General features: G+C 33.7%; 3 protein-coding genes across 4 annotated transcripts in view; 1 reads left to right on the top strand and 2 right to left on the bottom strand.

The window, feature by feature from the left end:
* LOC112755448 (uncharacterized) overlaps positions 1-2991 on the bottom strand; it is an 11237-nt gene extending 8246 nt beyond the window's left edge. Inside the window, exons 1-4 of one of the 2 annotated variants that reach the window (XM_025803545.3) lie at positions 2511-2991; positions 818-905; positions 496-723; positions 40-126 (exon numbers count right to left, since the gene is read on the bottom strand). In XM_025803545.3, the coding sequence (XP_025659330.1) occupies positions 40-126; positions 496-723; positions 818-892 (390 nt within the window). In that variant the 5' untranslated portion in view covers positions 893-905; positions 2511-2991. The remainder of the gene's footprint in view (positions 1-39; positions 127-495; positions 724-817; positions 906-2510) is intronic. The other variant, XM_025803544.3, reaches the window with a different exon arrangement.
* A 20247-nt stretch (positions 2992-23238) lies between these two features.
* LOC112755443 (helicase and polymerase-containing protein TEBICHI) lies at positions 23239-41433 on the top strand. Its single transcript, XM_025803537.3, has 25 exons — positions 23239-23530; positions 23853-24319; positions 24519-25512; positions 26147-26211; positions 26992-27097; positions 27244-27444; positions 27561-27761; positions 28611-28772; positions 28855-29094; positions 29266-29478; positions 29799-30149; positions 30307-30459; positions 30863-31084; positions 31540-31758; positions 31877-31994; positions 32360-33522; positions 33634-33831; positions 35209-35468; positions 37792-37981; positions 38074-38181; positions 38888-39240; positions 40254-40362; positions 40461-40601; positions 40696-40792; positions 40898-41433. Exons 1-25 carry the CDS (start codon positions 23495-23497, stop codon positions 40966-40968), a joined length of 6438 nt encoding a protein of 2145 aa, XP_025659322.1. The 5' UTR covers positions 23239-23494; the 3' UTR covers positions 40969-41433.
* A 297-nt stretch (positions 41434-41730) lies between these two features.
* LOC112755445 (BURP domain protein RD22) lies at positions 41731-44272 on the bottom strand. The gene is made up of 3 exons (XM_025803538.2): positions 44003-44272; positions 43680-43791; positions 41731-42878 (listed from the first exon to the last, which is right to left on the bottom strand). The coding sequence occupies exons 1-3, from the start codon at positions 44039-44041 to the stop codon at positions 42043-42045; spliced, it is 987 nt and encodes a 328-aa protein (XP_025659323.1). The 5' UTR covers positions 44042-44272; the 3' UTR covers positions 41731-42042.
* Positions 44273-72089: the final 27817 nt, after the last annotated feature.

Below are 72089 nucleotides of genomic sequence, written 5' to 3'. Positions count from 1 at the left end.
ATAATAATCCTTTACTAACAAAAATCTCATTCGGCTTACCGATGCTGTTGCCAATGGTTCATTGACAAAATTAGCAAATAGCTCATCCATTGATTTCCCCAACTCTTTCTGTATTGTGCCATAGACCTTACAAATATAATTATAAACTATGAGAAGTCTATTAGAGATAACGACTCAAGGGGGAAAAAAAAAAGATTAAGTACCATTTTAGATTAGAAGATGACAACCCTTAATCTCTCGTTCATGGATTGTGAGGTCCAGGCTGACAGTTAATTTTCATGGGGGAAAATGTGAATTTCATTGTTTAAGAGTCCTAAAAAGTGAACTTGTATAGCTAGAGAATTGATAAATAAATATTGTTTTGAACACCTTAATGGACGGAAATGGTTTCCAACACCCCAAAGTATAAGGGAAGTTTTTTTTTTCTCCTAAAGCTTCTTTTAATGATTATTTCATAACAAAATAACTTTTTGAAAAGATAAATCTTATAGAAACCTCTTCCAATGGGCGAGGAGGAAGAGAGTCCTGTAACTGCTTCAAAAGGCGTATATAAGCTGCAGGAAGAACATCTGCTCGTGTTGACATATATTGGCCAAGTTTCACCCACAAGCCTTCCATCTCTATTATCAAACTTAAAACTCGCTTAGCATTACGCTCATGAGCCTTCTCCCACAAAACAGATTGTTTAGATTTGCTTGTCCATTTCTCTCGCTGTTGTACGGACTGCATAGACGAAAAAGAACAATTAATTTATATATACTTATTTATTTATATTTATATATATAAAATGCAGTCTGAGTAATGAAAGAAAGTTCACCTTATAATCTAGGTAGATTACTAAGGCCATTGTAAATACTCTAACACGCCTCTTGTATATGCTTCCCCACCCCATTCTCGCAGCTGGGCTTCAAAATGAACTCAAAAGTTACTTTTAAGGCCAAAAAACACAATACTGGTGGAAAAATATTATAAAATAAGCACTTCCAAAATCAGGAATTTAGAGAGTAAGACATTAACACAAATTAGAAAAGCAATGCGAAATCCCGAACGAAGAATGAGTGAAAAAAGAGTTACAGTTTAATTTATGGCACTATTACAAGCCTATGGTTATACAGGTATATGTTTTAGACATAGGAAGGGGGGAATTGGGGAACAGACCCTAATTAATTTCAGGCCAGCATTGTACAGTACAGTCAGAGTAATTAGGCAATGATTAGAAGTAAGGAAAGAATCAAAAGGCACAAATAGATGGAGGGAAAGCTAGTTAGACAGTTAAGAGCTGTCGAGGAAGAGCTGGAGGGCTCTCAAAATAAAACTCCCTATTCTGAAACATTGGCACAGTATGGCATATGAAGTACTACAAGTTGATTATTGAGGAAAGAATTCAAGAAAAGTACAAGAGGAAGATGTAAAGTTGTGCAACACTGTTACCAGTAATCATACCGAAAAAGAACATTGCTAAATTTAGATTATCTCAATATAAACATATACACATAACTCTAGCAGAAAAGTCCACATGTAACAGTAAATCCCAAAATATTGAATTCCCACCAAACAGCCTACAATATGGCAATACAAATTTAACATAATTAAAATCTGAAGAGACAAGATCCCAGCAATCACGTGCTGAATGATCTTATTTTTGCAACACCAAAGCAGGATGAACCAACACCAACAAAACATCAGCATAATATGTTCTCAAGTTGGAGGTTGATGAGATTAATTTACACTGTTTTTCTTTAAAAGGATTGGAAAAAAATGAAAAATCAAAAAGGGAAAATGATCATAATAAAAAAAAGGTAAACACAGCTACTGCAATAAGTAAAACATATATAATTCCACAAGTGACAAGTTAACAGAACAGTGAAGCAGAGCAGTGCAAACTCATTCTCCCAGTTCCACATTCTCTGAACAATGAAGTCCATGAAACCCCATAAAAAGGCCATATTAAGTCTAGGTAGTAACATAACTTCTTAAACGGTAGCTAACTAAACTTCGCCGAATCATAATCCACATGTAGCAACAGCAGGAGCAATATAAATCGCAAACAGTAATCACAGTTGATTTTTCCAGCTACTGCCCTTAGTATAAAAATGTACAAATTTCCATTAAACACTCAACACCTCTATTGAACAATTAACTCCAAGGCTGTTCTTGTTACAAGACGATCATTTCCCAAACCCAAAATCTCAGCTTCCATCATAAAATTTTATAACCACCTTCGGCAACAAGCAATTTATAACCTCGCACCACAAATTACAGAAACATCTTGTGAAAGTGAAAATAAAATGATGATGCCAAATATGCATTAATCTCTGAAATACAACGTAACACCGACACTTTACGCGTGAATTATGTAAAACTATAATGAGTAACGCAGCCGTTCGAATTGAAGATCATAATTCCCATCAAATTGAGTATGAAAACAAAAACTCCAATTCAAAGAGGGAAAAAAATGAGTCCATAGGACGAAATCATTAGCAGCTACCATGAATCGAAGAAAATCTCACCAGTGAACACGGAAACGCGAAGAAACAGTGTAAGGAGAGAGACTTGACAGATTATGGCTGGGGAAGGGAAGAAACCAGAGGAGAGGGACCTGAAGCTGAGAAAAGGTAACTGCTTGAACGAGAAGTGGTACGAAAAGGAAAAAGCAACAGAAATTCACTTTTTAATTTTGATATTAGATTATAATTATTAGGTTTATAGCAGTGTTTTTTAATAATGTGTAAAAAATTTTTTTCATATAAAAATTATAAATTTGATTTTTTGATTTTTGAAATTTAACTTTTTTTTATTTTTTAAACATAAAATTGATTCTTGCGATCTGTGAATTTTTTTTTTTTATTTTTAAAACACAAAATTGACTCTCCAATTTATAAACTTCAGTTCTCTTTAAATTAGACCATCAGTTTTCTTTCCCTTTTCAATTAGGTGCCTCCAATTTGTGTTTTGGAATTAAAAAAAAGGAAAAGTATAGGGTACCAACATATTATCTGCCAACTTCTGCCAACTCTTATTTATAATTGTGTTTCATGGAAGTGTGTTCGTGGATGTGTCCAATAATTAATATATTTTAAATACATATATAAAGAGACACATCCATAAAATATATCTATAAAGGCACTTCTATTAAACATAGCTATAAAAAAGACATTTTTATTAGACACATCCACGAACACACTTCCATAAAACACAATTATAAATAAGAGTTGGCAGAAGTTGGCAGATATGCTGTTGGTAACGTAGCGGAACCGTAAAAAAAATTATTTCATTTTAATTAGAAACACACAAATTCTCTATAACTACAAACAACACATCCAAAATATACATTTCAAAAAAATAAGCCACAGAAATTACATATTAAATATATAAATTCATATTTTACAAAATAAAATACGAGAGAAATATATATATATGTCTCCTATAGTTTTAATAATAAATGTAATCGATAATAAATAAATAATTAATATTTTTTGTTTTTTGTTTTATTTATTTTATTTTTATTTATTTCTTAAAATAAATATAATTATCATATTTTAAACATACGATTTTTTTTTAGTGTAAATATTGTTATTATTTTAAAATTGTTTGTTAATTAAAAATTAAGTTAAAATTATTATTTTTTAATCTTATCAGTTATTTGAAAATAAATATTGTGATAAATAATTTTATAGATGTTAAAATTTTAGAAAAAAAAATTATAAAAAATTTGTATTGTAATTTGGCTATTTTTATTGTTATTTAAATTATATTTTGTACGTTAATTTTAAGATAGAAAGAGATTCAAAAATTCTTTTTAATTTTCTAATTCTTGATACCATTTATGTATTTTTTAGAATTGATAAAATCATTGCTTGTTAATGTAATTTAATTGTTTGATGGTATATACTAAATACTTGAGTAAATTTTTATTTTTTAAATATGTTTGGATGGAAGAAAAATAAAAAAAATAAATAATAGATAATATTATAAAAAGATATTTTTTTATATATTATAAAATATATTAAAAATAATATTAGAATATAATAAAGTGATATTTTCTTTTTGTTTTCCATCCAATGATGGAGAAAAAAAAAAATATTTAGTGGTCTCGTCCACTTTTTTACATAATTCATTTTTTCCTTTTAATTTTCACTTCTACTAAATAACAGAAAGTAGTTATTATAATTTTTTTCTTTCTCTCTATTTTTTCTTCAAACTAACACACCTAAAGAAGTTTAACATGCACATCAAATATCACATCTTTAAAAGTGTTATATTTATTTTCTTAAAATTATATAAATATAAACATTGGATTGAAATATATTTAATTTTCTTTTTATGGGTATGTATCAATTCAAATATTAAGCTCATCTCACCTAATGAGAGAAAGTTTTATTGTTGTTGTCTATATATATATATATATATATATATATATATATATATATATATATATATGACATACTTTTAATAATATCAATGACTTTAAAAAGTTGACATCAATAATATATTTTGAAAGGCTACGTAAAATTAAGTCTTAGGGTGATGTGACCAATATTAAATTAAATTAAGAATACAAAGAATTAGGCTACTAGGAGTGGAGGAGAAGGTGAGACTTTTATTTGAAGTGGGATATAACACCTTCTATGGTTCTATTTGACCCTTTCCATTTGTTGAAAGTTGAATGTTGAAACTTAGAAACTTGAATTGAAGTACACATAAGCGCGTTTGAGCAACCATTATAAAACGTGTCCTGTTGTGCACCATGCCCTTTTCTCCTTGCGGTTGTTAAGACTTTCCATTACTTATTTATTACGTTGTTAGTTGATACCCGCGTAATGAATAAGTTGGATGGATATCTATACCGTTACAACTTACAAATGCCATTGTATCCCGTAGGGTGACAAAGCGGATCAATCTGTCTCGTCTTACTTCGTCAAAAAACGAGGCATATCGACCTGACCTACTAAAGTGACATGAAATGAAGGTGGATTTTATGGTGCTTTTTATTGTGGTGTTTAAATTGTTTAATTTATTTTTATAAGTAAAAAATAAAATGTATAAAATAAATATAAAATATTTAAAATTTATTAAATATTATTTTTTTACTTTTTTTAATAAATTAGACATTATGCTTTAGGCACCATAGCATTCACCATAAAATGAATTTGTTATTCTGTTCTGTCAAAAAAATAGATTAGCAGAACGGTAAATTGGCCACTCTTCTCTCTCTATTTTTTTAAATAATTTATATTAATACAATAAATATACACCAACAGTAACAATTAAAAACGAATTCAACAATCAATATAGTACCGCATTCAATATTAAAACAGTATATCAGAGGACAAGCAAAATCAAAAACAACAAAAAATTAGACACAAATAAACAACCATAATTCAAAAAATTAGGGACAATCATCCCCTATAATGGAATCAAAAGCTCTTCAACAGAACTAGTATAGTAACGACGAATTGGTTTGGTAAAATATTAATAATTGTTGTAATGTGATGTCCATCAATTAAATATGTATGATTTATTCTTTCAATCAAAATCATTTAGACGGTTCTTGACCAAAAAAAAAAAAAAAATTCATTTAGACGGTTTAAATTTTTAACGGTGGACTGTACAAAATTTCTAAAGTTAGACGGAACATTAATGAAGTTAGAAAAAAAAAATTTCCACGTGTATAAATCAGAACAAGAAAAAAAAAACTTTAAAAGTCACATAAACTTTTATTTACGTAAATAATATATATATATATATATGTCTATGAAAAAGTAAATATAATATTAAAAAATATGTGTATTATGTAACACAGTAACACCTTAACTTTTAAAACCTCATGATCGCACTAAAAGTCCGAGCGCTACTTACCTCTATTCCTTTATTTATATACTACGTTTATTTAATATTGAGCATTCACGAATACGAATCGAAACTCTAATTAAAAAAATGAAAGGTCTTTACTTTAAAACTCTTAATCACAAATATATATATATATAGCAATATATACATAAACTTATTCCAAGATTCTCAAATACAAGTCCTACCCCTCTAAAAATTAAGGACAACAAATGGCGAGGAGAAAATCTAAGACTAAACCAACTACAAAAAATATGAATATATATTTACATAAAGTTCCGATGCTCAGTCGTAGCTCCGCGCCAAGGATTCCCAGGCCTGTTACTGAAATAGAAGATTTGTAGGGGGTGAGAACGTCATCCAAGCAGGTTCTCAGTAGGGATAACGAATGCCGTAAAGATATACAGAATAATATACAAATACTTAACTCATGACCCGAAATAGTTTTTTTTATTAAACCCTTAAAATCCTTCTTAAATCTTACCTAAAGCCTTGTAAAATCCTTTCTTTAAATCACATTACTTAAATAAAATCTTCGTCACATTAACAATTCCTCATCTCTTAACAACATTCCTCAATTATCGCAATATCTAAATAAGCCAGCATTGCAAATAATATACCTAAACTCAAACCACAAACATCAGCTCTCATCACATTATTAAATCCACAACACAAGTAAAATGTCCAATCAAGCATACAAGCAAGTCACCAAGACAACAGCACAATCACAAATAAACAAGATAAACAACCACCTATTCATTCATCTATTATAATCTTAAATCGATTAGTTTCTAAATAATCAAACTTCGTACCGTTTAATAAAAACTCTTTTTCTTAATAAATCGAACTCAAATTATAACTTAAAACAAAAATTTTTTCTCAATAGATTAAACTTAAAATATAGTATTTTTCTTGATAATTTGAAAATCAACTATTTTGAACCCTAAATCCAATTTTCTTTTAAATAATGCTTTAAGCAAAGCCTCGAAGTTTTGTAAAAATTTCTGTAGCATTTTCTTTGAAATTCGGGCTTTGCCACCCTTCAAGGATCCTAATCTAACTACCTTCTAAACCCTTTTCAAAACATTCCCAAGTAACAAATCATTTTCAATAATCACACCGTTTAAAATATTAAATAAGTTTTCAATAATCAATTCGTTTTCTTTAAAGCTACGTGTAAATTCCGCTAAATTAGTAAATAATTAGTCAATAAATTAAATTTTAATAAAGTAAATTAAAAATGTGAATATTATACCAAATTAGGATAGAACTCTTTAAAACGAAAATTTTGACACTCATTTAAAAGAATTTGGCACAAAATTGAGCCAAATGGACCGAATCGAGTCCAAAATAGGCCCAACACCCAATTCAGCCCATTAGCCTTTAAGGGATACAGCCTTCCCTTCCTCCCTCATTTCAATTCCACGCTGCAACCATTTGGGGGAAGGAGAAGAACATTAAAACTTCCAAACCCTTAATCAAAATTCAAACTACCACAACTTCTTGCTCCGAGCTCCGATCACTGCACCGTTTGCGGCCATGCGTCCAGCGCGTCGAGCTCTACGATTCTATCAGATCAAATTTATAGGTAAGCTTCAATCTCACCCCAACCTCTCTATCCCTCAATTTTCGAAATTAAAGAGAATCTAAGTTGAGATATTGTTGATTTTGGTTCTCTAGGTTCAATCTAGCTTGTGGAGCTTGTTGGACTTTGCTCTCTTGGTTTATGGGTACGGTAAGGATTATTAACCCGAGTTAATTCGTTGAATTAGTGTATGAGTATTGAATTTTATATATGGGTATGTGAAATTAAGTGTGTATACATATATTGGAGTTTGATTTTGGGCATTGAAAGGCTTGGTAGAGGATTAGTGTTGATGCTTTGGTGATTTTGGACCTTGGAGCTGTGTTTGGCTTAGCGAGTTGCCTTGGACAAACATGAAAATCGGCCAAGGTATGGTTTAAGTTTCGCGTATATAATATATAATGTTGTGTGAAAACTTAGGCTAGAGAACCATAGGATAAGCTGGAATTGATTATGTGTATTGAATGTTTAGTGATAATGATATGAATTGAGCATGTGTGGTGTTCACTTGATTTTTGTTGGTATTGGAATGATGAATGATGATGTGATGATGTTTGAAGAACTTGTGACCATGGCAATATGTATATATAGATTGATATGTTGGTGTTTGTTGTCAACTTGTGAAGTTTAGGTTGAAGTGAGATGTTATTGAGTTGAGAAATAGTAGGATTACAAATATTGTTGTGATATTGTTAAGGGTAAGTTATATTGATGATTATAGGTATGATGGATTGGGTTGGAATGAGCTTTAAAAAGAAAATGAGGTTTTGAAGCTTTTGTGAAATTTGGTTTTTGGCCAAACTTCAGCGATCCATAACTTGGCTTCCAGATCCCCAAATGGTTTCAAACTTATTTTGTATAAAAATTAGGTCCGTGAAGTTTACGTTTTCGAAGAACGGAGGAAAAATGATTTAAAACGGAAAAGTTATGTGCGTCGAAAGTTTATGATTTAAAACGACATATCTGCAGATTTTAGACTTGGTAAAATTTTTGGAAAAACGTACGCCCACGCATACGCATGGCCCACGCATATGCATGACATGAGACTTTCGCATATGCATAACCCTCATTCGCATAAGGAAGCTACTACCTGTTGCACATGCGTGCGCGAACGAGCCTATGCGTACGCGTAATGGGCTAAAATTTGCACGCCCACGCGTACGTGTGGCCGACGCGTGCGCGTGACTTGAGGTTCATGCGTACGCGTAATCAGGGGATGCGTACGCGTCTTGGCCTAAACGCATACCCACGTATACGCGTGGCCCCTATTTTCTGCAAAACTGAATTTTGTGTTTTTAAATCAAATTTAAAACTTCTAAACCTCTATTCTCATCCTTTTAGTTATAAAATATAATACTAAGCCTAGTAGTTAGTTGAAGCTAGAAAATTGAGATAACTTGGGGACGAAGAAAAGGGGTAAATATGATAAATTATAAGAGAATGATGTGAATGTTAAAAGAAGTTAAGATGCCATGGCTATGATGAATGATTATATAATGATTATGAGTATTATGCGACTTATAAATTTAATGATATATGAGATACGAGTTTTCCTGGGTAACAGAACTGTAGCTTGCCACCACGTGTTCCATGTTAAAACTCGATACTCTGTTGACCCTACGTCGTAATGGTGACCGGGCACTTATAAATTCCGGGAATGGATATCCCCTATTGAGTAAGTTATATATGAATGAATGAATGTATGAATTATGAATGAAATGAGAAAAACTATGCATAGATTCATGGGGATGCGCGACGACGGACAGTCTGAGAGTTTCGGACTTGTCGGGTTGGCTGGATAACTGACAGATGAGCCTCGTTAGCCATAGGACAGGCATACATCATGTGCATTCTGTTTGTTTTGTCTGCTATACATTACTTGGAATTGCCTAACTGAATATATATTATGCTAATTGTTATATTTGCTACCTGCACTACCTGTTTTCTACTTGTGCTTGAAATTGTTTGGTTGTCTGTTTCTGCTAAATCATTGGTGATGGAGGAGTGGAGGAAAGGTGGACTGGTTTGGTGATAAAGTTAGGTTTAAGTAAGTAAGTTTAGAATTCCTTAGAACACTTACCCTTTTTATGGTTTCTGTTTAGAATTTAAGTTTTATAACTGAGTGTTGGCATTTTAGGATTGCCTCTGGCTTTCCCAATACCTTATATATTATGTGCGTGACACCTTTACCATGTTGAGAACCTCCGGTTCTCACCCCATACTGTGTTGTTATTTTCAGATACAGGTCGAGAGGCTCCTCGCTAGGTGTCTGGACTTTTGAAGCGGAGTAGTCTCTAGGTTTATTTTGATGTACATCTTTATATATATATATATATATATATATATATATATATATATACTTAGCTTTCTCTCCAAGAAACTTGTTTATTTTGTCCTTCCTAGAGGGTTGAGGAGAGTTAATTTTTCAGTTATGTATTTTGGGTTTTCGGGATATGTATATATATATATATATATATATATATATATATATATATATATATATATATATATATATATATATATATATATATATATATGTAAATATTCTCTGTACTTTTGACCCTCCATTCCCGCTTTCTACTTAGTTACATCTATGATCTCTAGGTTTCTTAGCACGCAAGTAATTCTGTTTCCTGAGCATTGCACTTTTATTTTCGTGATTTTGTTTCACCTGTTTTTTCAGGGCTCCAAGTTTATTAGATTCTTTCTGCTATTATATGTATATATTTTATTTTAGAGGTCGTAATACCACACCACCTCTGTTTTACGGCTTAAGCGTAAAGCTCTATGTGGTAGGGTGTTACATTATAGTATTAGAGCAGTCCTTCCTTTAGAGTCTGAGGGACGGACTGACTATGCTTCTGGGCATACTCTGGGTATCTATACATGCTAATTAGAATATCTAACTGATATATGTGGCATGAATGCTCAAGAGCATACATTTGGGACTTTGAAATACTAGACTTGCGATATTGAGACTGATCACCTTGATATCACTGGTTTGGTGTGAACAGGAACTAAATGGCACCTCATGAGCGCGGTCGTGGGTGTAATCGAGGTCGGGGACGGAGAGGTAACGAGGTAACCATATCGGCACTTAGTTTGACCGATTTCATGACTGCGATAATAAATGTTGTTGCTGCCATTAGTGCTGTTGCTATTGCGACCAGCCGAGTGATGGATAGAATGGAACCACAAGCTAGGACTGGCAATGATGGTGGTAATAAATATGAAGGTAGAAATAATGTTCCAAGTACGGGGGTACCAGTGGGTTATCCGGAGTAAGTTAACACGGGTCAAGCAATGGGAGAAAGCTCAAGGAGGACTGATTTAGCAAGGAGTAATCACCGGGAACCCTTCACAAAGAAAAAGGGAAAGATTACACCTAGGAGCCAAAGCTTCAAAAAGGGTCGTTATGTCGCTTCACATTCTCAGCGCCGGAACAATGACCGAAGGAGCAACAACCGTCTGGATCCAAATTCAGAAGGGCAAACTAGTACTCAATCGGAAGACTTAAGATACCCAAGATGCAAGAAGTACCATCCGAACAGACGATGCAGAGCCAGGCTAGGTGTATGTTACAAGTGCGGGAAGCCAGGGCATATAGCTCGAGATTGTCCACACAAAAAACGTCGGGATGCAGCCGAATCTGATTCTCAGACCCGAGGTAACCACGAACTAGCAGTTGAATTTCTAACTTTCTTGCATATCATTAATATGTGATATTCACTCGTAATGCATGAAAAGCGTTGATAATCGTAAAGTCCAAGTCGATGATTAGTCGAAGACTATTAGTTGTTGAGACGAAGCGATACTTAGTTAACTTAGAGGAGCAGTTAAGCTCTTGAAGGTTAAGGATCAAAGTGCCGTAGCGGAAGCAGGTTGGATTATATCTAAGGAATCAGAAGTGTTGAGGGCTACGCGGATTTATTGTTTGTAATCCAGTGACGATGAAACTTCAAGGAAGAGGAATAGAGCGAATTCAACATTTAGTTGTTAATTGTTAAGAGGCGAGTGAAGGTTAGACCAAATCCTTATACGCGAGAACTTTCGAGACAATTTTTGAAAGCATACCAGAATTACCGTCTCAGAGAGAGTGAGTTGCGATAGATTTAGTGCTGGAAGCCAGATTAACTTCAATTGCACCATGATAGAAGACACCGTGATAATCAACAGGATTTAGGAGGCCGTTGAAGGAAGTAGCATAAAAGAAAGCCATTCAGCCCAGTGTTTCCCTATAGGAGGTATTGGATATGTTAGGTGAAGAGGAAAGACATCAACAGGAAGCTCCACACGAGAGTGAGGTTGCACTAACTAATATTCGCGACTTAATCTAATCTTTCTTTTACAACTTACCTTGAAAACTCTATCTTAAATTCCTTCTTGAAAAACCGGATCCATCGTTCCTCTAATCCTATTCCTTACCCGCACAAAGCTTGTCTCTTTTGAAATAAGCCTGAACTTGTTCTAATATAACTACATAATCCTTTATTCTTGGGAGCTCGCTGTAAGTAGAGTTGTTCTTATTCATAAGCCATATTCTTCAAAGTCAGTTGAGACTTTTTTTGACTTTATACGCATTTTTCTTTTTACCAAAGGTCTTTGATTTGAACTCTTTTCCTGAGATGCACCTAGATTCCTCTTTTTGTGCATTCCATTATTTCGGTACAACTCTATTGACCGTATACAAGATTTTCTTTTTGATTTTTTCACGAACACCGTTCGTATTGTTCATTTGTCTTTCAAGCTTAATGTCTTTCTGAAAATCAACTCGAGTCTATAATAGTATTGCGTATGAATCCTAGCTGTGATCATCGAGGCTTTGATCCTTAGAACAAGATTTTTGAACGTAGAAGATGAAGTATGTAAGTGTGCGACATTAAGAGAAATTTTGGAATTATGAATTCTTGCCGACCGTAATGCCTATGAGTAAGTTAACGCGCTAAAATACACTGTTAGTATAGATGCCTAAATGCGAAGGGAGATTTCGAATCCCAAGAGAAGAATTAACCTTTGTGCCAGTAGTCATAATACCCGAACTTAATTAACTACTTGAAATTATTGCGATGCATTATCAAAGGGGTTTAGGATATGTGCAAATACGACATCGTGAAGTAGGGGCAGACACCTGAGCAGGAAATCTCTGAGTACTGCTTAGATGACCAAAGAAAAAGCACTGTTAAGTAAGTCAAGGTCTTAAGTTGAGAAAGGGGATGCATGTGTCAAATTGAATCAATTACAAAATTACAAAAGATCATAAGGTTGAGAATTTAGAGAGCGTATAATGATGACAAGGGACTACTAAGGATATTGTAAGCTTGTTGAATCAAGAAGATACTAAGAGAGAATTTTGTGTCGAAATCAGAAGTTGAGATGGGAAACTATTGTCTGAAACTCACAATAGAGGATTTTCAAATTTACCCTAAAATTACTAAAACGTACCACGAATCCAAGAAGATATTTTCGAGCGGCCAGAAATGAAGAACAAAGTGACGATGCTTGTGAAGGCGTGCCTAAGGCATGAGGAAGAAAATAGTGACCACCAGAAGCCATTCGAAATGCTGCGACCATTGAAGATCCTACGCTAAAAGCGAGGAAGAGTAGCCATCGATTTCGTAATAGATTGCCGAGGTCTAAAACAAAAGGTGATGCTGTTAGGTAATCGTGGATTAAGTGACCAAGTCCATTTTGTCCGTCGGGGCAAACTGCTTATTGGGGATATTAACGAGACTTCACAATATGCTAAACGCTTCTGTATTAATTGGAAACTGAAACATTAAACGTCTTAGTTCCTGAAATTTGATAGCCGAGACAACGGAGAAAGACTACGCAAATTTGAGTTAAGATTCTTGCTACAAAAGCAGACAAAAGAGCTATACGAACCAAGGAAGTCCTGTATTCAGGAAGGTTACTTTAACGAGCCGAAATCACTGAGTGAGTCAAGACTATGGGATTGAAACCAAAGTGTTTTAAGACCTGAATCAATGGCAAGGACAGACTATTTCAGATTCTGGAAAGAATTAGACCGGTGGCTTATAGCATCGCTTTACGGCCGCATCTTTCAAAATTGTACGATGTATTTCACGTATCGCACCTTCGTAAATACACCCCTGATGCAAGTCACATTCTGGAACCAGAATCGGTTCAAGTGAGGGAAGATTTGACACTACCAGTAACTCCGGTTAGGATTGATGACACCAGTATCAAGCGGTTACGCGGAAAGGAGGTCTCTTTAGTGAAAGTAGCTTGGAGTCGCACTGGTATTAAAGAATATACTTGGGATCTCAAATCGGACATGCGGAAGGACTACCCACACCTCTTTTCAGGTAACTGAATCTGAATTTTGAAGACACAATTCTTAATTAGGTGGGTAGGATGTAAATTCCGCTAAATTAGTAAATAATTAGTTAATAAATTAAATTTTAATAAAGGGAATTAAAAATGTGAATATTATACTAAATTAGGATAGAGCTCTTTAAAACGAGAATTTTGACACTCATTTAAAAGAATTTGGCCCAAGATTGAGCCGAACAGGCTGAACCGGACCCAAAATGGGCCTAAGACCCAATTCAGCCCATTAGCCTTTAAGGGACACAGCCTTCCCTTCCTCCCTCATTTCAAATCTACATTGCACCCATTAGGGGGAAGGGGAAGAACATTAAAACTTCCAAATCCTTAATCAAAATTCAAACCACCACAACTACTTGCTCCGAGCTCCAATCGCTGCACCGTTTGCGGCCACGCGTCCAGCACGTCGAGCTCTACGATTCTATCAGATCAATTTCATAGGTAAGTTTTAATCTCACCCCAGCCTCTCTATCCCTCAATTTTCAAAATTAAAGAGAATCTAAGTTGAGGAATTGTTGATTTTGGTTCTCTAGGTTCAATCTAGCTTGTAGAGCTTGTTGGACTTGGCTCTCTTGATCTGTGGGTACGGTAAGGATTATTAACCTGAGTTAATTTGTTGAATTAGTATATGAGTATTGAATTTTATATATGGGTATGTGAAATAAAGTGTGTATACATATATTGGAGTTTGATTTTGGACATTGAAAGGCTTGGTAGAGGATTAGTGTTGATGCTTTGGTGATTTTGGACCTTGGAGCTGTGTTTGGCTTAGGGGGTTGCCTTGGACAAACATGAAAATGGGCCAAGGTATCGTTTAAGTTTTGCGTATATAATATATGATGTCGTGTGAAAACTTAGGCTAGAGAACCATAGGATAAGCTGGAATGATTATGTGTATTGAATGTTTAATGATAATGATATGAATTGAGCATGTGTGGTGTTCACTTGATTTTTGTTGGTATTGGAATGATGAATGATGATGTGATGATGTTTGAAGAACTTGTGACCATGGCAATATGTATATATAGATTGATATGTTGGTGTTTGTTGTCAACTTGTGAAGTTTAGGTTGAAGTAAGATGTTACTGAGTTGAGAAATGGTAGGATTACAAAGATTGTTGTGATATTGTTAAAGGTAAGTTATATTGATGATCATAGGTATGATGGATTGGGTTGGAATGAGCTTTAAAAAGAAAATGAGGTTTTGAAGCTTTTGTGAAATTTGATTTTTGGCCGAACTTCGGCGATCCATAACTTGGCTTTCTAGACCCCCAAATGGTTTCAAACTTGTTTTGTATAAAAATTGGATCCGTGAAGTTTACGTCGTTCGAAGAACGGAGGAAAAATGATTTAAAACGGAAAAGTTATGTGCGTCGGAAGTTTAGGATTTAAAATGGCAAATCTGCATATTTTAGACTTGGTAAAATTTTTGGAAAAACAAAGCCCACGCGTACGCGTGACATGAGACTTTCGCGTACGCATAACCCTCATTCGCATAAGGTAGCTACTGCCTCTTGCGCATGCGGGCGCGAACGAGCCTATGCATACGCGTAATGGGCTAAAATTTGCACGCCCACGCGTACGTATGGCCGACGCGTGTGCGTAACTTGAGGTTCATGCGTACACAAGATCCTCATGCGCGACCATGCGCTATTGCCTGGCGCTAATGCGTACGCGTAATCAGGGGATGCGTACACGTGGTCCCTGTTTTCTGTAAAACTGGATTTTGTGTTTTTAAATTGAATTTCAGACTTTGAAACCTCTATTTTCATCCTTTTAGTTATAAAATATAATACTAAGCCTAGTAGTTAGTTGAAGCTATGAAATTGAGGCAATTTGGGGACGAAGAAAATGGGTAAACATGATGAATTATAAGAGAATGTTATGAAGGTTAAAAGAAGTTAAGATGCCATGGCTATGATGAATGATTATATAATGAATATGAATGTTTATGAATATTATGCGGCTTATAAATTTAATGATATATGATATACGAGTTTTCTTTGGTAACAGAACCGTGACTTGCCACCACGTATTCCAAGTTGAAACTCGATACTCTATTGACCCTACGTCATAATGGTGATCGAGCACGTATAAATTCCCGGGAATGGATATCCCCCATTGAGTAAGTTATATATGATTGAATGAATGTATGAATTTTGAATGAAATGAGAAAAACTATGCATAGACTCATGGGGATGTGTGACGAGGGACAGTCTGAGGGTTTCGGACTTGTCGGGTTGGCTGGATAACCGATAGATGAGCCTCATCAGCCATAGGACAGGCATACATCATGTGCATTTTGTTTGTTTTGTCTGCAATGCATTACTTGGGATTGCCTTACTGAATATATATTATGCTAGTTGTTATATTTGCTACCTGCACTACTTGTTTTCTACTTATGCTTGAAATTGTTTAGTTGTCTGTCTCTGCTAAATCATTGGTGATGGAGGAGCGGAGGAAAGGTAGACCGGTTTTGTGATAAAGTTAGGTTTAAGTAAGTAAGTTTAGAATTCCTTAGAACACCTACCCTTTTTATGGTTTCTGTTTAGAATTTAAGTTTTATAACTGAGTGTTAGCGTTCTAGGATTGCCTCTGGCATTCCCAAGACCTTATATATTATGTGCGTGGCACCTTTACCATGCTGAGAACCTCCGGTTCTCATCCCATAATGTGTTGTTGTCTTCAGATGCAGGTCGAGAGGCTCCTCGCTCGACGTTTGGACTTCTGAAGTGGAGTAGTCTCTGAATTTATTTTGATGTACAACTTTATATATATATATATACACATACTTAGCTTTCTCTTCAAGAAACTTGTTTATTTTGTCCCTCCTAGAGGGTTGAGGAGAGTTAAGTTTTCAGTTATGTATTTTGAGTTTTCGGGATATGTATATATATGTGACTAAATCCCATAGTGGTCCCCAGATTCAGCCCGTGCACTAATTTAGCCCCTGAGATTCCAATTGCACTGTTTATGTCCCCCAGATTGCGATTCGGGCACCATAATGGTCCTTCGGAAAATTTCCAGCGTGACTCAGCGACGGCGTTGCTTATGTGGCACAGCCATTGCCACGTTGATGCACGGGCTGAATCTGGGGGACCACTATGGAGATTTAGTCATATATATGTAAATATTCTCCGGTCAGCCTTAGCTTTGCAGGTTGAGTTAGGAGCTTGTTATTCTATACTTTTGACCCTCCATTCCCGCTTTCTACTTAGTTACATCTATGATCTCTAGGTTTCTTAGCACACAAGTAATTCCGTTTCCTGAGTATTGCGCTTTTATTTTCGCATTTTTGTTTCACCTATTTTTTCAAAACTCCTAGTTTATTATATTCTTTTTGCTATTATATGTATATATTTTATTTTAGAGGTCGTAATACCACACCACCTCTATTTTACGACTTAAGCGTAAAGCTCTGTGTGATAGGGTGTTACACTACGCCTCTTTCTATTTCAATAAAATTCAGCTCCCTTTCAAATCTTTTGCTATTAAAACCAAAGTCAAAATATTTTTTTTTGGTAAATAATTCAAATTTAATAGAATAAGTTATAATTAAATTAAATTTCAATCATCATAAAATTTTATTTAATTAATTTTGTTAAAAATAGTTTTCTTAAAAATAAAATCTTAATATAATTTGATAACTCATGAATAAATAATTATTTAATTTTAAAAATTCGGAGTGTTACATATTATCTCAGTTATATAGAGATAATTATATTAGAGAGTATTAATACTAGAGTTCCTTATTTATACTTCTTTATTTTATATTTATTTTCTCTTTCTTATTTATTTATTTTACAACATGTTATCAGCACAAACACTCTGATCAAAATTTAAGAAGACACAGATAATAAATATTCATTATATCAAAACTCTTTTATCTTGAATTTAATGCTTTTAATATTTCTGGAAACAACTACTTATCATAGATATTAGATTTCAAAATTAATTTTGATTCAATGAATCTTGAAAATACCATTAAAGCTGATAAACAAACATCTCAAAAGGATAAAACTAAAACCATGATCTTCTTTCGGTTCATTTGTGAATTAACTAAAGTTCACTTAATGTTGCTGTTAAGTATTGACCAAATTTTTTATTCTTTAAGAAATTTCGGTTCATTTTTTAGTTTAATTTAGGTTCATTTGGTTTTGTTTCGCTTGAATTCGCTTAACTTGTTCATGTGTGGTTGTTTAGTTAGTTTTTGTTCAAATTTGAACTAATTTGGTTCATTTGTGAACTGAGGTTCACTTGATACTACTGCTAAGTATTGACCAAAATTTTTATTCCTTAAGAAATTTCGATTCATTTCTTAGTTTAATTTAGGTTCATTTGGTTTTGTTTCACTTGAATTTTTCCTCCCTATCTTTCGCTTCGTCTTCTTTTTCATCTTTTCTTTCTTATTTCATTTTCTTAAAATTCTTCTTGATTTACTCTTTTGAGAGGAATAAAACTAAGAAGAGAGTTATACTTCTTGATTTAAAATATGATATGTTATAAGGAATTGTGAGTTTTGGGATGGATTAAAGTGGATATAAAATTTTCAGTGGAAAAGAGAGTTATACCAATGGGAGTTGGATTAGTGGACTGGCTACATGAAACCTTAAGGCCGATTAAGCTAGCTCATAAAAAGCAAGACAGAGTTGTTTGGAAGTTCGACAAAGAAGGTATATTTTTAACTAACTCTTTTGTGCAGGTGATGCAGTCAGAATCCCTTCCGAAAGAAATAACCAGCTACAGTTTTACCAGAACCGTTTGGAAAGGTTTGGTTCCGCCACGAGTAGAGTTATTTATTTGGTTTACTTTGATAGGAAGAGTTAACACTAAAGAAAGACTGCATAGATTGGAAATTATTAGACAGGGTGATAACATATGCGTTTTGTGTAAAAAAGACGTCGAATATATTCACCACTTGTTTATGGGCTGTGAGTTTACTTAGCAGGTGTGGTGTCATTGGCTATCTGACTTTGGGAGATTGTGATCTTTTCCGGACTCACTAAAAGAACACTTTGAGAGTTGGACAGGTGTTGCTAATAGGAAGGGAGAGCGCAACAAGTGGCTCATATAATTTTTTTTTCCGGTTATTTGGAACGTTTGGCTAGAGAAGAATTGGCGACTTTTCAATAATAAGGAAGGGAGTACGGAGGAGGTGTTTCAAAAATCCTTAATCAATTTTAGAGAGTGGAGTAGTTTGGATCCCTTTTATTGTTGATGGCAATGCCGGAGATAACACTAGGGATAGTTGTCTGTTTATAGTCTCTACATGTTCTTTTTGTTTGTTTGTTTTCTCGCTTCACTATTTTGTGTTGAGCTCCTTTGTTAAAAAAAAAAAAAACCAAGAAGAAGAAACGCGAAGAAGAAGGAGGAGGAACACAAAGAAGAAGGAAGAGGAATGCGAAGAAAGAGGAGGAGAAACGCGAAGAAAAGAAAGGAGGAGTGAAACGCATAAATGTTCACATAGTTGTAGCGTTTATTCATGCTCCACTAATAAAACTGATTTTTGTTGGGTTTGGACCAACTTAGTTGTCAAAAGAACTTAAATGTGTAACAACTCTCTTTTTTTTTAGTTTCCTACTGTATTTTTTAGCGCAGATCAAGGATTAATTCATTACGGATCAGAACTCTATTTAAAAGTTTGTCAATAAATTAGCCAACACTTGTTTAAATAGACTAGTGAACTAACCACTAAACCAACGAAACTTGGTTATAAACATACGCAATTTAATAAAGGTTTAATTACTCTATTGGTCCCTATAGTTTAGCAAAATTTTTAATTAGGTTCTTGTACTTTTTTTCCTTTTAATTGAGTCTTTACACCAATTTTTTTTAATTGGGTTCTTACATTTTTTTTTTCCTTTTATTTGAGTCCCTGCACCAATTTTTTTTTCTTTTAGTTGGGTCCCTATAAAATTAAACCAATTATTACCAAATGAGATCTAATTGAAAAAAAATTGATACAGGAATCCAATTAAAAAAATATATAAAAACCTAATTAAAAATTTTACAAAACTATAAGACCACCAGAGTAATTAAATCTTCAATAAAACAATAGCCTCACTATATTTTTTTTGGTCGTAGACACACCCATTCATTCATGCTACACTTTTGGACACCATACATACTACACTACAATTTTTTTTTTTTTGTGGGACTTGACTAGAAGTTCTTTTTCCACTACTAACTACTAAGAAAGTAAGTTTTAATTATAAAATCAAACTATTTTTACAAAAAAAAGTTGTAGATTAACAAAAATTTCTGGCTAAAAAGATTAAGATTTCTGTAAATAAAAAAATCAAATAATAAAATTTTTAGTTATTAATTTTAAATGAAAAAATTTAATTTTTTATTAATAATTAATTTTAACATTCGTTATCTAAAATTTGAAACAATTTAACGTGTATATTTTTATATTTAATTAGGTGTTAAGTCTTGTGCACAAATAGAAATAATTAATTTTTATACTTGCTATTTAAAAATAATATTTTTTATCTCTATGTATTTAAAAATTTAACTAGATATTAGCATAAAAAATTATATTGATAGTTATAAAATTAACTCAAAATTAATTTTTTTTAAATAATTGAATCTTGATTCTAACTTTTAATTATAACATTAGTATTCTCTCCAAATTATATGTAATAAATATTTGAAAGGAGAGAAATAAAAATATAGATTAGAAAGATAAGCGACGAAAATTTAAAACTAAATAAAAAACTAAAAAAATATGTATATATTAATAATAATATTTTTTATTTGAATTATATTATCTTGTTAATTTTATTTTTTATAAAACAAAAATGTAGAAAAATAGAGAATGAGAGAAAAAAGTGAGAAAGATAAAGACGAAAAATGAGAGTGACAGTTTGTTAATTTTGGAAGAAAAATTTTTATTTTAATTGTAATAAAAAAATATCGGATGACATATATTGATTTGTCAAATTACTAATATAAAATATAAATTATATATAGAGTAAAAATGGTAGATAAAAATAGAAGAATGGAGAGAGATAGATGAGAGAATTTAGGAAGGGAATTTATTTTGGAAGAAAATATTTTCTCTCAATTTTAATAAGAGAGTGTCGTGTGATACAATTGGTTATTAAGTTAGATAGTAATATGTGATATATGATACATAAAATAGGTATATTTTAATTTTAATTTTAATATTTTAATTTTAATACAATTAAAGAATGTCATGTTATACATTTTGATTATCAAATTTGTAATTAGTCATTGATAATTATATATAAAAGAGATAGAATAATCGAAGGAATGAGATAGATAGAGAAAGAAAAAGGGAGGAGGGGAGAACTCTTTAATTCTAGAGGAAAATATTTGATTTCAATTGCAATGAGGGAGCGACATGTGGCACATTTTGGTTGTAAAATTAATAGGGAGGAGGGAAAAATTCTTTAATTTTGGAGGAGGGAAAGGTTTGATTTTAATTGTAATTAGAATGAGACCCGTGCGATGCACGAGACGGTAAATTACTGATAGTATATAATAAATATTGAAAAGTGTTATGTTTTGTAGAATTAAATTAAATGTGTAAATTAAAGTTAAATTTAAAAGGTATATTATTTAAAATAATTTGTAGTACAAAAGATTTGGATATTAGAATTGTATGTACAAAATGACATTTTTATTTGATGGTTTGATTTTTGCATTTGTTTTAGTTGATGAACTTAATCTTCTTATATGACATTCGTCTTTTTTTTATTGGTTGTTGTTAGAGTTGTTACTTTTTTTCTTTCTCTCGTAGGTTCTTGTGAAGACATGTTCTTTATGAATTGTTGAGTTATATGTACTTTCTATTGTGTTGTTTGTTCCATCTTTACAAGTATGTTTTTCTTTCGAAGATGTGTCTTGAATTTGTATGGTTTTCCTTCTCCTTAATCTCTTGATAGATATGTGATCTTCGTTTGATGATATTAGTGTTGTCGAAGTTGGTTCCTATAATTAATGAATAATTAAATTATAAATAAAAATGATGTATAAAATAAGTGATTTTTTTTAGTATTACCTTGTTTTATTTGTTATAATTGATGTTGATGTTAGTATTTTTAGTTGGAACAAATATCTTGGTACTATTATATTATTGAGAACTTTCTTTAAGATTAAAATCATTTACATTGTCTTCAAATATAAGTGAAGTTGCAAAAATTTTTCAATTGGGGTAGTGCTTCAATGTCATTACTTCTTCGAAAGATGTGTTTTGAATTTGTATGGTTTTCTTTCTCCTTAATCTCTTGATGGGTATGTGATCTTCGTCTGATGATATTAGTGTTGGCAAAGTTAGTTTCTATAATCAATGAATAATTTAAATTAGAAATAAAAATAATGTATAAAATAAGTGATTTTTTTTAATATTACCTGTTTTATTTGTTGTAATGGGTGTTGAGGTTAGCATATTTTGTTGAAACAAATGTCTTGGTCACATTGTATTATTGAGAACTTTTTTTTAGATTAAAATTATTTACAATGATTTCAAATGTAAGTGAAGTTGCACAAAATTTTCAATTGGGGTGGTGTTTCAATGTTATTATTTTTCTGGAGTGCCATTAGAACTGAAGCAGTTGTACCTAACAATTTTTTTGCTTCGCCATCAAATAGAACAAAAATTATTGTATCACTTTGATCTAAAATCTTTAATTGAATTTTGAACCTAAAATAAGTATTGGGTTAGTAGCTAATAATTTGATAGATGAGATTATGAAAAGTATATAAAGTTACCTTTATTGTTGGATATTGTGGTGTTTGATTATATGTGGCACAAATGTAGTTATCTCCTTTTTCATATGCTTTCTTCTTACACTTTTCACATTCAACATAGTTATTTTCATTGAGTAAGTTTGAGATGTTTAGTTGTTTAGAAATAAATTTTTTATGCTAAATTTGATGTTATTTGAAGGAATAGTGATGGGAGACTTATATAAGTAGTTCAAATATTATGTAATTTGAATACTTATAAATTTAATACATTTGTAATATGAATGTTTATTATTTATAGAAATTAATAAAATAATTATTGGGGTTATAAATTTATTGTATTGTTTATAACGGTAAGATATAATAAATGTTGACACTATTAATTTCTAATTATTGTGGTTGGTAATTATTATATTATTTTTTGTATATTTTTTTTATTTTTGCTGATTTGGAAATAATAATTGATTTGACAAAAATTGAGTGGTTGATTCTAAAATTTTGTCAAGTAAGCGATGTTGTTGACATGTCATTAGTAGAAGAAAAAAGATGTCTTAAAAATAATGTGGATAAAGTTATTCATCTACTTTTATTTATATATTAAGAATAGATAGATAAATAAGAGAGTAATTCAATATATTTTGGTTGTAAAATTAATAAATATAATAGATAATTGATATAATAGATTTGTCTAAAACTCCATAAATTCAAGCTTTTTAACCCCGTCCAAGAAAAACTTTTTAACTACAAGAGTTATGGAAAAATAAAACACAAGTTTTCATGGGCCACCACAGTTCCTACAAATTTCAATTTCAATTTGAAGTTATCAGCGCCACTTCCATTTCCACACTCCGCTTCGCCACTGCCATTTCAGGCAGGCACTCCGCCATGAAAAGGACTCCAACCTTTCATGGTTCTCGCGATTAGGGCAGACTGAAGTAGACGAGTAAGAAGAAGAAGGATCTCGAGTTCTGGAAACCGTGAAAGTCCTCCTCTTCTACCATGGATTCTGGTTCTCCTCGCAATCGCATTGATCAGGTCCTCCTCAATTTCACTCCCAACCCTAAACAACGCCGTTCATACTCATTTTTGTTCTTTCTTCACATTTCACTCTGAAAAGAACGAAAAATAACTACTAGAATCTGATTTGTTTTGTTTCTTCCATATCACCGACAATCTCTCATTTTCCTTTGGTAATTAGCGAAAACAGTTTACTCTTCCCTTATGCCTAGTTTGTTTCTTGAGCATGACTTACGATGGTTATTGCTTTTTTTTTTTTTTGGTTTGGTTTGAATTTAGAGAATCTATGGATTGTTCTGTTTCTCACTGGTATTGGTGACTGAGTTTTTGCATGATACAGTTTTATCCTTCGAAGAAAAGGAAAGCGGCTGCGGTGTCGCCTGCTTCTATGCCTGGGAGATCTGAGAAAGGTGAAAAGAATCATGGGGTTGATGGGTCTCCTAGTGCCAAAGGAACTTTGGACAGTTACTTGGTTTCTTCACAAGATGATTGCCATGCTGCCAGGTTGTCCAATGTGGCCACCCCGGTTGGCGAGTCTTTGGTTAGGCAGCATTCGGTTAAGAGAAATTTAGCTTTAGATGTTAGTAGTTGTATTGACTATGAGCACAGTAAGCTGCCTGTTTTGTCGGCCCAAGGGAATGAGCTGGCACAAGCTTTGCCTTCAGGACTAATGGATGAATCATCGAAGGTGAGTTGCATGGTGGTTGGAGACCCTGGCCAGGAAAAAGGATGGAGTGGTATGGGAATGGGTGTGCCAAACTTGGATGCCAAACGATTTGCAGCAGAGTTTCTGTCCTTGTATTGCAGGTACGTTCCTCTATAATTTTGACCAATTAGATCATGTTGGCTCTGTCATGATTGGTACGGTCATCTGTTTGCACTTTGCTGTGGATATGTGCAAGCATGGGTTTTGTTGTTGCAGGTTTTTCTACTACCTCTATTTTATTTATTTATTTTAAACTATCAATTCCTGTTTCTTATATAATTTGAACTATGCTGCTTGCAGTGGAGTAGACCAGATTCGTTTGTCGTCGGAAATGAAAGAAGATACTCATACCAGACATTGTTCTCTTACATTAGTAGATAAAAATATTAGCTTGGCGGAGAAGTGTGAGGACCCCACTAGTGAGCCACATTATGGTAGTGAAAACATCTCTAGTGATGATATTCCTAAAGAAATCTGTTCTGGTGTTGTTGGTAGTGACCCGAGCCTTCGAAAATGTACCCATACACCTACTTCAAGTATGAATCCTGCTGAATTTAATACACCAGGATCCTTGGTTGTCAAAGCATGTGTCAAGGAGACTCCAAAGTCAACACGTGGAAGCTCAAGTTTTTCACCTGGCTCAGCTTTTTGGAATGAAGCGATTCAAGTTGCTGATGGTTTGTGTGTTCCTGTGACTAATGATTCTTCTATTGTTATGCACAAGATTAATGTGGTGGATGAGCAACATGAAATGGAGAATTCATCTAATTTACAAAGTCATGATGGAAAGCTGAGGGAAGTAATGGATCAATGCAAAAGCAGATTTTGGAAGGGGGAAGCGGGGATGCACACCAAAGATTCCAAGAAAGAAGTCTCTGTTCTTCCTGTGAAGCATTTTGATTTTTCATTTGAGGATAATATTTTGGGTGAAAGTACCCTGCAAGATCGTGGTGTTGGTAATCTGACTAATGTTACTTGTGAGGGTGGTAGACAGTATGAGTGTGGTTCTGTAACAGATCATAGATATCAAAAGATTGATGAAGGGAAGGAGAAGCCTTTAGTAGATGCAGTATGCAAAAGAATGAATTTTTCAAGTCAGGATAATATTAGTATGACATTTAATTCACCCCTCAATGAGGTTGCAATGGCAGTTAATACACATAAATCTGATGAAGCTTGTACTCCGTCAAGTAGTCTGTCGTTTAAGAATCATTTAGAGCTAAACAGCTGGCTTCCACCTGAAATATGCAGTATATATAGAAAGAAAGGAATCTCAAAGCTTTATGAATGGCAGGTTAGTTGCCTTTTATTATAACAATTTGCTACACATTATTTTTTCTATAAAACTGATTTTATGCTCTTCTATCCAGATGTATTGCACTACTGGGTACTGGCTGCTATTTGTTTTACACTTTTTTTTCCCATTTCTTTCTTTCTATTAATGTGTCTTAACTTTTGTTCAAGTTGTTGGCTTAGTGTTTAGTGGGTTCTGATTTTACACCAAAAGTATCCACCCTTTCTAAGCTTGCTCTATCCACCCTGTCTAAGCTGCTCTAACGATGTGCAAATTTCCCGTTAGTCATATTGTTTGGTTATTATTGTGACATAATTTATGATATATGTGGTTAATGGATGTTTTCTTTTGATAGGAATTAATGATGTTCAAATTTGTAACTAGTCGGGCCTCTTTTTTGGTACCAGGGGAAAATACTTGGTACTTGTTATCTGTCAAATAAACATAATTTGGTATAAATATTTATGTGATTAACCAGGTGTGAAAACAGTGTAAATTTAGTTGGATATGAGAACTTGAAATATGGCTGTGTTTAACATTACAATCTGATCTTAAAAATTATTTACTTCGAAAACCTTTTGTTCTGGCATATATAAGTTTATTGGAACTTTCTATTTATCTTTCTATCTATTAGGTTGACTGTCTTCGGGTGGATGGTGTCCTTCAGAGAAGAAATCTTGTATATTGTGCTTCTACAAGGTACTCTCTTATGCAACTGGATATTTCTGTAAAACGTGTCTGGAAGGAACAGATAATTTGGATAGTATTGAAAAACAATGATATCAGGACAAGAGCATGCAAATGTATCTATAGTGAGTGCTTGTTTGTGTGTATGTACTTGTGCATGTGCGTGTGCGAGCACACAGGCTCAATAAGGGGAAATACCCAAGTAGTTACTTAATCAGCCATAACTAGGGTATACAACCATGCAGAATTAACATAGTTGCACTTCCTCAATGTGGGACCTTACAGCACCCTGTTATATTTATGCCCTATTCATTTATGTAAAGGGTTTAATGATAATGTGCCAAGGGTCACGAATTTGAGGAACATGTTTGCATTTGTTTCGTCTTCCACCTTCAGGATTTCATTAGATAGAATGCTATTCTTGAGTTTGGTCAGAAATACTAAGATCACTTACAGCCTTATACTTTTGTAATGACATCTGGAAAAAGAAGCATATTTAATCAATAAATGTTTTATTTCATATTATATTACTTTTCTTGTGTTGAATGTCTGACTGAATCAATATATTATTTTATACTTCTGTGTATATCGTTGCTCAAGATCTATATCATTTCTTCTATACCTGCATCATGTTATTTATCATCTTTTACACTATTGAAATTCCTGTCTATCTATATTTTCCTTTATAAATTTGATTTGTTTGTTTTGTTTTCTCTATATCCTTCTCATTTTACCTTTATATGTCTTCCTTTTGAGGGAAACATGTATGAAATGATTTTCTTGTTGCCACAGTGCTGGTAAGAGTATTGTTGCTGAGATTTTAATGCTGCGGAGGGTGATATCTACCGATAAAATGGCAATACTTGTTCTTCCATATGTGTCAATCTGTGCTGAAAAGGTGCACTTTTTGTTCTCTTCTGTTTAATTTTTTAATTTTTCATTTATTTATATTTTTAAAAATACGATTCAGGTTGTGGATGTGCTTATGAACTTCCATATTTCAACAGCTCAAAATTTACACTTAGATGTCAATTTGGTTCACAGGCAGAACACCTTGAACGTCTTCTTGAGCCACTTGGTAAATATGTTCGTAGTTATTTTGGGAACCAAGGTGGTGGAACACTTCCTAAAGACACTTCTGTGGCTGTTTGCACGATAGAGAAGGCAAACTCCTTAATCAATAGATTATTGGAAGAGGGCCGTTTATCAGAGATGGGAATTATTGTGATAGATGAGTTGCATATGGTATTGTCACTCATTAACTTTTTAGTTACATGTTTAGGAGATGGGAATTCTATTACATGCAAAATGGTACACTTAGACAGTTCTCATAGTGTTTTGTTGCTTATGTCTTTTAACAGGTTGGTGATGCAAATAGAGGTTATCTTCTGGAACTCATGTTGACAAAACTTCGTTATGCGGCAGGGGAAGGTATTTCAAAATCAAGTGAAGGAGAAAGTTCAGGTGGAAGCAGCGACAAATCTGATCCTGCTCAAGGTCTGCAAATTGTTGGAATGAGTGCAACAATGCCAAATGTTGCAGCAGTTGCTGACTGGCTTCAAGTATGGAGTATTTCAAACATTATTTATTTCCATACATAACAAATGCTTCATTAACAAACATAAGAATAGCATGTATTATTTTTTTTCCATTTTTAACCTAAAATAAGTCCAAAAAGTAGCAATTATTGGACTTCAATCTGTTCAGACATGATCTGCATAACATACATATTGGTATTTATCTTTCAGAAAACTTTGATCCCACCTGACTGTGTTAGGAACCTAGACAATACTAGAGTGCATGGATATAATGAATAAAGGTGGAAATAAATAGAGAATTAGGGAGTTGTTGCCCTGCTGGGGGGAGGAACAGGGGGTGGTGAACTGGGGATTTGCACTGGATTATCTTCCTAAGCTTTTTGACGACGATCTTCTTCCTATGTTGATATCACACTAAATTAATATTCTGGTTGTGAAGTAATTCATTTAGGGCATGTTTGGTCTGCGCAAACATTTTCCATTCTATTTTCTAATGTTCTCTGGTTTTAGGTTTGTTTGAAATGAAAAAGTAAAAATAGAAAATAGGATTTTATTGGTTTTCACTTTCTTCCCCACCAAAATGCACTGCTGATGAACATTGACATGAAATTGAAGAAACTCAGCATCAGCAAGGCAAATCCTAAGAGGAATCTATCTTGTAGTTCATGATTTTTAATTCAAAAGACAATATGAAACTTCAGGGAATTCTTTGAATCATAATTTGTAGACTCTATCTGAGGTACAAGTATTACTGTGCTAGATAATTTGGTTTCCAAAATGATAAATGAAGCTTTCAACATTGTCATATCAGTATAAGCACCTTTTCTTCTGGTGATTTTCTTTTAATTCGATTGTTGCAAATTTTACCTTAAGGCAGCACTATACCAGACAGAATTCCGGCCAGTTCCTTTAGAAGAATATATAAAAGTTGGTAATTCCATATATGACAAGAGTATGGAACTTTCTAGAACAATCTCAAAGGCAGCTGATCTTGGTGGTAAAGATCCGGATCATGTTGTTGAGCTTTGTAATGAGGTGGGTGCTTTAGAGTCTTAACTGCAATGTATACACTCTGTAGTGAACCCTGAATAATTATCAACAATTAATATGCTTTCAGGTTGTTCAAGAGGGACAATCAGTCTTAATATTTTGCTCTAGTCGAAAGGGTTGTGAATCGACAGCAAGGCATGTTGGAAAGTTCCTTAAAAGCTTTATTGCTAATATTCAGGAGAACGACTGTGAGTTTGCTGATATTACTTCTGCTATCGACTCGTTGAGAAAGTGTCCTGCTGGGTTGGATCCCATATTAGAGGAAACCCTTCCTTCGGGTGTTGCATTTCACCATGCTGGCCTCACGGTAATTCTTTTATTTCTTCTTTGTTTATAGCTTCCGCTAACATTGTTAGTGCAAACTCAATTTAGTAGAATTCCTCATTTGACCTGAACTTTACGTATGGTATATAGAATGAATTTGTGGCAGAATATTTCACCTATTTCTCAAGTCCTAGACCATTTTCACTGTTCTCAGGTTGAGGAAAGAGAGATAATTGAAACCTGTTACCGAAAAGGACTTTTACGTGTTTTAACTGCCACATCAACCTTAGCGGCTGGGGTTAATCTGCCAGCTAGGAGGGTTATTTTCCGCCAGCCTAGAATTGGTCGTGATTTTATAGATGGGACGAGGTACAAACAGATGGCTGGTCGTGCTGGTCGTACTGGAATTGATACAAAAGGAGAAAGTGTATGCCCTTTTCTGTTACACTTTCAACTATTATATGGGTAGTGTTTGTGTTTTGCTTTTAGGCTGATTGATATGATGTACTTTTATGTATTTTGACTCATTATCATCTTTATTTATTTCTTCTCTTGTTGTACTTAACATATTCAATAATTCCATATGCATATTGTTTGCTTCTACTTGGTTATGCTTTTCACATGCATGTTATAGTTTAATTAATTATAATTTATATGTATGTGGGCATATTCATGTTACATTGATTGCACTGTTTTGTTATACTTAATTGATTAGTTGAATGTGTCAAATGATTTTGATCTTCATAGGTACTTATCTGCAAACCAGAAGAGGTAAAAAGAGTTATGGGGCTTCTTAATGAAAACTGTCCACCATTACATTCCTGTTTATCTGAAGATGTGAATGGAATGACTCATGCAATCTTAGAAGTTGTGGCTGGTGGAATAGTTCAAACAGCTAGTGATGTTCATCGCTACGTTAGATGTACTCTTTTGAACTCCACAAAACCATTCCAAGATGTGGTAAAGTCTGCACAAGAATCCCTCCGCTGGTTGTGCCAAAGAAAGTTTCTTGAATGGAATGAAGACACTAAACTTTACAGTACAACACCTCTTGGACGTGCATCATTTGGCAGCTCTCTCTCTCCAGAAGAATCACTTGTAAATGTTTCTGTTTACTTTTATTTTCACTGTTCTGTTTGTTCTCTTTGGTTCTTCTTATTCTGGGGATGGCTTAATATTTAGGTGGATAATTTGGGGAAGTTTTAAAAGTTATGTTTATCATTGGCATTAACCTGTTATGTATGGTTGATCTTAGATTGTGCTCGCTGACCTTTCAAGGGCTAGGGAAGGATTTGTCCTCGCATCTGACCTGCACTTAGTTTACTTGGTCACTCCAATCAATGTTGATGTTGAGCCAGATTGGGAATTGTACTATGAGCGATTTGTGAAATTGTCTCCACTTGACCAGGTTGGTTTCTTCTAGAAAATACAGCCATCACATAGTTCATGATGTAACTTCCCATGTTGCTTTTCAGAAAGACTTTTGGAGCTGCTTGGATTTCATCAGATATTCAATATAACCTATCTTTGCAGAAGAAATAAATTTATAGTACGGAAAGTGTCCAAACTATATAAATGAACAATGAAATGGTAAAATTTGAAGTCAGAGCTCTATGTCTGTTATTCTAGTATGCTGTGCAAAGTGTATTGTTTGAATTGTCTTTAAATGTCAAGGGAGATCAATTTGGAGTAACTTTATGTTTGTAGTTTTGACATAACTGTTCTATGGAAGCTTTAGCATATTTGTAACACCTGTTGATTATCATTGATTTTTTTAGTTTTTATTTCGTTATTTATTTTACTTTTTGCAGTCAGTTGGTAATCGAGTAGGTGTGACGGAACCATTCTTGATGCGTATGGCACATGGGGCACCTATACGTTCTTATAACAAGTCAAGTGACAGTACAAGAGGGATAAACAATAAACGAGGAAATCAACTCGGGATCTCTGATGCAACTGCACTCTCAGATGATCAAACACTTCGTGTTTGTAGACGATTCTATGTTGCTCTTATTTTGTCACTGCTAGTTCAGGTGCTTTTTCCTGTTGTGTGGATTAAAATATCACTATTTGTATTTTTTTTCTTATGTTTTTCCAAAGATGGATGCCATTAGGAAAAAAAGATAGAAAAGTAAGAAGGAATCCTTCTCAGTTAGAACAAGAACTCAAGGTGTTAACACAGTACCCTTTTGCATGTCCAATTATGGAAAATTCCTGAAAGTAACAAAGAGAAGCCATGAAAGTAAATTAGATCCTAAAGGAAGTCAAGGGGTAACGGAAAAAGCAAAGCATTGCTGTTAAGCGAAAGTAAACAATATTTAAAGGATAGTGTCATAAAATTTTGTTCTGCTTACTGTTGTAGTTCTAACAATATTTAAACTTTTGTTTTAACAATTGCTTTAACAATATCTTTCTTTTCCTCTTTATTTAATCTATAATATTTTTCTAGTGATTAAATCATTCCTTGAATGAATGTGCTTTTTTAAAGGAAACTCCTGTGGGCGAGGTTTGTGAAGCATATAAAGTTGCCAGAGGAATGGTTCAAGCCTTGCAAGAGAATGCTGGAAGGTTTGCATCTATGGTTTCTGCATTCTGTGAGAGGCTTGGCTGGCATGATCTTGAAGGCTTAGTTGCTAAATTTCAGAATCGTGTGTCATTTGGAGTCAGAGCAGAGATTGTAGAGCTTACTGCCATTCCCTATGTTAAAGTAGGTGCAGTCGAATGCTATCACTCTAGCATACTCCATCAAATAGTTTATGTCTTGTTCTTAGTATAGGCTTGTGATAGAGCTCATTGCTTTGCCTTGTTTACCATTCAATTTGTAGGGTTCTCGAGCTAGAGCACTCTATAAAGCAGGTTTACGAACACCTCTTGCAATTGCTGAAGCTTCGGTACCGGAAATAGTTAAGGCGCTTTTTGAATCGTCATCATGGGCAACAGAAGGTCATCTTCAAAAATTTTTATTAGTGAATTTATTTATTTATTTGTTTTTATGTTTAAAAGATTGAGATAACCTTTTTGGTGCTTTATTACATGAAAAATCACATATGGTTAAAATGGCATTAAAATAATTGGATTAACATCTTATAGGGACCTCTTGTTTGTCGATATTTCTTGATAACTTTTTCAATTGAGTCTGTTAGCACTGCGCTATATTTTTTATTTCTTTGAGTTTATCTTCAATTCTTGTTATAGTTTCTACTTGACTTTAATTTATTGCTTCAATTCATTCCATAAATCTTTGATGTCTGTGGAGACAATCTAGACTCTATTTTGACAACGAGATTTAATTTTGTTTATTTTGGAAGGTTCTGCGAAACGGAGTTTACAATTTGGTGTGGCGAAGAAGATCAAGAATGGTGCTCGAAAGATTGTTCTTGATAAAGCTGATGAGGCAAGGGTTGCTGCTTTCTCAGCATATAAGTCACTTGGATATGATGTCCCACAGTTTGCTCCTCCCATATTTACTGCTGCTTCTGATTCTACCAAGAAAGAAGCTGGAAGTAACTCTGGAAGTGACACAGCTCACACTAGTCATAGTTTTGTTGATGCAGTCCACAATGATAGTTCTAATGAAGTTGCTTTAGCAAGACAGAGACAAGATTCTGAAAATGATGCTCTAGTTTATCTGAAAGGAAAACCAATCAGTGAGGTTCCATTTAATTTGTCTACTGAAAATTCTGAAGCTCCAGTTATTGGATCTATAAGAAATGAGCCCAATGCTACTTTTGACCCTACCAAGAATGTATACCTGCCCACTCTCTCTGATCAGTTACAGAATCCAACTGATACCACCGTCATACATGATGGGTGCCTAGCTCGTGGTTCAGAGGACCAACATCATAGTAGAATTTTAGCAAGTGGAAATATGGAAAGTTCCACCCAGAGAGGTCCCATTAATGCAGGTAGTAGTCCTGGTGGGATTGATTCATTTCTGGATCTATGGGAAACTTTGCCAGAGTTCTACTTTGATATCCACTATATCAAACGATTGGAACTACACTCTCCTGCTCCTTTTGAAATACATGGCATAGCCATCTGTTGGGAATGCTCTCCTGTATACTACATTAACCTTCCCAGGGATATTTTGTTGTCTATGGGTAAAAGCGATGACAGTTTATCCTTGAGTGCATGCAGTCACAAGCTGAAAGTTTCATCTTCTAATTCTAAGCATGATTTGGAGATTGCCAAGGATAGATGGAGCAGGATTAGTAAAATATTAGGAAAAAGAGATGTCAAAAAGTTCACTTGGAATTTGAAGATTCAAATTCAGGTTTTAAAAAAGCCTGCAGTTTCACTTCAGAGGTTTGGTTGCTCTTACAATCTCGGAAATAATGAAGACTTTGAAATTGTAGATAGTTCATATGTATTGCTACCACGTGTCCTCATTAAAGATGTAATTGACATGTGTATTGTGACTTGGATACTGTGGCCTGATGAAGAGAGGAGCTCAAATCCAAACCTGGAGAAGGTAATGTAAATATTCGAATTGCATGGATACTTGTACATATGTGACTATGTTTTGTGTTATTGTAGGAGATATTAGGTCGTTTAGAGTTAAGTATTTATGTTGATATTTTAGGAGGTAAAGAAGAGGTTATCCTCTGAGGATGCTGCAGCTGCTAATCAGAGTGGCAGGTGGAAGAATCAGATGCGAAGAGCTGCACATAATGGTTGCTGCCGACGGGTTGCTCAAACAAGAGCATTATGTTCTGTTCTTTGGAAATTACTTGTTTCTGAAGAACTTGTTGAAGTGCTTATGAGAATAGAAATCCCTTTGGTAAGATTTTAAGTAATTTTTTAATTTTAATAATACAGTTTGAGACACGAGAGAATTCAAAGAGAAGAGAGAAAGTTCAGAAATGTGTACTCTGTATTATGATTGAGCTTAGCACTGATCTGTGTTTATATACAATGTGGGATAGGATTCTGCATAAGCTAGTCCAAAGGGCAGAATAGTGCTTTCATACTTAAGTTAGATATGGAAGCTGTAATTAACTTATAGCTGTCCTATCCTAGCTGGCTCTACTGTTCTAACTAGCCAACACTTCTCTAGACTTCATTAACTTTATTACTTAATGAAGTGTGTTTTTATTCTGATGTGTGTTGACACTAAAATTAGCAACTTGTTTATTGTAGGATGTATGCATTAAAATAAATTATAAATTCATGCATTGCACATTTGATGCATAAAAAAAATTGTAAACTATATCGAACAAGTGCTGGATTCATTTAGGGGTTAGGACCTTTCTTGGACATATGCATAGACATGTAAAACTTTCTCATGTAAAGACATCTTGGTCCTTTCTCATGTTGGAAATTTTGTTTTGGTTATATATATAGATATTGAAAATATGAATTCCTTCAGCAAGCAAGACAAAAGATTTTATATAGCTTGTTGATTTTGTATATTTGTATAACTCAAATGTTCATTTATTGGTGTTGTTCTGTCAACGGTGTAGTAAATTTATTCCAATTTGGGTTTTCTGGAAATGCTAACTATGCAATGAACTTATGAACAATTATCAACATGTTAACCAATCTATTCCATTGAAAACTGAGATTAACTGTATATGAAATTCACTAAATGACTTAAATATTTTAATTTCTTAATTGTATAGTTAACATTTTTGTGTGGTTCTACATGCTGACTCTGATGGACTTTCTCCTTATATTTGGTGAAATATCATAGAAAGATTAGCATTAGATTTGCATATCCTTGCAGTGTATCATATAAGGTGATTTAGCTGCTAAATACTAAACGATGAATTAATCTCGTTTTTAATTTGCTTGAAAGCTTAAATAAAAGCCATAAAAGTAAAAAAGGTGATGAAATAGTTGATATTAGCTTTTATTTGGAATGTATAAAGGTATGTTATTTTCAGGCCATTTTGATTATTTGAAGTTTGGCAGCAAGATGCTTTTACAAACATTCAATGCAGTGATAAGAAGGATGTTATTTAGAATTGGCTTGCTTTATTTTTTCCCATAAATTTTCTCAATATAAATTTATAAATAATATGTACTGTCACAATTATAAACTAAGACTATGAACAATTATACCAAGTTACCTTGATGTTTGTTTTTATGGTTTTATATTCTCAGTTGTTTTATATGTTTACATGCACTGAGTAATGCTACATGGATGCTGCTTTAGGTAAATGTTCTTGCTGACATGGAGCTATGGGGAATTGGTGTCGACTTGGAGAGATGCATTCAGGCTCGTAAATTGTTGGTGAAAAGGCTGAAGTATCTTGAAAAGGAAGCTTATAAGCTGGCTGGGATTACATTTTCATTGAATATGCCAGCAGACATTGCAAAGGTGCTCTTTGAACACTTGATGCTGCCTATTCCTGATGGCCGAAATAAGGGGAAAAAACATGCAAGTACTGGCAAGCAATGCTTGGATGCATTAAGGTATTCAGCAAGTTTTTCTTTTTCCTTTTAATTGTTATTAAAAGCAATCTTCCAATAACTTCTAATACTTTGCTGTTGCTTTTGTTAGTACTTAGTAGGTAGTTTATATAATAAATAAGAATTTAATTTTGATGCATTGTCAATGTAAAGTAATTTTACACGTGCATCCAATTACATAGCACCATATCAATAAAAATAACTACTTTTCACATTGATTGCATGAATGGTCATCCAAAAGGACAGATGTGATTGCACGACTGTGTAAAATGCTTTACACTGTCAGTGCATTAAAATTAAACTCAATAAATAAATAGAAGAGCAACAAATACCTTTCCTTGGGTTTGCGAATTTATGTCTATGCCTCCAGTTTCATATTTAATGATTTTCTTTCCTCTTTGATTTTCAACCTTACAAAAGGACGTATAAGCTAAGTACTATCGGGCGGACTGTATCTAAATACTAAATAACTAGAGATGAGAAAGATCAAGAGAAATAATACGTGAAAATCTTTAAAATGTTTCAGATTTTGATGGTTTGACTTAAGTGGGATGGAAGGATGTTATACCGCACAAACATATTTATAGTAGGTTTGGTATGTAGAAGACAAGTTCGATCCATTTAGGTGATTTGGTTATGTTGATATGTTGGTAGCATTTGCTGTTATCATTGAAAATAACTGTTGTGTCTGGAGAATTCTCCATGTGTCTGGATGAAAATTAAGGAGGGGTATTTTCTTTTATTTTTTAAAAAAATCTTATGAAAGATGAACGTTTAGGGAGTCTGTATCTTTTAAAGTAGACAGGGTGTGATCAGATGTAATGCATAAGTAAGAAAATATGTCAATCTTTAACTTGATTTTTCTTAAGGCTCTTATATTTTTACTGAAATTTCAAATAAATTGCTATAGTTTTAAATTTGTATTCAGGTTCCTACCTTAAATAAAAACAATTCAATTGAGTACCCGCAGGGTATTGTTACCAACACTTGAATTAAATAAAATATTCCATGAAAAGTCATTGATTTTTCATTACCTTCTTCATTCTTGTTCGTACCACCCACCATGTTTCTGCATTCATCATCATCCTCAAACACTCAAACTAGTCATTTATGAAGAAAGTGAAATAGAAGAGCACCTAAATAGAAAGAAGAAAAGCTCCAGAAGCAAACATGGTTTTTTATGATGCTTTACTATGAGGAAAACAAATCTAGACCTTTCTTCAAGGATAGATTGGTTGGTAATTCCCCAGGGCAAAACAACATTTCTAGAGAGACCTTTTGATCTAGAGAAAATTAAACAGGCTGTTTGGAGCATGGATAAGGATAAGGCACTTGGACTTGATGGTTTCACTGTCTGTTTTTTTCAAGTGTGTTGGATTGTTATCAAGCATGATCTTTTGAGGTGTTTGAGGAATTTCACAGGAATGGAAATATTAGGAAGAGCATGAATTCCACTTTTATCACCTTCATTCCTAAGGATAGGTTGATTAGAGTCAAGGACTATCGACCTATTAGCCTCTTAACCAGCATGTACAAGATCATTACAAAGGTTTTCCACCCACTTGAGTGAAATGCTCGGAGATGCTATTTTGGACAACCAAAGTGCTTGGCTAGCATGTTGATTTTAATTCAGTGGTGGATGATGAGGAGAAGATCAAAAGAATGTATTCTTTTTAAGTCAGACTTTGAGAAAGCTTCTGACAAGGTTAGCTGGAGCTTCTTGGATAAAGTTCTGCAACAGAAAGGCATTTCTGGATGTCTTACAAGAGATTGTCAATAGCTAGCCAAAGTGATAGTTTTGTGGTGAAAGGGACCTGAGACATGGTGATTGCCTATCCCCCTTTTTGTTCACCTAGTAGTAGATACTCTTGGTCTGCTGATTTTTAGAGCAGAGGCAAGAGGGTTAATAAAAGGTGACAAAGTGGGTTCTGAAGGGGCTGTGATATCCCATTGAGTTTGAGCATTTCTAATCTCAGTTTTAGGAATATTATGATGAACCTTCCCATATTATTTCCATGAGTTGATTATTTGATTTGTATGTTATTTGATTTATAGTATACCTATGCTGTAGAGACCAGAATTTTTTATTATATGTAGGAGGCTAAATATATAAATGTGTTATTTGCACAATCTTTTTGGTACACGGTACACCTTCCAATTTTGGACAATAAATGCACTATAGCCACTATCTCAAAAATAAATGTGTACACTTTAAGGTGTACAAAAAATGTTGTAAATATATTTCCCAATATATCTGTATTTTGATTTAAAATTTCTTTGTATTTCATATTTGCACATTATTCTAGAAAATATGATTATTTTTCAGGCATGTACATCCCATTGTTCCAATCATTAAAGAGCATCGAACAATGGCAAAGCTCTTGAACACTACACTTGGATCAATTTGTTCTCTAGCTAGGCTATCGGTAAGCACACAGAAGTATACATTACATGGGCATTGGCTTCAGACATCTACAGCAACTGGTCGACTTTCAATGGAGGAACCTAATCTTCAGGTATATGATCTTAATCTGCAAGTTTCCTCTTCTTTTTTTCCCTTGTTGTTTGCTATATTTAATATTATGGACTGTCTTTATGAACGATGCAGTGTGTTGAACATACAGTAGACTTCAAAATGGAAGAGGATAAAAGCGAAGGAGATGCTGATGAAAATCATTACAGCATTAATGCTCGTGATTTCTTTATTCCTACTCAGGTCTTTAACTTTACCTTGGGTTATGTTTTATTTGCGTTTTGTGTATCTGTGTGTGCTTTGTTGTTGTCGTTGTCGTTGTTGTGTATGTGTGTGTGATAGGACCTGGGTCTTTATTGAATGCAAGATTAGTTAGTAAATTTCAAGACAAGTGTAGTTTTTCTTTCTATGCTGTGCCCAGTTCTTATGAGTTTGTTATTAGTGTAGAATGGTTTCCCCAATCTCTGTCATGCCAACCAGCATTGTTAAAAATTAAAATGTGTTTCGATGTTGTACACCTACAATAAGTTCCCTACTGAAATTTGATTCACGTTTATAGCAGGACAAACCTCCTTTTTAGTATGACGCTTAACATATGTTGAATTTGAGGAAATAAAGAGAAGCAAAAGTATGGCTGGATACATAGACACTTAACAAACTTCCTCTCTGTCTTTCATTCATTTATTTTATTTTATATAAATGAACAGTAAGAAAATTGTGCTTTCCATCACAGTGATTTCCTTCTATTTTGTGAACTCCCCCCCTCCCCACCCCAGCCCCGCCCGGGGGTTCTCTTCCTATCATCCAAAACTCCCAATGTATATCCGTTGCAGTCTGCTATTCTTCAACAAACCTTATTTGGAACATTTTAAAGTTTAGGAAAGTGTATTTGTGTGATATACTTGTGCGATTGTGTTGTGTTCTTATTTGTTTATTTTGTTTGTTGCAGGACAACTGGTTACTGTTAACAGCAGACTATTCTCAAATAGAATTGAGGGTGATGGCACACTTCTCTAAAGACTCTTCTCTCATTGAGCTTCTCAGTAAGCCTGATGGTGATGCCTTTACAATGATAGCGGCAAGGTGGATTGGGTGTGCAGAGGATTCTGTCAGCTCCAATGAGAGAGATCAGACTAAAAAGATGGTTTATGGAATTCTTTATGGAATGGGTGCCAATAGCCTTGCTGATCACCTTGATTGCACTTCTGATGAAGCTGCAGAAAAGATTAGTTATTTCAAAAGCTCTTTTCCTGGTGTTGCTTCTTGGCTCAATGAAGTTGTTTCATCTTGTCGTCTCAAAGGGTGAGGAGACTTTTTCCCACTTTTGTATATCCTAAATGACATATCCCTTCTGCAATGCTATAATGACTAAGATGAGGTAAGCAATAAGCTTAGGACACCAATTGGTTCAAACAATTATTGATTACGCTTGCGATTAATTTCTGAAAGGTTAAGATGTTTTGTGAATGTTCATGAATAGTTTTATATTTAGGGTGGTTTGGTAAAGTTTATTAGAAATGTGCTTGTGCTTTCCAAAAAAAATATATATATTTTAAAGATAGCTTGTGCTTTTTAAAGTTAAAAATCTAATATAATCTTATATATTAATGAATATCCAGATTTATTCTTACTATTTATTACATTTTCTTTTTGGTGACTTACTATTTATTACATTTATGTCTATTAAAGTTATTTTAATTTAAAAGTAAGTTCACTAAATACTATTGTTGTAACTCATGCTTATTGAATGAAAGCCACTAATTTTGTTTATCTAAGAACTTTTAGTTAGCTATATTTGAAAAGCCAAGAAAGATGAGCAACTTTTGAAAGTACAAGTTTTACCAAAGCCTCCCTTAATATGCTTTAGTATACTGCCTTTTAGGGTTAAAGTGTGAATAGTACTTTACTCCATCATACCTAGAGGTGGAATTCTAGTTTTATATGGAAGAATAGGGATTAACATTGAATTCTTAATCCTTGATCATATAAACTCTGATAACATATGACATTGTTTTCCAAAAATTGTAGTCTCATGAAATGGTGTCTTATCTAACCACACTTTTATTTGTTTTTCTTTGTAGACATAAATTATAGTTTTAGGTATTAGAAAATAGAAACTATTTAATTATTTTAAATGATTTACTGATTTCTGTATCTAACCATAGAGCAAACTAAGCATATTTATGCTAGTATTTTATCGTATAGCTAGCTTTATTTTTCATCAGGAAAAAAAAACATAGGATAAACTGCATTCTTTCTAAACCTGTTACTGTTGGGCTATAACTTTGTGGTTTGCTTCTTCATGCACTATCCAGATATGTCGAGACTCTTAAGGGAAGAAAACGATTTTTGTCTAAAATAAAATTTGGCAACAGTACAGAAAAATCAAAAGCTCAAAGGCAAGCTGTGAATTCCATTTGTCAGGTATACTTTAAATTTTCAATCCTGGATCCGGAGTAGGATTATGTTTTTTTCAGAGCTCGATGATCTTTGTGTTAATATTTTTTCCCCTGTTCCTCAAGGGATCTGCTGCAGATATAATCAAGATTGCAATGCTAAGAATTTACTCCGTGATTGTCGACAGTGTTGATGGTTCGGATTCTAGTTCTTCTATGGCAACCAAGTTTCACATGCTCAGAGATCGTTGCCGAATTTCATTACAGGTTTTTTATTATTATTATTATTATTATTATTATTATTTCTCTTGTTTACCCCCATTGTGTTTGCTTATTTCAATCTTTATTGATTTACAACTAGGTGCATGATGAGTTAGTGCTGGAAGTTGATCCTTCGGTGATAAGGGAAGCTGCCGCGCTGTTAAAGACAAGCATGGAGAATGCAGTCTCACTTCTTGGTATGTGTTTATGCTTTTCTCTTCTTTACTTGGGTAGATGAAAGTTTCTGTTATCATTTGTGAAAATCACATTCATTCTTTACGATTATCCGTGCCCTGGTGCAGTTCCTCTTCGTGCGAAAGTCAAAGTTGGGAGAACATGGGGATCTTTGGAGGCATTTGCACCGGACAGATAAATTCAAGATAATGCCGAAAATCACATCACTGAATCCTGAACTACGAACAGAATAGTCCATGATGTCGCAAGTATTCAATTATATTGAGCGGCACCTTCATTGTTAAATTTTCAGGGAGGTCTGGAATGGAGGGGGAAATCATCAGCCGACCATGGCAGCCAAACAAAAGGGTTATTAATTCTGATGAGGTTTTACTTCTATTTTGCAGATTAAGAGCGAGAAATACTGGCATGATTTCATATTTCTCAATTCGAAGATAGCAAACGGGTTCCAATGCATCACAAGTGGCAATGCTGCAATTATTCATTAAATAATTTTTCATATATAGGATGGAAAAACAAAATTTTGTAAGAAATCTGTACATAATAGAACGCTCTTCTTTTAAGAAAGAAAATTGACAATGTAGTCACTCCCCTTTTGTATCCTTATAAGAGAAAATGGCTACAGTTTCATGTCAACAAACAATGGTAAAACTCTCACCCAGCATAATGTCAAGTGAAAATCAATTGAGAGGATTAACTCTGATAACCGATCAGTCAATTAAGCAATTCATGATCTAGCAAAGAGCACAACGTCATGGAAGAATTTAAGAAATCCTGTGCTGACTTTAATTCAAATTTTCATGTTGGTTATAACTTTTTCCGAAGACTCATGCTGCTGCCTGATGCACTTTGGTCGCATTAACTAAAATAGGCAGTGGCATCTTTATAGAATTTTATTTGCTAGTTCACTCTTTAACGTGATATACATTTTTAACATATCTTTTGCCTAAAAAAGGCTTCGATATATATATAATGTGTGTATTACATCACAATTCATCATAAGCAAATACAGAATCAATAAAACAGTAAAATAAACCGTTTACAACAGGAACACAATGTTACTATCACTTCCTCCATTCTTATATCTTAATTAATTGTCCTTTTTTTTCCTCTCCATACCTAGATATTGATTTTGCAATGTACAGAGAAAGTGAAGTGTTCAACAAACTAAAAAAAAAAAAGGTAGAAGTGGAACGGTTCTTTCAGTTCAATTATGAATCTAAGTAGTTATTAAACATCCATGAGTTTTTTTCTACTTTGGAACCCAAACAACATGGTCCTCGGGAAGAAAGTGACAAACTGGAAGAGTTCCAGGCTCAACTTTCAGAACTTGGAAGGCCAAGTGCTTTGGGTTCCATCCCAATGTGTTAGTATGGCACACCGCTATTGCTTTAACTCTGCTCCCATCAGCACCCTCCAAAGGCACATAATAAGTTTCAATGGTCTCTGTTTTATGACAATAAAATACCGCGTAAGGGTAATTCTGTAAATGGCACACAACTCCCTCCTTTTCTCCCAGTTTCTTCACTCCTGTGGTAACCGTATACTTTTGTAAAACGCTTTCTTTGCTCACTTCGGTAGAAACCGCCGCAACATTTTTCCCAATCTTCGAAGTGCAGAAATCAACCATGGACTCCAAAGAATTCACGCATTGCTTTTCCTCTCCAGAGATCGCAGGCTTCTCGCAACCGATTATTGTATTTATCATGCTTTTGGCATCGTCCGAATCTGGTTTGATGTATAATTTCTTGAATATTTCCTTCGCCTTGGCTGACGCGAAGGGAATGGAATCTGCGAGTCGGCGAGGAATGAAGGATGGTAGATTGGAAGGTTTGGTGAAGTGCAGGTTGATCTGTGATCCATGATGCAAGGTCTCTTCTAAGAAGAAAAGCGCGACGTTGGGATCGTGATGTAACTGTGTCTCTGTAGCTGCATATACATAGTCAAATGGAGAGTACCCTACGCCGACGTGTACTGGCTTTCCTCTTTTCCCAGCTCCCACGGAGACTCCTCCGTTTCCTCCGCCAACGTTGACGTCGGTGCCATCTCCTTCGTAACCCACTGAGGTGAATTTCTCATTCATCAAACCTTTCAAATTCGGTCAATGTCAGCTCTAAGTATTTTTTTTTTTAGGAAAAGAAAAAATACAGGAGATAATGAAAATAATAAATAATGTGAACAATAAATATGCCGGATATTCAATTTAATAGGTATGCATATGATTATGTTGATTATTCTTAATTGAATGGTTATTCCTCTTGATTCGATTTACCAGTTAACAATTGATGAATGTTCAATTCACTCACTAGTGTGCGGATGGATATGCTAATATTAGGGTTTTTGAGGTAATTTAGGAAGCAGTGTTTTTTTACTTTATTTGGTCAATTTTAAAGCACATTGTTCGTATTATTTACAAAAGTCATTCTCTATCTAACAAAACCCTCCTAACAAAAAGGCAACTTGAACTCAATGATTAACAATTTGAATAATTTTCTCGACTTGTTGAATTTATGTTATATAACATGATTTTAACTTATCTAATGGGACAAATTGTTGTATAATCCGAGAGGTAGTAGCATTTCATGTTTTCATCTCAAAATCTCAGCCTAGATAACAAATGTACTACAAGCATTTCATGTTTTCATCTCAAAATCTCAGCCTAGATAACAAATGTACTACAAGGACATTTTAAGTTATAATCTTCTAGGAAAAGAAAATGAAGTAATATAGTAAAGTAGTGTTGCTTTTTTTTATCTTTTTTATCTGTCATTCCCAATTAAATGATGACGATTTTGTTGATAAAGATTTAAAGTTAGCAATTAAAAGTGATGATATTCAGCATAAGAAAAATGAACAAGGCACCATCCGAATTCTGAAGTACAATATGACCTGTAGGGTGTAGCAGATTGGTAATTGCCTTTGGCATTGGAGTTGCTGGGAGCAAGGACTTCCAATAAATTTGAGGAGGCAATTCAGCATTATTAGTTGCCACTAGTGAAGCCTGCATTTCGAAATAGAACTTCATTCTCAATTTTCCATTATAATAGCAAAGGCAATTTCAGATTAAAATAGACTTTGAATAATGGGTTAGTGGTTTATAATACCTAAAAGGTTCAAAGTAAAACAAAATTTCACAAAGTCATATTAATATTAACTTAATTTATTAATTATATATTGATAGGTACTAATAATAATTATATGCCTAAGCTTACCATGAGAAATGTAATAATGGGAAAGAGATGAAACCCCATGATATTGGAGAGCTAATTGATCAAGTAGTGATCAAAGTTGAGAAGATCGAAGGTGTGGAGAACAATGTGTGTTGCAGCATTTGTATATATAGTGAAATGGATTCTCAATTGGGTTGCTTGAAACGTAACAAATGACCACTAATTTTATCAACTAACTCATACACATAACTCCCATTCATTCAACTGCCCCTGTCTCAGCCAATTTTGTTGCAATGCTATTATATGAGACACAATTATTGCTTCTATTTCAAAGCTGAAATACATGTCTAGTTTGGTAGAGTATATGGCTAAAACAAACTAGAAATGTTTATTTATAATCATGTTTTTTTTTTAAATAATTATTGAAATGATTTAAGTTCGCCACGGCCAGCCAGGCAAGTAGAAAAAAGGGACTAAAATAAAATAAAAAAGATTGTCTAATGATAAATATATTGGGTATTTATTGACAATTATTCGTTAAAACCTCTCAAAGAAAATTTATTCAAATTCATCTTTTAGTTTTTTTTTTCTTTTTAAAGAAATAGTTCAACACAACAAGTGGAGCATAAGAAAATAACAAAAAGTATCAAAATAAAACAAATAAAAGAAAGCAACCAAAGCAAAGGACACTAATAAATATCCTCCTGTCATTTTTGGCATTGTCATCAACAATAAAAGGGATCCACACCTAACTACTCCTTATAACTTATAAAAGACCAATGAATAATATCCTCTGTTGTGATAAGTATGAGAGTTGAGTTGGATGCTCATTAACATTTGGACGGTTCAGTTACTCAATGGTGAATGACATTAATTGAGAGTTGAAAAAGAAGTCTTCTCGTGTGTATAAATAGGAGGTTAAGCCTCCATTAATATATCATCAACAATAACAATCTTCACTCTCTTTCTTTTATAAGCATTCTGAATACTTCTCTCTCTCTTTATATAATATTAATAAATATATTAATTATTTCTATATTAATTGTGGTACTAGAATCTTCTACTTCTACTTCTTTATTTATATTTATCATATTTTAGTTATTTTACAATACGTTATCAGCACGAGACTCTGACCAAAATTTAGGAAGACTCAGGTAAAAATTTTCATTATGTCGAAGCTCTCTCATCTTGAATTCAATACTCTTGATATATCTAGAAACAATTATTTATCATGGATATTAGATGCTGAAATCCATTTTGATTCAATGGATCTTGGAGATACCATTAAGGCTGAAAATAATGCATCCCAGAAGGATAAAGCCAAAGTCATGATTTTTCTTCGTTGTCATCTTAACGAAGGATTGAAAAATGAATATCTCATATTAAAAGATCCTGCAGATCTTTGGAAAGACCTTGAAGAAAGGTATAATCATAAAAAAACGGTGATACTTCCTCAAGCACGATATGAGTGGACGCACTTGCGTCTGCAGGATTTTAAATCCATAAATGAATATAATTCTGCAATATTTCGAATCACTTCACGAATGAAATTATGTGAAAAAATATAACTGATCATGATATGTTGGAGAAAACTTTCTCAACCTTCCATGCCTCGAATGTGCTCCTGCAGCGGCAGTATCGAGAAAAAGGGTTTAAAAAATATTTTGAGTTAATTTCTTACCTTCTTGTTGCTGAACGCAACAATGAGGTGCTCTTAAAGAATCACGAAGCGCGTCTAGCTGGCGCCGCCCCATTTCCTGAAGTAAATGTGGCATATCATTACCCTAAAAGAGGTAGATGACAAGGTTTTAGTAACAAGAAAACTTATGGAAGGAAAATGAATTATGTTCACAATAGAGGATCTCACCAGAAGTGGGATAAAGAAAGAAATTCTGGGCAAAATAAATCAACAGAGGATAAGTATTTCCGTTGTGGTGGAAAGGGCCATTGGTCACGTACTTGTCGTACCCCAAGGCACCTAGTCGATATTTACCAAGCATCTTTGAAAAAGGATGACAAAGGAAAAGAAACAAATTTTGTTTCAAATGATACTGAAAATTTCACCACTCATTATGATGTGTCAGATTTCTTTGAGGATCCTGAAGGAAATATTGGTCATTTGATCAATAATGAAACAGTTTAATGTGTGAGATTGTTAAGTATTCATGTAAATAAATAATGTAAAGAACTTATTGTTAAGTTTTATTTTCTATGTATTTAAGTTTCAAATATGATGCATATAAATAATGAAATATTAATATTTATGAATTTTGAAATTATTAAATGTGTCATGTTTTAAAATAAAATTTTAGTATATGACATTATTTTTATGTACAGTATTTCTTAGAAAAATAATTCCGATCAAGTATTCAATTTAACTTTGCATACTACTCATTTTATTATTATTTGTCTTTGAAGAAAATGGCAAAGATATATAATGAAGATGTATGCCTTGCGGATAGTGCAAGTTCGCACACCATTCTCAAAAGTGATATATATTTTATCCATCTTGTGCCAAAAGAAGAGTATGTTAATACTATTATTGGCTCAGACAAATGTGATTGAAGGCTCCGGAAGAGCTATAATTTTGTTTCTCGAAGGAACAAAATTCATAATAAATAATGCACTATTGTCTACCAAGTCTCTAAGAAATTTGTTGAGTTTTAAAGATATTCGCCGAAATGGATATCATATTGAGACTATGAATGAGGGAAGCCATAAGTACTTATGTATCACAACTCATGATTTAAATAAAAAGGTTATACTAGAAAAGTTATCCTCACTTTCATCTGGGTTGTATTATACCAAGATTAGTGCAATTGAATCACATGCCATTGTAAACCAAAAGTTTACTAGCCCAAATGAATTCATAAATTGGCATGACCGATTGGGTCATCTGAGAACAACCATGATGCGGAGAATTATTGAAAACTCACATGGACATTCACTAAAGAACCAGAAGATTCTTAAATCTAGTGAATTTTGTTGTGCTGCATGTTCTCAAGGGAAGTTAATTTTAAGGTCATCACCAGTAAAGATTGGATTTGAGTCCCCTGAATTCCTAGAAAGGATTCAAGGCGATATATGTGGACCTATTCATCCACCACGTGGATCTTTTAGATATTTTATGTTCCTAATAGACGCATCTTCGAGATGGTCACATGTGTGCTTATTGTCTTCTTGCAACCTGGTGTTTGCGAGATTACTGGCTCAAATTATTCGATCAAAAGCACAATTTTCAGAAAATCCAATCAAAGAAATTTGTCTTGATAATGCTAGTGAATTTACTTCCCAAGCTTTTTATGTTTATTGTATGGCTAATGGAATAAGTGTTGAACATCCAGTAGCTCATGTTCACACACAAAATGGGTTAGCAGAATCAATTATTAAACGCCTCCAATTAATTGCTAGACCCTTACTTATGAGAACAAATCTCCCAACTTCAATTTGGGGGCATGCTATTTTACATGGCGCAACACTTATTCGTTTGAGGCCAACGAATTACCATCAGTTCTCTCCTATGCAATTAGCCTTTGGCCAGCAGCCAAATATTTCCCATTTAAGAATATTTGGGTGTGCGATATATGTTCCCATTGCACCACCTAATCGCACCAAAATGGGACCCCAAAGAAAATTGGGGATATATGTTGGATATGATTCTCCCTCCATAGTGAGGTATCTTGAGATACAAACTCGAGATGTATTTAAAGCCCGATTTGTGGATTGTCATTTTGATGAATCAAAATTTTCAACATTAAGGGGAGAGAATAAGCTTCCTGAAAAGGAACTTAATTGGAATGCATCATCCTTGATGCATTTGGATCCTCGATCAGGGCAATGTGAACTAGAAGTTCAAAAGATTATACATTTGTAAAGAATAGCAAATGAATTGCCTTATACATTTTCCGATACAAAGAGGATAACCAAGTTTTATATACCAGCGGAAAATGCCCCAATTTGAATTGATGTCCCAGTTGGACAAATTGCCACCAAAGCAAATACACGCCAGAAGCGTGGCAGGCCTGTCGGTTCCAAAGGCAAAAATCCTCGAAAGAGAAAAGAGGTAAATACTATTCCTGTTGAAAAAAGACACCTGTAGTTGTCCAAAATTTTGATATAGTTTTAACGCCAGAAGACGTTCAGGTACCTGAAAACCGTGAAAATGACGAGATATCGATAAATTATGTTTTTACATGAGAGAAATGGGACCGAAATAAGACAATTGTCAATGAAATATTTGCATATAATGTGGCATTAAATATCATGCATGAAAGTAAGGATCTTGAGCCAAGATCAGCCGAAGAATGTCGACAAAGGAATGATTGGCCAAAATAGAAAGAAGCCATGAAGGCTGAGTTAGACTCACTTGTAAAACGTGAAGTCTTTGGACCTGTAGTCCGTACACCAGAAGATGTAAAACCTGTTGGATATCGGTGGGTATTTGTGAGAAAACGAAATGAGAAAAATGACGTTGTGCGCTACAAAGCCCGACTTGTTAAACAAGGTTTTTTACAAAGGCCCAGTATAGATTATGAAGAAATGTATTCCCCTGTAGTGGATGCGATAATATTGCGTTATTTGGTCAGTTTATCTGCATATCATAAACTGCATATGCATTTAATGGCTGTGGTAACAGCCTATTTATACGGCTCATTAGATCGGGATATCTATATGAAAGTCCCTGAAGGACTAAAGATATCTAAACCATCCAATGAATATTCACAGGGATTATACTCAGTTAAATTGCAAAGATTTTTATACGGTCTAAAGCAATCTGGACGAATGTGGTATAATCGTCTTACTGAGTATCTGGCTAAAAATGGATTCAAGAATGATGATATCTGTCCATGTGTTTTCATAAAGAAATCTGCATCTGGATTCATTATAATTGATGTGTACGTCAATGATTTAAATATCATTGGGACTCTTGAAGAGATTCCAACAATTATAAAAACTCTAAAAGAAGAGTTTGAGATGAAAGATCTTGGAAAGACTAAGCTTTGTCTCGGCCTGCAGATCGAGCATACAAAAAGTGGGATATTTATTCATCAAACAACATACACAGAAAAGATCTTGAAGAGATTTTATATGGATAAGTCACATCCATTAAGTACCCTAATGATCGTAAGATCTTTGGATGTGGAAAAGGATCAATTCCGTCTTAAGGAAGAAAATGAAGATATCATTGGTCCTGAAGTACCATATCTTAGTGTCATTGGAGCACTAATGTATCTTGCTAATAATACACGACCTGATATATCATTTGCTGTGAATTTACTAGCAAGATATAGTTCCTCTCCAACCAGAAGACATTGGAGTGGAATCAAACAAATCTTTCGATATCTTCATGGAACGGTTGATATGGGATTGTTTTATCCCTATGGATCCAAGCCACTACTAGTTGGCTATGCGGATGCTGGATACTTGTCTGATCCACATAAAGGGAGATCTCAAACAGGATACCTGTTCTCATATAGTGGAACGGCGATATCATGGAGGTCTACGAAACAGACGATTGCTGCAACATCCTCTAATCATGCCGAAATACTAGCGATTCATGAAGCAAGTCGCGAGTGTTTTTGGCTCAGGAGTTTGATCCAATATATTCTGTCATCATGTGGACTGATTGATCATAAGATAGCTTCAACTGTCCTGTTTGAAGATAATACAGCATGCATTGCTCAACTTAAAGGCGGATACATCAAAGGTGATAGAAGAAAGCATATTTCTCCCAAATTCTTCTTCACTCACGATCTTCAATATCAAGGGACAATTGATGTTCAACAGATTCGCTCAAGTGACAATCTGACAGATTTATTCACAAAGTCACTCCCAAAATCCTCCTTTAAAAGATTGGTACATGAGATTGGAATGCGCCAATTTCGAGACATTAAATGATGTTGACAAGAGGGGGAGACTGTACTCTTTTTTCCTTAGTCAGTTTTTTTTTTCATTGGGTTTTTCTTGACAAGGTTTTTAATGAGACAGTCCTCATCACTAAAGGATATTGTACTCTTTTTCCTTCACTAAGGTTTTTTCCACTGAGTTTTTCTTTAGTAAGGTTTTAACAAGACAATAATCCTAAATGGACATCCAAAGGGAGAGTGTTGTGATAAGTATGAGAGCTGAGTTGGATGCCCATTAATATCTGGGCAGCTCAGTTTCTCAATGGTGAATGACATTAATTGAGAGTTGAAAAAGAAGTCTTCTCATGTGTATAAATAAGAGATTAAACCTCTATTAATATATCATCAACAATAACAATCTTTATTCTCTTTCTTTTATAAGCATTCTGAAAATTTCTCTCTCTCTTTATATAATATTAATAAATATATTAATTATTTTTATATTAATTGTGGTACTAGAATCTTCTACTTCTACTTCTTTATTTATATTTATCATATTTTAGTTATTTTACAACATCCTTAACCCTTTTTTCTTTATTCTAAAAAATCCATCAATTCCTTTCCAACTAAAATATTTTAGATAGTCGCACAGAAACACCATCCATCTCTTGCGTTCCTCCTTACAAATTGGTAGCTCAGTCCAACTTTAAAAATATTCTTTTAGTAAAATTGGAGAACATAAATTAGTTCTTTTAGGATCTACTTGTCCTATTTTTCTTCTTATTTTAATAGGAGGCAACCAGGAGCGGAGCTAGAAGAAATATTAGAGGGGAGCGAAAAATATTTACACAATAAAATAATACTAAAATAAAATTTTAAGGGGGACTAAACTAAAATTTACATATAATTTACATGTAAAAAATTAAAATTAGGAGGGTCATTGCCCCCCTTTCCTTGTACCTAGCACCGCCCCTGGAGGCAACCCTAGAACAGCATATTGGAATGAACTCGGGGAAGGCATTGGACATTGAAGGTTTCTGGGTGCTTGTGGTATGAAACTAAGATTTTGTTGCTACAGCGTTAATGGATCTTTTGTACGATATTGCTGTTATATATTGAGGTTATTCATGGTATTTGAATCCATGACAATATGATAAGAAAGTAGTGTAACATATTTCGCGAAATATTCCAGCCAAATTTCCTTCATATACTTTTAATCTTTATTTTGTATTATTCTAACTGTATTTTATACGAGTAATTGATGTAATAATTAATTTTTAATATATATATATATATAGTATAATTATTCCTAATGACGTGTATAATGGTAACTTTTTGTTTGGTGACTGTGTATAATGGTAAATTGTTCAAATTTTGCACATTTGTGTAAATACCACATTTTTTATTCAAAAAATAAAAGAATTCTGAGTTTTCTCAATATCATAAAATAAAAAAATTGGATGGTCTTATGTTTAAAAAAAAAAAAAGGGAAAAAGAGAGAGAAGGGAAAAAAAGGTTTCAAAAAATAGTAGTGCTGCTAAAGTAATCCGTAATCTATATATTGGGCCTTACTTACAACTTACAAGCCAAACTAAACTCGCTTGTTAGACCATAACTATAAAAAATAACAAAAAAAAAGTTAGTTACAGAAATTCTTTTAAAGACTAATTCAAATCACCACCTTCTCTTGATCAAGAATTACAAAGTGAACAGTGGTTGTCAAGATAGGCCTTTTAGATTTAGGCTATGTGAGTTATTCACCAGAACTTTATAGATTGTGTTAAGGCAAATTGGAGAAAAGAAGTTTCCTTACTAAACTCTCTTAACACCCTTAAGGTGGATCTTCTAAAGTGGAATAAAGACACATTTGGCAACATCTTTAAACCAAAGCGTAGAATTCTAAATAAAATTGTCAACATTCAAAGAAACTACTCTTATGGTAACAACCTTTCTTGGAAGAGTTGGAACATAACCTCAACAAGGAACTGAATGATATCATTGACAAAGAAAAGACTTTTTGGATGCAAAAATCAAGATAGAAGTGGATAGTTAAGGGAGATAGGAACACCAGATACTATCACACCAAGACTATTATTCGAAGAGGAAAAAACAAAATCCGAAAACTAATAAATGAAGACGGAAACTGGATTGAAGATGAGAAAGAGCTAAAGACACACGTCGTTGACCACTTCCAAAATCTTTACCAAGAGCATGTAAGTATTATACCTATAGAAAGTTTACATATAAACAGTACTGATTTTAGTGTTTCGGATTGCAGGACCCTAACAGCTATTACCTATAGATTTGGACATAAAGAATGCAATCAACAACATAGGATCCTTCAAAGCACCTGAAAGCGATGGTTTCCCAACCTTCATCTACAAGAACAACTGGACCTGATGAAAGGGAAAGTTGGCAAGTTTATAAGGAACTGTTGGAGGGACCCTAGTCTCATTGGTTTATGCAATAACACCCTCATAGCTCTTATTCTGAAATTTAATAGCCCTGAACTTATCAAGCAATTCAGACCGTTGAGTTAAGAAATTAATTAAATTAATTAGTGATGACAAACATTATTTTTGGGCAAAATAAATAATTACTGTTGAGTGTTAATAATTATATGTTACTAATTATTTATTATATATTACAGGCCAGAACTTAGTTTAGCAGCCCAAATTGGTATGAAAATAATATAGCAAAGCTGGTGGGTTAATAAACAAGCAAAACCCAAAAGAAACAAAGTCAAAGGAACCAACGGGCAAAACTAATCAAACCCGATCCAAGCCCATATCCATAAATCTAAGTTGATCCCACCAAGCTTCTCATATAAGATCGAAACCTTCATTCCCTCTCACTTGTTTTTACCAAAGCAACGTTCTTTTCCCTCTGAGCATGTCAAATCACAGAAGCAAGAGAAAGTGCTTAGCTCCTAAGCTATTCAAAGAAGAGGAAAGAAAGAGAAGGTTAAGCAAAGCAAAGAAGGGTGAGGTCTAATCAACCAAATCAAGAAAAGATCAGAAAGCTCAAGGTAATCCATTTCCTCTTACATGCAACACACTTTCTTCTCTTCATCTTCAACCCTCTGTATCTCCGTTTTGAGCTATATGGAAAAGAGGAGTTCTGTTCCTCTCTGCTGTAAATCCACGGTCTCAAACATTTCTTGGGGACCAAGTTGGTTTTCAAGGGCTCAGATCAAGTTGACCATTGGAAGACTCTTATGGTTGCTGTTTTATGGCTTTCGGTCAAGATGAGGAAGTCAGAAGCAAAGTTTCTACTTTGGGGATTAAAGAAAAAAAATGAATCTGTGGGTTGGTGAAGCTCAAGGTTCAAGGTGTTGACCTTGGAAGAAGAACCAAGCAACATGCAAGGAGATAAAAGAGGTTTGCTGTTCATTCAGAAACCAAGGAGAGAAAACCAGAGTTTGCGAGTTGTGTTCTGAAAAAGAAGTTCCTCTACTTGGATAATGCTTTCTTTCAAAGAAGCATTCAGCCAATATTGAAGAACTCAAGCTGAGGTTTGCAAATCTGGTTTTGCACATAGCAAAGAGGCTGTTGAAAGATTCAATCTCCTTCATGTTTTACAGATTGTAATGTACTTTTCTATGTTTATCTTTCTGTAATTTCTTGTGAGAAAAGGCATTGTGAGAAAGCTCAAGTAAAAGCCATGAGTGGAAAAAGGCTGAGTGATACACTTGAGAGAAAAGCCTAGAGTTATTTTCAGATTTCTTTAGGTATGTTTATGTCTTGTATCTTGTACCTGTAAGGTATCCCTTTCTTAGTTGGGTTAGCATTAAGAGTGAATAGTTAGGTATTAGCATAGCCAATGTCAAGTTAGGTTAGAACTTGAGTGTGAAAGGATTGGGTCAATCCTGTAAAATTGGTGTATGTAATACTGTTAACTATAGTGAAATTCTTTCATAGTTGTGGAGGAGACTGGACGTAGGTTGCATAGCACAAGGCAACCGAACCAGGATACATGCTGGTGTTAGCTTTTCTCTTCTCTGTTGTATTCTGTTTTCTGATATTCATGAGACAAAAATAAAATGTCTCATAAATTTCCGCTGCTGAGTACAAACAGAATCAGAATTGAAAGTTTGTTTTAAAAGGATAATAACAGCAACTCAAAAGGAAGGCATAGATTTAACCCCCCTTCTCTAAACCTACCACAACCTTCACAGACCTACAACTCTATGTGTTGAGTTAAGAATACAATTAATTTAATGATGATGACAAATATTAATTTATTGGATTAAATATCTAATTAAGTTTGATTGCTTCATTTAGTGATGTAGGCTCAAAATGAATATTATTGCAGCCAAACATGAGAGAGAGAGAGAGAGAGAGAGAGAGAGAGAGAGAGAGAGAGAGAGAGAGAGAGAGAGAGAGAGAGAGAGAGAGAGAGAGAGAGAGAGAGAGAGAGAGAGAGGTTAATCAAGAAAGCAAAAGTCAAATCGCCCTAATCAAAAGCATGTTAAGCTAAGTCAGAAGATAAAGGTGATTTATTTCTATTTGCATGCAAGTTAATTTCTTCACTTCTTCTCCAACTCTTTGCAATACCAATTTGGGATAAATGAAAGAAAGTGGTTTCTGATTATCCCTGCTATAAATCAATAGCTTACATTGTTATTTGGAGCAAAAGTACAATTTCAAGGGTTTGAATTTAGGATTATCACTGAGTAAGCTCATTTCTGCTGCTTTGTTATCCTCGGTCAAGCAAATGAATCAGATTTAAAATCCCTAATTTAGGGGGTTGATTGAAGAAAGAGAAGGAGGATTTCTGAAAGTCTAAGGTTCAAGAAGTTGACTTGTGAGGAACCCTAATCGTAGCTCTGACTAAGGTACAAAAAGAAAAAAAAATTGAATCTCATTAGAGTTCAAAGAGAGAGAACCCGAGAGAAAGAGCAAAGTGTGAAACCTCACTACCGAGTTTGAAGTCTTGGAAGTATTGCACCTACACTAAAGGGAGCACTCTGCCAAGATGAAGAACAAGGTTATGAGTTCAGATGCTAGGTTCAATACATAGAGTCAAGGCTGTGAATAGTCATCTCCTTCATGTTTTACTATTTTGTATTTCAGTTTTAATGTATATCTTTCTTTGTGTTCTTAGAGAGGTAAAAGGCAAGAAAGTGAGACATTGAGAAAAAGTCATAAAGTGAAAAAGTTTGAAAGAAACACTTGAGAGAAAAGTCAAGAGTGATTTCAGATTTCTTTTGGTTGTATTTTCTGTCTTGAGTCATGTACCTCAGAGGTATCCCTTGCTAAGTTGGGTAAGCACTTAGTGTGATGACTCTAGGTATTAGCATAGCCAAGTCAAGTGTATGTTGAAGCTTGTGTGCTCAAATAGGATTATGTTGAGTCCTAGAAAATTGGTGTATGTTACTTTGATTGATAGTAAAAATTCAACCAACGTTGTGGTGGAGATCGGATGTAGATTGCATTGCACAAGGCAACTGAACTAGGATATATGGCTATGTCACCTTCTTCCTTTCTGCTCTAGTTCTGTTTTTCTGATTTTTATGAGACAAATCGAAATTGTCTCCTGCATAATCTGCTGCACAGACCAAACTGAAGCAAAGTTTAATTTCTGGTTTCAAGGCTTAATTAATCAAAGTTAAAGAAGGCCATAGATTCAACCCCCCTTCTCTAAGCCTTCTGGAACCTTCACTATACAAGGTAAGCTATAAAGTGATTACCAAGATTTTGGTGGAAAGGATCAAGCCGCACCTCAACGAAAGAATAGCTATTCACCAGTCTAGCTTTATCCCTGGAAGGAGAATTCAAGATATATCTTAATTGCAAAGGAGATGATGCAAACTATGAAGAGGATAAAGGGGATAAAATAATTCATGGCGATCAAGATTGACTTTCAAAAATCCTATGACAAGATTGATTGGAGTTTTATTAAGGAAAAGCTCTATGAGTTCAAGCTTCCTGAATCCTTAATCACCCTTGCAATGAACTGTATCACTTCTGTGTCCTACAACATTGTTTGGAATAATGGGAGTAGAACAGATATTTTTAAACCAAAAAGAGGATTGAGATAAGGAGATTCTATATCCCCATATTTATTTGTGATTTGTATGGACAAGCTGTCTCATTTAATTCAGGACCAAGTTCAGAAAGGACACTAGAAACCGATAATCGTGGGAAGAGAAGTCCCTGAGATCTCACTCTTTATGTTTGCAGATGACTTGCTTCTTTTTGCGGAGGCCACCATGGAGCAAATAAGAAATTTGAAGAGGGTGTTAGATTTGTTTTGCAAGGCGTCAGGTCTTAAAATCAATAATGAGAAGTCATCTATAGTTTTCTCAAAGGGCACTGAATCAGGCATTAAAGAAGAAATCATCAGATATTATGAATTTGAAGAACAAAAGGAGTTGGGTAAATATCTCATAGCTCTCATCACAAATAAAAGGGTTGGAAAAGGAAATTTCAAGGATATTTTGGAGAGAGTCCAAAACAAGTTAAAGGGCTGAAAAAGCAAATACTTGTCCTTAGCAAGAAAATTTACACTAGCTCAATCCATTCTGAGTCCAATTCTTAATTGCAACATGCAACATGAAAGGATATTCAAAGGAATTTGCTCAGAGGTGAAAAAACTCTAAAGGAGCTTTGTTTGGACAGAAGAACCTAATAAGAAAAAAATGCACCTTATAAGATGGAACATCCTGTGTAAACTAAAGTTCTTAAGAGGTTTTGGATTCAAGAAACTTACCATTATGAATGATGCTTTTCTTTTGAAAATTATCTGGCAAGCTATGAAAAATCCTAAAACCTTATAGGTTAGGGTTCTATTGCATAAGTACCATAATGGAGAGATGCTAAACAACTACTACCAACCTAAATCAAGTGACTTCCCACTTTGAAAAAAGTTGTTGAAACTCTGGCTGAATTTTGAGTAGGGATAAGTGTAAATCATGGGGAATGACTTGACAACAAAGCTTTGGGAGCAACAATGGATAGCAAGAGAACCCCCTTGCTTGGTGCGGCACTAAACCCAGCAGATATAGACCAAAATAATTTAGTCTGGGAATAGACCAAGGAGAATAGAGAATGGAATGTTGAAAAATTAATTAGAAATTTATCTCCCACCAAAGTGGATAAAATTTTAAGCATTCCAGCACCTCAAGAAAATAGAGAGGATGACAAGAGGATGTAAAAATACTCTTAGGATGGAGATTACTCAGTAAAGTCTACCTATAGAGCTCTAGCCAACTAGTCGTATGAAAAAAAAAAGTGTTAACAGAACTATGGAATTGGAGGGGACAACAGAGCCAAAATTTTTCTATGGACAGCAATGCACAAGAGGATAATGACTAACCAAAGAAAATAAAATTTTTTTGGAGTTTTAAATATATGCCAACTTTGCGATGGAGGTATAGAAGATACTATTTATGTCTTGAGGAATTGTCAAAAAACATCTATTGTCTGGTGTAAATTGCTAAAACCCACAAAAATTCCTAATTTTTTTCCATTTAAATTGGGAGAATTGGATTTGTTCTTGCTGAGTTTGACCAGTGTATAGCTCTTTCGTCGATGAATGTCTTTAAGCTTCTCGTCGGGATGAGTTATACGTCGGCAAGGAGAGAACAAGGGAGTGGATACCTGCAAAAGACACTCCGACGCTCAAGTCAGTAAGTGTTTAAGAGGTATAAGAATAATTCTATGAATATAGAATGTAAGACATGAAATAGAAGTTATCATGTGTTGTATATTATAATAATTCTATGAACATAGAATGTATATAGAATATATCTAGAATCTCTATAGAATATATGATGTATATAGAAATTGGTGCCTTTTATAGGCATAGAGTTGATGGATAGAGTTGATGGTATGACCATTGATCATTAAGTCAGAATAATGGTCATTAAATCGGTAATGAAGGTGTCGGTTACAGAACGAATGATAATTATTAAGGCCGATTATAACTCATAATGTACAATAAAGACCGAGTTATAAGGTGACGGATCAGGATTGAAACTAACCTGAAGAGGAACCTGGGAAATGATCGAGAGCTGAGCTGGAAGGACACCTTCATCACGTGCTGCTGGAGATTGTGGTCCTGGAGAAATAGTGAAATTAATGAGCCAAACTACAAATGCCCACCTCACCCACACCAAAATATCAGAAAACAAGTCAAAGAAATCAAAGAGGTGATTGAAGGAACTTACCATGTAAGAAAAATGCATCGAGAAGAAGAGATGCAGATTCAGTGGAACCCACCACCGCCAAGTTGGGCGACGCTCAATTCGGATGGCATGGCGAGAGGAAACCTAGGTGGGATTGGATGTGGGCCTCCTAAAGAATGATGAAGGAAAATGGATAGCTGGCTTTTCACACAAAATAGGAAGGAAAACTGTGTTTGATGTAGAATTGTGAAGTGTTCTGAAAGGTTTGAGTGCAGCGTGGACTTTGGGTATAAAATAGATTATGATGGAAGTGGATTTTGCTGCCGTTTTTAGCTTATTGATAGGGAAGAAGAATTTGGTCATTCATCCCAATCTTATTGTTAGAAACATCAGTGAGGTGATATGTAAAGATTGAAAAATAATCTTTGTACAGATATACAGAAAAGGCAATAGATATGTCAATTGTCTGGTTAAAAAGAGTCTAGACTTAGAAACTAATTTTATTTTTTGGGACTCACCTCCCCTGATGTATCCAAGATCCTCAATGAGAATGAGAGATTATTTTATCCCGACAAATTTATATATAGGTCTTCTGTTTTGGGCTTTTAGCCCCGTTCTAATACAAAAAACAAAAAAAAAGTCAACACTAACACATAAGATAATATTCATGCTGTCCAAAAATCAAAAGGAGAAAGTATTATTTTCTTCTCAAAATTTGGGTTAAATCTTAATTTAGTTCTTAATGTTTTAAATATTTCAAACAGTTTTAAAGTTGTCCTACTATTAAATTTACATAAATAGTTAACAAAATGATTGATGTAAATGTTAGCAACATTATTATTAAGTCATATCTTATTTCTTCTGATATAAAAATATAACTAAAATCGTCTTATAATACTTCCTTTTCTTGATCTTCTTTTTATAAAAAAAAAGAAAAAGCATAAATCTTATCAATCAATTATCAACGCTTTAGAATAAAAAAAAAGCTTTTATGTTAATGATTATCAATAGATCAATTTTACTTACGTATTAAAATTAAATATTATTGGTTCTTAAATATCTTAATTATTCATATCAAATTTAACTGTAGGCAAATATTAAATCGTTTGAAATTTTTTAAGATTAAAATAAAATATTTTTTTTAAATTAAAATAAAATATTTAAAATGTTAGAAACTAAATTATAATTTGACCTAAATATTAAAAACTAAATTAATATTTTATTAAAAAAAGAAAGAAAGAGAGATAATATATCCATGCTTTTTTCTCCACCGTGGTGCTGCTAAAGTTATGTGCAAAAACTTTGAGCTTAGAGGGCAAGTCAAATATAAGTTATTACAAGCAAAAGGATCATTCACAAGTCACAACTCAACTCGCAAGCACGATTTTTTTTTTTTTTTGAACATAGGTAGCTCAATACAATAAAGTGGAGCAGCAGGAACTAAGGACAAATAAAATAAAATATAAATATAAATAAAAGTTGTAATCCGTTGTCATCTCCGGCATTGCCATCAACAACCAAACGAATCAACTCCACACCATTCCTTGTAATTCAAGAAGGACAGAATATTTACTCCTTCAACACTTGTCTCTACTCTCTGGAAAATTCTGCTATTCTGCTCTAACCAGATGCTCCAAACAACCGCACAGAATCCTATCAGCCATTTCTTTTGCTCAGACTTCCTATCTGTTACTCCTGTCCAATTCTCAAAGAACTCTTTAACAGTTCCTGGGATGGCCCATGCTCTATCAATAAACCTCAACCAAGCACACCACACCTGTCACGTAAACTCACAAGCAAAAAATAAATGATGTACAAATTCTATATCCTTTTTACACAACACACAAATATTATCATGGTGATTAATAATGTCAAGTCTATTGAGCCTCTCCTTCGTGTTGACCCTGCCTACTAGCACAAACCAAGCAAATAGTTCAACTCTTAGAGGAACCAAGCCTCTCCAAATGGAACTTGTGAAGTTGTAACTTGTGATGTCAGCTGCGAGAGTCTCTTTCTGAAGCACCTGCACAAAAGAATTAGTAGAAAAAATACCAGTTTTATCATATTTCCACACAACTGAATCCTCTCTATCAACCGATAACCTTACAACCCGTAACCGGTCGTGAAGTTGATTGAGCAACTCTAACTCCCACTGGAAGAGGTCTCTCCTCCATTGGAAGTCCCATATCCACTCTAGTCCATCCCAAAACACACAGTCCCCTATTACGGATCCTTATTGATTTGAAACAGAGAAGAGTCTCGGAAAACAATCTTTTAACGAACCACCTTGTAACCAATCATCCTCCCAAAAACGAACGTTTCTGCCATTTTTCACCTTCTTGGACAGACCCCTGATCATCATATCTCTTACCTGTTACTCCTTAATATTAAGCTGGTAGATATCTTTCCACGCCCCCTCTTGATGGCAAAGGTTAGTTTGATAACATTACTGTCGGGTCCAACTGATTACAAGAGCAAACAACCTTCTTCCACAGCGGGCAGTCCTCTTTTGAAAAGCGACATAGAATTTGTTGTCAATAATAATTATTATATTTTAAATACATGTATAAAGAGACACATTTAAAAAATACATTTATAAAGATACTTCTGTTAGACATAGCCATAAAAAAGACTTTTTTTATTAGATACATCTACAAAGATACATCTATTAAATATAATTATAAATAAGAGTTGATAGAAGTTGGTCGAAATGCTGTTAGTAACATAACGAGATTGTATTTGAAATTATTAGTCTTAGAAGAAATTTTAGTTGGATACTGTTGTTTCTAATAAATTTTAATTATTAAATTGGTTTCTAATGTTTTATTACGTTAGACAAATAAATCTTTATCTTAGAGTCTATTGTTAGAGCGAGGTTAATATATATATTCTTATGCAATTGAATATCTTATATAGTAACATACCAAACACTATATAATATTTAAATTTGATCAAATTGTATAAAATCATATCAAGTGTGATACACAAGGCTTGAATTCCAATTGATAGATAAATTTCATCCTTCATTTTAGAGAGGAAACCTGCCACTAAGATTGATCTAATAATAGTGAATATGTATAAGTTTACCAAGTATTAGGTTTAAATTTCATATTTTCATTGGCGTCAAAAATCTGTTATGTATTCCTAATTTTATAATCAAAATATGCTATATATCATTTTTTTTTGTTGTAATCGGAATTATTTTTTTTTAATTAAAAAATTCTTTTTTCTTTCATACTAATTTTACAACCAAAATGTGTCACATGTCACTTTTTCATTGCAATTGAAATTAAATTTTTCCTTCCAAAATTAAAGAGTTCTCCCTTCTTCCATACTAATTTTATAACCAAAATGTGCCATATGTCACTCTCTCATTGCAATTGAAATCAAATCTTTCCCTCCAAAATTAAAGAGTTCTCTCATTCTCCCTCTTCCTTTCTCTATCTCTCTTATTCCTTCAACCACTCTTTCTATTTTCTATATCATTATTAATATCAATGACTAATTACTAATTTGACAATTAAAATGTGCAACATGACATTCTTTAATTGCATTAAAATTAAAATTAAAATATTAAAATTGAAATTGAAATATGCCTATATTATGTATCATATATTACTATCTAATTTAATAATCAAATATATCACATGACACTCTCTTATTAAAATTGAGCGAAAATATTTTTTTCCAAAATCAATAAACTCCATTCCTAAATTCTCTCATCTACCTCTCTCTGTTTTTTATTTCACTCTACAATTTTTACTCTATATATAATTTATATTTTATATTAATAATTTTGACAAATCAAAATATGTAATCCGATATTTTTTTACTACAATTAAAATAAATTTTTTTCTTCCAAAATTAACAAACTCCCACTCTCACTCTCATTCTTCATCTTTATCTTTCTCTCTCTTTTCTTTCATTCTCTAATTTTTCTACCTTTCTATTCTACAGAAAATAAAATTAACAAAATAATATAATTCAAATAAAATTTTTTATTATTATTATATACATATTTTTTTAGTTTTAAATATTCACTACTTATCTTTCTAATATATATTTTCATTTCTCTTCTTTCAAATATTTATTACATATAATTTGGAGAGAATACTAATGTTATAATTAAAAGTTAGAATCAAAATTCAATTGTTTTAAAAAAATTAATTTTAAATTAATTTTATAACTATCAATATAATTTTTTTTATACTAATATCTAATTATATTTTTATATACATAGAGAGAAAAATATTATTTTTAAATAACAAGTATAAAAATTAATTATTTCTATTTATGCAACAAACTTAACACCTAATTAAATATAAAAGTATACACGTTAAATTGTTTCAAATTAATTGTTTAGACATTTTCATATAAAAATAATAACTAAAAATCTTATTATTTGATTTTTTTTATCTATAGATACATTGGTCTTCTTAGTCAGAGACTTTTGTCAACCTACGACTTTTTTTTTGTAAAAGTAGTTTGATTTTATAAATCTTTTATGCTATGCATAATCTATACTGTCAGAACAAAGTGGACTGTAATTTTAAAAAATGTATATTCCCGTAATGTTATTACGGATAAAAATACTAATAAAATAAAATGTTAAAACAAGTTCTAGCTAGATGGATGCTAATTGTTGTAGTAAGTAAAGCATTGTTTTAATCTCTAATATTTATGTCAAATATTAATTTTGTTTCTAATATTTAAAATATCTTTTTTATATATATCTTAAATGTTTTATTTCGTTGTATTTTAATTCTCTAGTTAAAATTAAAATTATTTCTTTTAAAAATATTATTTCTTCCTTTTCATATTTTTGTACATAATGGTAAAAAATATAATTGTAATGGTCATAATGATTGTTGTAGTGATTTGAGCATAAAAGTTAAATAACAGACTTACAGAAAAAAAAATAATAATAAAAATAATAATATTTTTAGAAAAAAAAAGTTTAAATTTTAACTAAAAAATAAAAATATAACAAAATAAAATATTTGAAAAAAGTGGAATATTTTAAATATTAAGAACAAAATTAAGACTTAACTAAAATGTTAAACGTCAATATTCAAAAAAAAAATTGAGGTTAAGACTTAAGACCAACACTTAAAAAGAAATTTTATAAAATTTTGGGCTTTTCCATCTTAATAGTTACATAGCTTTTGTGTGATAGTCCTCCAAAATTTTTGTAGTTTATTATATTGATGTTTCCGATTCATTAAGAGTTGGTCAGTTGAAAATGTTTATTTGTGGAAGATTCTGATGAACAAAAGGTCGAGTAGGAAAGTGCTACTAAATGAAATGCGTAGAGTGAAATTATCGGAACATCGACTTCAATGAGACCGAAAATGCTATATTATGAATTCCAAAATGCTAATATCTAAAAAGAGTCTCATATTAAGATATCAACATCTAAAAAGAAATTTTATAAAATCTTAGACTCTTCATTCTTTGGTATTATTATATTATTTTTATAGAGTCCCGCTAGGGAGACAATGGCTTATTTGGTTCACTAAGAATCGAACTCTTGACTTTTTGGATCTAGAGCTCTAATACCATGTCATGATACTACTCATCCCAAAAGTTTCAACTGATAAAAAAAAATAACACTAATAGTTATATCTCTAATACTCCCTAAACCTTTATTATATACATTACATAAATATTCTATTGGCTCCTCATACTTTCCCTTTTTCTTATTATTTTTAGTTCATTGTTCATTTATTTTGTTTTAAAAAAAAAGGAAAAAGAACCTTAAACGAATCTATATAATCCTATCCGATTCCATCGTGGGATAGCTAGCGCATTATGCACGATCTTACTCAAACAACTCACAATTGAGCAAATATATAGGAGTATTTTTGCTAACACCATTGCTGTTATCCACTAAGATCTTATATTAGGTTTTATTTAGGGAAAAAAAAACCCCTAATTTGCATTGATGAATAATCTTTTGGTGGGGGAGTGTAATCCACTAATTAAAGCTAATTTTTGTTCCCTCTAATCTTTTAGTGTTAATAAAATGAAGTCAATTGGAGTGTGGCTCATTAAGGGAAGTAATCCATTATTTCTAGCGAGCTTTTGCTTGACATTTGGCAAACATTCATTGGTGGGACGGTTTGCTTATTTAGCATTCACTTTAATTGTTATGGTGATGGCCTTATTAATTAAATAATTAGTTTGAAATTCCTTTCATATCTGAAAATATATAGAAAATCTAATTCAATCAAACCAAAAACAAACAAAAAAAATAAAAAGCTAATTTGTTGTATGGCGAAGTTATTATAAGTTTGTTTTTTGGAGTTTAACCATCAATCAATCAAGTTCTATTATTAACAAAAATTTAATTTTTTAATATATTATCGGTGTAAAGTAGTTTTACACGTGCATCTAATTACGATAATGACATGTCAATAAAATTAACTACATTTCACATTGAGTATGTGAATGATCATCCAAAAAAATAGATATAATATATAGTAGTAATGCTATATGTACGCTAAAATTAGCCACCAAAGTGAGTCACCAGTATAAAATATATGTTGAAATATAAATACACATTGAAAATAAATTAAATCATACATGTATTTATACACAAATACATTTGTGACTGATTTTAGTGTATAAATATCATTTTTAAATTGTATAATTGTGTAAAACAGTACATTAAAATTAAATTCTTATTAAAAATTCCACAAATTTAAATTTGAATAGTTGTGACAATTTTTTTCTGACATAATTTTTCTTTCTTTTAAAATTGACACTTAAAAAAATAGTTGAAAAATAGATAAACTTATATATCACTTTACTGACCTGTTTTTTAGTCCTTTTTCTCCCCTACAATTATTTGCAATTCCATGATTTAACAATAATACAATTTAAAACTGTGGGAGTAAATAGTTTGAAATCCACAGGATACTATTCTCATCACGTATATCTTGTTGGCTGTTGAAATTGGTTAATATTATCACTTTCGTATGCTTTTGCTACCCAACTTTTCCTAACCCTTTTTTACTTATTTTAATTTTTTTTTCTATCCTTAAACTTTTTTGATATCTTATCCAAAAAGATTTTGCTCTCTCTAATAAATAAAATGTAAGATTAGTCCGATCCATTATAAAGTGGTGACCATGATTAATTTGAAGATCAATTGGGAGAGTAGTAGCTCAATAATTTAAGTGTCCAACATATTATAATTTGCATTAAAAATAAAAATACAAACCATGTTGAAAAATAAATAAGGAAGAAGTAATAAAATAAAAGTATTTGCTTTTTTTATTGTTGACTGTAATTTGCTTCATATCATATTCCTATTTATAGACACATAAAAGTTGTGCTTTCAAATGTAATTAAATATGGTTTTCCTTTGATAAAACCAAATTCTGTATCGAAAAGGTTGGCCGTCCAAGATTGTGAAGGAAGTCACAATTCATTAAATAGGCATCCACCGATACTTATCACAACACTCCCCCTTGGATGACCATTTAGGATTATTGCCTCGTTAAAACCTTACTAAAGAAAAATTCAGTGGGAAAAAAACCTTAGTGAAGGAAAAAGAGTACAATATCCTTTGTGATGGGGACTGCCTCATTAAAAACCTTGTCAAGAAAAATCCAATGGAAAAAAACCTGACCAAGGAAAAAAGAGTACAGTCTCCCCCTCTTGTCGACATCAGTTGATGTCTCGAAATCGGCGCATCCCAATCTCATGTACCAATCTTTTAAAGGAGGATTTTGAGAGTGACTTTGTGAACAAATCTGCCAGATTGTCACTTGAGCGGATCTGTTGGACATCAATTGTCCCCTGATTTTGAAGATCATGAGTGAAGAAGAATTTGAGAGAAATATGCTTTGTTCTATCACCTTTGATATATCCGCCTTTAAGTTGAGCAATACATGCTGTATTATCTTCAAATAGGACAGTTGGAGCTATCTTATGATCAATCAGTCCACATGATGACAGAATATATTGAATCAGACTCCTCAGCTAAAAACACTCGCGACTAGCTTCATGAATCACCAGTATTTCAGCATGATTAGAGGAGGTTGCTGCTGTCGTCTATTTCGTGGATCTCCATGATATAGTTGTATCACCATATGTGAATAGGTATCCTGTTTGAGATCTCCCTTTATGTGGATCAGACAAGTATCCGGCATCTATATAGCCAACTAGTTGTGACTTGGATCCATAGGGATAAAACAATCCCATATCAACCGTTCCATGAAGATATCGAAAAATTTGTTTGATTCCACTCCAATGTCTTCTGGTTGGAAAGGAACTATATTTTGCTAGTAAATTCACCGCGAATGATATGTCAGGTCGCGTATTATTAGCAAGATGCATTAGCGCTCCAATGGCACTAAGATATGGTACTTCAAGACCAAGGATATCTTCATTCTCTTCTTTAGAACGGAATTGATCCTTTTCCACATCTAAAGATCTTACAATCATTGGGGTACTTAATGGATGTGACTTATCCATATAAAATCTTTTCAAGATATTTTCTGTGTATTTTGTTTGATGAATAAAGATCTCATTTTTTGTATGCTCGATCTGCAGGCCGAGACAAAATTTAGTCTTTCCAAGATCTTTCATCTCAAACTCTTCCTTTAGAGTTTTTATAATTGTTGGAATCTCTTCAGGAGTTCCAATGATATTTAAATCATCAACGTACACAGCAATAATAATGAATCCAGATGCAGTTTTCTTTATGAAAACATAGGGGCAGATATCATCATTCTTGAATCTATTTTTGGCCAGATACTCAGTAAGACGATTATACCACATTATATGCAAATATTTCATTGACAATTGTCTTACTTCGGTCCCATTTCTTTCCTGTAAATACATAATTTATCGAGATCTCATCATTTTCACACTTTTCAGGTACCTGAACGTCTTCTGGCGTTAACATTATATCAGAATTTTGGACAACTGCAGGTGTCTCTACTATGTCTTTTTCAACAGGAATAGTATTTACCTCTTTTTGCTTTCGAGGATTTTTATCTTTGGAACCGACAGGCCTGCCACGCTTCTGGCGTGAATTTTCTTTAGTGGCTAGTTGTCCTACTGGGACATCAATTCAAATTGGGGCATTTTCCGTAGATATATAAGATTTGGTTATCCTCTTTGTGTCGAAAAATGCATCAGGCAATTCATTTGCTATTCTTTGCAAATGTATAATCTTTTGAACTTTCTAGTTCGCATTGCCCTGATCGAGGATCTAAATGCATTAACAATGATGCATTCCAATTAAGTTCCTTTTCAGAAAGCTTATTTTCTCCCCCTAATGTTGGAAATTTTGATTCATCAAAATGACAATTCGCAAACCAGACTTTAAATACATCTCCAGTTTGTATCTCAAGATACCTCACTATAGAGGGAGAATCATATCCAACATATATCCCTAATTTTCTCTGGGATCCCATTTTGGTGCGATTAGGTGGTGTAATGGAACATATATCGCACACCTAAATATTCTTAAATGGGAAACATTTGGCTGCTAGCCAAAAGCTAATTGCATAGGAGAGAACTGATGGTAACTCGTTGGCCTCAAATGAATAAGTGTTGCGGCATGTAAAACAGCATGCCCCCAAATCGAGGTTGGGAGATTTGTTCTCATAAGCAAAGGTCTAGTAATCAATTGCAGGCATTTAATAAGTGATTCCGCTAACCAATTTTGTGTGTGAACATAAGCTACTGGATGTTCAACACTTATTCCATTAGCCATACAATAAGCATCAAAATCTTGGGAAGTAAATTCACCAGCATTATCAAGACGAATTGCTTTTGATGGTTTCAGTGGCTAAGAGAAGGGGGGGTTGAATCTTAGCCCCTTTTTTTTGCTAACACTTGCTGGATTCAGAGGAGACTTTTCTGTTTTTAGCTCGTCCCTAGCCACGAGACATTTTCATTTTGTCTCGTCACTTGGCACGAGACATTTTTTGTTTTTGCTCCTGTGCAGTAGAAAACAGAAATGAAGTAGGAGAGGAAGAAAATCACACCAAGATATATCCTGGTTCGGCTGCTAAGTGCAGTGCAGCCTACATCCAGTCTCCATCACAACAATGATGGAATTTCACTATAATCAAACAGATTACAACTTGTAAAGTGCTAACCCAACTTACAAGGGGATTCCCACAGAATCATGAAACACAACATAGATGAACAAAGGAACTCTAAGACACCTATGGCTTTTTCTTTTAATTTTGCACTCTCTGCCTTTTTCCGCTCTATGGCTTTTTCATTACAAACCTCACTGTTTGCCTTTTACCATGAGACTCAAGACATGACAAAATTAAACAGAAAAATACAAAACTGAATACATTGAAGGAGAAGAGAAAACTGTTAGCTCAGGTAGCTCTGAGAACTCTGTGCCTTGCACTCTCAATTTTTCTCCTTGCTTCAAACAATGGCTGTCCACCCTTAATATAGAAGAGGGGAGCCTCCACTTATTGAAGCCAAAACTGAACCAACTTCTTCCTCCTTCAACAAACCGGTTCGGCCACATAGAGAGAGAAGAGATAACCATGCATTAACCAACATGCAATTACCTCTAGTCCTTTCTTGATCATCACCCTTCATCAATCCGAGCTCTCCATCCTTGGCTTACTCTCCAAGATGGAATTCTGGCCCTTGATGCTTCATGATGATGATGACTTCATCTGCTTCAATCTCTGCCTTCAACCATCACTTCGCCACTCTAGCTACTTCCTGTGGTGGTTGAGCAGAATCGAAGACAAGCCATGCTTCAAGAATCTCCTCTAGCTGGCCGAATCTTCTTCTTCCATTTTGAGCATGAAAGACTCAAGATAACCTCACCAAATCTAACCACATTTGGTGAATATCTTAGCCACAGCTCATTTTTATTTTAGTATGTTTTCTTGCCATCATTGTGATGGTCTTTAGGCTTGCTTTCTCTTCATCTCGGTAGCTTACTTTTGCTTCCATGGCTGCCAATATTTTCTGAGTAAAGACCGAAGAGAGAAAGAGTTGTGAGAGAGAAGAAAGAGAAAATATTCAATGGGTTTGAACAATAATCAATGAACAAAGAGAGAGAATGTAAAAGTTAATTCAAGTTTCCCACTTCCCTTTGTTGAGTAGCGTGTAGTGTCATAATAGCCATCAAATCAATCTTCTCTCTTTTTCTTATGTTTCCAATGTATTAATTAAATTTGAAATCCTTCAAAATAATGAAGTGGAATCCGTTGGAAGCATTTAGGCATTTCATTTGCTTCATGGATTCGAATCAACATTGGGCTTGGTAGCAACAATATTTGATCTTGGCCCATTAATAACATTTGCTTTCCTGATAAAATTTGGAACATGCATAAAGCAAGTGGAAAGCATGTAACCCACTTGGGCTTAGAGCAGAAAATTATTTGGGCCCAAGTAATATTAAAACAGCCACATTTATTTTTGTTATTAAAACCAAGGCTGAGTGTAAATTGGGCTTAGCACAATACATTTGTTTCCGGCCCATGATTAAACCTGCAGCAAAATTATAATCATCAATGTATTGAATAAAAATTAAAATTAAATAATTTTGCAATTAATTAATTTTAATAATGTTTAGTCATCACACATATTAATTTAGAGTTTTCCAAACTCATCAATCTCCCCCTTGATGACAAACAATATTAAAATTGAAATGTAAAGAAATTTAAAATTGAGTAAGAGTACTCCCTTTGAATTTGAATTTCTCCCCCTTTCAAAATGTCACATTGCTCCCCCTTAATGTATGCTTATGTTACCAAGGGAAGCACTAACCTGTAACACTTTAATCAAGCTTCTAATGACAATGTTATTTAGCACATTTTAAGATGCTAAATGCTTGATTTATGAGCAGTTTTAATTGATAATCAAATCTCTTTTGATATCATAAACTGATTTACTGCTCAAACATACACATATCAACAGAACACAAACCAGTGTTGTTCAGAAAATTTCCAAATATTTTCCAGTCCAGATATCAGAGCAATGTCATTCAAAATAAGGAAAATATTTTTGAAACACATATTAGCACATCAAAACATGGCAGTTGTTAAATAACACAGCTTAAAGGAACTGCCAAATGTAAATTTTCAAACCAACAGGTTTATCAAAGATGAACCATCAGCCAGGCATCAATATATCAAACATCATAGTAAACCAAATGCCAAATGCAGTACATACAGCAGGAAATATAATAGAAACATGCTTTCTTTGAATAAGGGTAATCATGAATTTTCAATTTGAAAATTTCAACCCTTATCCCCTGTTTTTCAGCCCCTGTTATCCCCTGTTTTTCAGCCCCTGTTTTATTCCAATTTCAATTTTGGAATCTAAATTTCCTCCCCCTTTTGGCATCAAGGGGCATAAAAACCTGCAACAAGAGACATGAGCAATACATAATATTTATAACAAAGCAGTAATTGTTCAGAGTATCATACGGCAGGGAGTATCAAGTCATGCCTTTACAAAAAACAAAAGAAGGATTGAGCCTATTGTTGCCAATATCAAATAAAAGTAGAGGAATAGTCACTAATCATCAGAAACATTGAACTCAGAACCAGAATCATCTTCAGAATCTCCTGTTCCCATTTCATCATCAAAGGTTTGAATCATGAAACCGACCCTTTCATAGCACTTCCTCCAGGCTTTCTCATTTGCATACGCCAGTTTCCGGGCAGCCTTGCTTGACTTAAGCATTAATTTGGACATATTGCGGAATTCACTGAGAGTCTCCCTGATGGATGCCGACACCTTTGAGGGTTCAGGGTGGCTTTCCAAATCGCTTAGAGAGGGTTCGGAGGCAACAGATTTCTTGCTTTTCTTGTTCGAAACTCCTCCTCCTTTAATCTGTGACACTTTGTTCTCAACAGATTCATTAGACAAATCAACCTTAAAATATTCAAATATACATGTAAGAAACATGCCATAAGGAAGATTAGCCTTTTTTGTGCTTCTTACTGCTTCCCACATATGACGTGTCATAATATAAGCAAATGAAATTGGAGTGGAAGTAATAAGAGCAAAGAGGATGATAGAGTCAGAAACTGTTACTCTATGATGAGAACCACTTTGAGGAGTGATGATATGAGTGATGATACGGTGTAACAGAGAGTTCTCTGGGCCGAGGGATTTGTGAGTTGGGATTAATCCATCAAGCCCGGACAGGTTGGCACAGATGTGTTGCATTACAGTTTGTTGAGTAACTCCCACTTGATCATCCCATTTATCAACCATATAAACCTTTGGTCCCTCATCTTCATACCCAAGGGCAGCACCAATGGTTTGAGGAGTGAGGGTTATGTAAACACGCTTGACATAAGAGTGGATTGACCCACCAATCAGGCGCATGTTTGCATAAAATTCCCGGACCAGCCCCGGGTATACCAATTTCTGAATGTGAGTCAGAGGAGTCCATTTCAGAGCATCAAACAAAGACGAAAAGTTCATTCCTTTGGTGGCAAGATTTGGAAGGTTCACCAAGTAAGAGGGGCAGAGATTGCGCTGCAGAAGAACGTCTTTGTGAAATTCATAGAAGGCACATGAGTGGAAGCGGGAAGGATCAAAATGTGAATGAGTTTTGTGGAATTTGTTTTTGAACTCTAGAGATTCCAGATTGGGAGGTTCGCTTGTGTCATGCAGAGTAAAGGTTTTCTGTTTCTTGTGAGAGCTTTTCGCATGAGAGGTAGATCTTTTTGGTGGTGATGGAGGTGGAGTAGTCTGAGATGCTTCTTCATCTTCTTCAACATTTGGTTGCTTGTTCTTCCCTGTCTTGCCTCTCCCTGAGGTTTTCTGAGCAATAACCTTTCGGCGCATGGTTTCGGTTTTCTTGGAGGGTGGTGACTGAGAAGAGGATGAGGTAGAATGGAGATGGATATGTGTATGGGTTGGAGGTGATGAGAAAGGTGGGTTTTTTGGAATGGGGGTTCGGCTACTTCGCCTAACAGCGGTTTTCTTTTTCATGGTGGATGAATGAGGGGTTGAATATGAAGGGGTGATGGCCGAATGAGAGGAGGATGGAAGGAGGTTAGAGGTGCAATAAATGAGGATTGGAGAGAGATGATGGGAGGTTAATGACCATAATGGCACGGTTATTATCCAAATGGGAGTTTCAAAAAGTGATAAAGAGGGAGTTTTTCCTTGAATCAAGGGATTTAGT

Source organism: Arachis hypogaea, chromosome 16 (assembly GCF_003086295.3).
Source record: "Arachis hypogaea cultivar Tifrunner chromosome 16, arahy.Tifrunner.gnm2.J5K5, whole genome shotgun sequence".
NCBI classification, from domain to species: Eukaryota; Viridiplantae; Streptophyta; class Magnoliopsida; order Fabales; family Fabaceae; genus Arachis; species Arachis hypogaea.
The sequence above is the reverse complement of the archived record's forward strand: the minus strand, read 5'-3'. Positions and strand labels throughout refer to the sequence as shown.

Bases quoted from the DNA above. Each gene is read 5' to 3' on its own strand.
- LOC112755445 (XM_025803538.2), bottom strand. From the start codon at position 44,041: ATGGGGTTTCATCTCTTTCCCATTATTACATTTCTCATG. The intron at 43,792-44,002 runs GTAAGCTTAGGC...TTCGAAATGCAG, and splicing joins CCATTATTACATTTCTCATG to GCTTCACTAGTGGCAACTAA. The intron at 42,879-43,679 runs GTCATATTGTAC...CGAATTTGAAAG, and splicing joins CAATCTGCTACACCCTACAG to GTTTGATGAATGAGAAATTC.
- LOC112755443 (XM_025803537.3), top strand. From the start codon at position 23,495: ATGGATTCTGGTTCTCCTCGCAATCGCATTGATCAG. The intron at 35,469-37,791 runs GTATTCAGCAAG...ATTATTTTTCAG, and splicing joins CAATGCTTGGATGCATTAAG to GCATGTACATCCCATTGTTC. The intron at 40,363-40,460 runs GTATACTTTAAA...CTGTTCCTCAAG, and splicing joins CTGTGAATTCCATTTGTCAG to GGATCTGCTGCAGATATAAT.